General features: G+C 45.0%; 2 protein-coding genes across 2 annotated transcripts; both read right to left on the bottom strand.

The window, feature by feature from the left end:
• Positions 1-3370: 3370 nt before the first annotated feature.
• Positions 3371-10598, bottom strand: LOC104641053 (adrenodoxin). The gene is made up of 4 exons (XM_010309598.2): positions 10305-10598; positions 5051-5175; positions 4477-4606; positions 3371-4220 (listed from the first exon to the last, which is right to left on the bottom strand). The coding sequence occupies exons 1-4, from the start codon at positions 10481-10483 to the stop codon at positions 4100-4102; spliced, it is 555 nt and encodes a 184-aa protein (XP_010307900.2). The 5' UTR covers positions 10484-10598; the 3' UTR covers positions 3371-4099.
• An 8148-nt stretch (positions 10599-18746) lies between these two features.
• MSN (moesin) lies at positions 18747-66224 on the bottom strand. Its single transcript, XM_075762943.1, has 13 exons — positions 66062-66224; positions 39171-39254; positions 29255-29350; positions 28447-28721; positions 27901-27984; positions 27403-27549; positions 26868-26964; positions 25666-25829; positions 25082-25212; positions 24334-24494; positions 23666-23758; positions 23007-23240; positions 18747-21961 (listed from the first exon to the last, which is right to left on the bottom strand). Exons 1-13 carry the CDS (start codon positions 66071-66073, stop codon positions 21797-21799), a joined length of 1743 nt encoding a protein of 580 aa, XP_075619058.1. The 5' UTR covers positions 66074-66224; the 3' UTR covers positions 18747-21796.
• Positions 66225-71719: the final 5495 nt, after the last annotated feature.

Here is a 71719-nt window from a genome sequence, read left to right as displayed (position 1 = left end):
AAATCCTGGCCACAGTCCCCGTGAGACTGGGCAAGAAAGAGAAAAAGGTCCCAGAGCTCCTGGATTCTGCTGAACAATAACGACAAACTAGTGCTTTCAATCCCAGGAAATTCGAGGCCACAAAATACAAATTCCGACTTAAATCTCGTAAGAGAACCCTGCTTTCCTGTCAGGCCCGGGCAGGAGACACCCAGCAGTGGGTCACCGTGCCACCTGGGGCTGCGATTCACCCCACGCTCTCGTGGCAGCTTGCGGATATGCTGCCAGTGCTCCCGTCAGCGCAGGTGTCACAGAGGGGAAAGTTGCACAGCAGCGGACAAGTCAAGGATAAAGAGGAATGCTTTCTGCCTTTCTGCAAAGGAAGGTGCAACTGGTTTAGCTTTGTCGTTGTACATAGATGTTTCATTCATCTTCTCTCATGTGGTGGAGTCTCTGGACCAGCACTCCTGGAAAGTCCAAGGAAGACAGTACAAAACCTTCAAATAAGGGCCCCTTTCCTCAATAGGAGAGTACCACATCCTCACACTCATTGCCTCCGATACTGATTTACACCTGCTGATGCCTTAGGGTGCTGCTTGATGTCATTTTCCTGTCACATATAATATCCAACTGATACCAAAATTCCTTTTTCAAAACTCCCAAGTGGGATGTGCCACCCCCAGAGATGCAGAGATCTATTTAGAAGTCACCAAACGGTCTTGAAAAAGTTCCACAGCACCCAGCTGGGTCATAACAAGAAATACCAAATACACAGACGGTTGGCTTTCTGCCCCAAAAAAGCCACATTTTCCCCTCAGTGCACAGCCCTCAGACACAAATAGGTTTTCCCTTCTGTCTCTACCCCTTTTTTCAGATAAAAAGGAGAGATTTAGTCCAAGTTGGGCTGCCACGTACTGAAAGCCCCACTCAGTGCCCTGCCGGATGCAGTTACTCAGGAAGATGTGTCATGTGCTTGCCATCCGGGAAGCAAGGAGCCTTATGACCTGCTCCCAGTATAGATCAAGGCCAGACAAGAAGAGAACCTTGGAGAGACAATGACTCATGTACTTCAGCCTCTTCTTATTTCTGCTTGGCATGTATGATTTGTTCCCTTATCCTGCAGGCTAACAGAAACCATGATGGAAGTGCCCGAGGGCCACTGCAGTTTATGTCAACCATCTCAATTTTCAGGTATCTCAGAGTGAGGAAAGCCAGTCCCCCAAGACATGTTCTCCCCCAACCTTTGCAGGTAGCCCCTTTGTGCAGAGGTGGTGGCTTTGCTGCTTTCATTTAATCGGTTTTTATTCTCTTTGCTTTATTATAGAAAGCCTGGTGCAAGTTGGAGGAGAAGAGGTGTGGGAGAAAGAGGCACACCCGGGAGGAGCTTTCTGAGGTATAGCAAAGCCAAAGGGCTGCCCTGTAGAAGGTTTGGCCTTCTTTCGTGAAATACCAATCAAGAGTCACTGAAGCTGCAGTACACCACCACATCCATGGTCCCAAAACAGGGCTGGGACTCTGCAAAAAAATCCACCCTGCTGCATTTATCTCCCACAGCAAGTGGTTCAGGCCCACACGGGAGAATTCCCCCAGCGGATAGCCTTATGGCAGCTTCCTGGGTAAAATTTTGTACCGAGTTTTGCACAACAGATCAGAGAGGAAGCCAAGGGCTTTAGTGGGGATTTACAGGGTGTCACTCTTCACCTGTGCCTGAGAACCCTACAGGGACGCTGGAGGCCCCTGAGAGGGGCAGGGCTCGTGTCAGCGTTACTGCTGCCTTGAAGAAAGGCAGGGAGGTAGCACTGGGATCATCCAACGTGGGCAGCAGCTCCGAGCTTTCCGAGATAGCGCCTCTCACCAGCCAGAGTGCCAGAGATGAGGACGGGGTGGACGTAGGCACGACAAACCGCGCTTTCCTCCCCGCTGCCTGTGGTGCTGCGCGAGATCCACCCCGCGTCGCGGCAGCGGCCATCCCGCAGGCTGGGTGCGGTGCGCGGTGCGGGCGTTAGATGCTCGCGGCTGAAAGTCCGTGAGCTGGGAAACGATGTTCGCCTTTTGCTGAAGTTTTCCAGGTGGATCCTGGCTTGCACACCCAACACAAAGGTAGGTCAAACCCAACAGTTAATGGGGGGAATGCTGAAGAAGGAGGCAGAGTTACAAGGGAGTCCCAAACAAAATAATGTCATGCACTTTGCAGAGATCCTGACCTGTAAAAGATCCTTTCTACTCACTTTGCACCAGAATGTTTGGAGTTTCCAGCTCTTATTTCAAATTTAAAGAAGCACTTGTATGTCTGAAATTTTTTACCCCCCCCCCCCCCCCCCCCCCTTTGTTCTAACAAAAGCTATTGCCTCTAAGTGTTTTTCACCCACCTAATCAGGTACTGTTTTCACAGGCTGAAACACCTCAACTTGTGGAATTTTACTTAATTTATTGCCAATTAGCATAAACTTTTAATTAGTGATTCAGGTATGGGGTGGGAGGAACAGATGACAATTAAATGAACAGAGACACACTTTTCCTCACCCTCCTGCAAGGCCAACTTCAGTCAAAGCCAACTCTCCCCCACCCCACTTCATTGTCTCAACATCCCTTGTTTTCACCAGCCCCATCCAAACCCTTCAGGGGTCAGGGTACGTACGTAACAGTTTCTTTCTGCCAGTCCTGACTTCTTACTCATTTACTTCCAACACTCCTGGTTTCTTAATTGCTACCTCTGCTCAAGCCGTGAGTCCCTCAGGGTTGTCCCTGCTCCAGCGCGAGTCATCTATGGGCTACAGTCCTTTCAGAGGTATGCCTCCTCTGGGACAGGGCACCTCCTTCCATGACTGTTTATCAAGCTGGGTCACCAACACTGTCCCCTTCCACCTGCCTCCTCCACCACCCCCTCCTCCCACATCAACTCCCGTGTCTCCTTTGGTGCATGTTCCTTGTGTCTCCTACCTGCACAAGTGGCACGTGCTCCTCTGACCAATTGAACTTTTGGTGTGCAAAGGGGTTTTTACACTGTTTTTTCAGCTGGAAGGGGCTGTGATGGGCATAGAGCAGTTCCTGGCCTCCCCCACAGGGCAGCCCTGCATCTCTGCCCCCCCATCAAAACTCTGTAATTTATGCCAAATATAAATGTGAATGCTCTAATATCAGATAAGCATTTTTTTTAAAGGTATACATCTTGTATGGGCATGCTACCTTGCTTAAGAACAGTAACTTGTTGGTTAAAATTGGTTGCTAAACATAGTCTGGGTTTTAACTAAAACCATAGGAAAGGTTTCTGTGCAGAACTCTGTTTGGTAAACTTGGTTACAGATCACAGGTTCTCTACAACATTTAGATGGAGAGTTTGACATATTGACTCAAACACGAGGGGAAAATCCAGTTAAGTAAACTGGGGCAACAGGACATTATACCTAAATTTCCATCAAACTCATTCCATTCCAACCAGGCTCATGTTACCAGAAAAGTGCATCTCATAGGTCTAAAAGCCTGATTATTAGAATTTTATTTGACTTGTGTGGTAGAACAGCAATGGGAAAATTTACTATTTGGAGAAAGTAGCAGATCATGGCATGTAACAATTCAGTGACACGTAACATCTCAAATTCATAGAAAGTGGTTCCTTCTTATAGGACTTGTCAGCATTCAAATGGTTATCAGGGTGTTCTTGCTAAGCAAACACAGCCTGTATCATCAAGCCAATCAGCGCACCGTCTTGTATTTGGAACAGCTATCTCTTCTTAAGCTTCCCAAATTGGGAAAAATCTGCTCTACAGTTAAAAGAGCCAAGCCTTGCAAGATTCCTAACAGTTACTTAGAATAGCACAATTCCTTAAATTTCAAATGAGAGGGTGAGTCACATACAGCACAGATTGTCACCCGCCCAGGGAAATGTAAAGTCATATGCTTTAGTCCAGTTGTGCTCAGCAGAGCACTCAAGCACTTAAAAACCAAAGACCCTAGCATTAAGCTTTGTTTAAGTAAGAGATTTGCCAAACAGGCATTTATACTGAATCAGACCTCTATTGTCTACTGCAAGCCAGCCACAAAAAGCAATAGTGTCAACCAACAGCAAAGTACCCTGCCACACCTAAAATGAGGACACGTGCTGTGCAGGAGCCGTTTCCGGTTACTGTTTGCTTTGCTTTCCAACCTCCAGCTGCCTCCTGATGTCCGACACATCCATGGGGACCCGCACTGTCAGACCATCCATCCACTTCTTAATGCATACCTGGCAGCCAAGGCGAGATCTGAGAAAAAAACATTAAGTGAGGCTCATCTGTTCCCACAGTAAAGGAAGAAATTCCCCACCCACATCGGGATGTCTGCTCCAGGCTGGGTTTTCACTGCAGTTCCTGTTAAAGGTCTCCTGTGCCCCAAGAGAAAGCAGCTCCAGAAGCACAGCCATAAACCAGAGTAAGTCCTGTCCCCTTGGAAACGGGTCCCAGGTGCTGAGAATCTGCCTCAGAAGCTTGAGAATCTACTGCAATCAGCAGAGGTGCTTACGTCTCAGTGAGTCCGTACGCCAAGTCCAGCATGTCCAGCTCTTCATCTGAGATGGCATCCAGCTTTTGGAAGGTGTCCTTCTCAAAGATGAGGTGACAAGTGGAGCAGGCCAATGTCCCTTCACATGCACCTGGTGGAGAAACAAAGGAGTGACAGCAAATCAGAACGAACAAGGGGATGAGAAAGGTCACCTCCGGGAACAGTGTGAGAAGAGGTCCTTTAACAGATCTGGAGCATGTCAAAAGAGATACCAGAAAACACAATAGATGGATGCAGATTTCAGCCTGCTTCCTCTCTGGCAGGATCACAATCAGTTTTCAAATTTGCACTTCAGCTCTAACCAACCAAACGCATTGACACATGCCGCTGGAATCCCAGCATGGCAGTGTGGAAGTCACACTGGCACCTCAGTGAGGTGAGCCACTCCAGCAAGCAGCTGTTGGGGAAGAGAAGCTTGCTTCATGGTCTCACCAGAACACAGCAGCATGTGTGCAGTTGCACTGTTCCCACGTACCCACTGGTCACAGCACAGACACACAAACCCTAAGAGCACATACCCTTGTGCAACACCTACCAAATCCATCGATGGCCAAGTTTTGATTGACTACCACTTCCAGCAAACTCTCCCCTTCCTTGGCTGTGGCTGTAAGTCGCTCTCCATCCCGATTTATAAAATGCACCGTCACCTGGTCTGCAGGGCTGCAAGACAATTTTGCAAAAATCAGAGGACCCCACCCTTTCCTGCACACCCACCATTGAGGTCTTTTGGCTGAGCACTAGAGCCATGGCACTGGGAAGGAAACGTGCATACAAACACTTTCTAGAAGAATTACACCACGTGTGTCAGAAGATATTCAGATTGTCAGTTCTCAGGCAAATCTGAGTTGACCCAAAATAACTGCCACTTTAGCAAATGTCCTTCAGAATAAAAGTTTAGCTGTGCATGAACAAGGGCAGATGCTCTGCACCCACTGCCTCTGCTTGGGCTGGCCAGTGGCAGAGCATTTGTAGGCAGGCAAAGCGTTTGGAAGACCTGGGATGTTGATCCTGGATAGAGTGATGTAATAACAAGAAAAACGCTCAGGATCAGATACTAATCATGCAATAAAGGCTGTTGCCATTCACATGTTGTTTCCTCTTCCTTTCCCAAGGGGATTACTTGATGACTGTTCCTTTTCTGGCGCTTGTTCTTTCATGAAGTGCCCACTCCTTACCTGAAACAATCACGGGGAGCCTTGCTATGATGAGGCATGCTCAGCCCCAGCTTACAGAGCAACCATGCTGAGTAACCGCCTCTGAGCTGATGTGATCCTTGTTCAGGAGAAATTGCTAGTGATTTAATCTGGTAGAGAGTTACAAACAAGGCCAATACCATCTCTTAGAGCTCTGCTTGCAGAAAAAGCATCTACAAATAAGAGGGAACCAGCATCCACTTCTCCTCCAGACCAGGATCTCCCCCACCAGTCTGGAGAAGTGCTGCCAGCCTGAACAGCGGTGTCAGGGATTTCTCACCATCTATTATATTTGTCAGGGGAAGCATACGAGCAAACAGTGGTTTTTCTTAGTGTACATACCCAAATGGTCACTTAGAAGCAGGAGGTCCCAGTTACCCAAAGGTCCCACCTCCTGTGCTGAAATGGGGCAGCACCCTGGAGGCAGTGGGTATTTTGCCCAGCACCTCTCAGTGTGGCACTGCCCAAGTGTCCAGCATCTCAAAGCCCATGACGTTCTCCAGTGGCAGAAGCTGGGTCCACCCTCTTCTCTTCCATCAGGCCAACAGCACACACCACTCTCCCAGAGCTCTGGAAAGATCCACCTCAGTCTCCCACAGCTCTGATAAACGCCCAAGCACTAACGGTGTCCTGTGACCTTGGTGCTGTCATTTTGGGCATAGGAAGAAAGAACCACAGCCTTGAAGACAGAGTGAATTTCACAGTGAGAACTGGCCAAACTCACAATCCTGTTTTTCCCCCATTTACACAAGACTGAGTGAAGCAGCATCCATCTTCTTCCAATAAAAGTGCTGATTGGTATAAAGCTTGATAACACTTCTCCTGGAAGCCCTGGGGCCAGTGAAACAAACAGCAAGCATGGCTCAGAGCTCTGAGAATTTCTAATATTGTCTCCTGATTTCTTGGAATGTATCTGCAATATACACTGAATACAAACTGTCACAGCCCCAGAGTCACACATTACAGCAAAGCCGACAGCTGAGGAAGCGCTGTAGCACCTACGCTCTTCCATGCCAGGCATCCTCTTGGAAAGTCACAGAGGCTGGGAGGAGGAATTGGTTAAACGGGAATTGTCCCTGGGATAGCAACACCAGCAGCTGAAAGGCCTTACCCTGTCTGCTCATCCCTCTCTGCTCTGTGGCAGATGAAAATGAAGCATGTGGAGACCTCTGCTGATTTCCTTTTAGCATTAAGCACAGAAATATATAAGGATCAAGTTTAAACATTTTCCTTTGCTCTCTCTTAACTCACAAGAGGCAGAGGTGGAGTATGGGGGATAAATCCAGCTCAGGAGGAGACAGGAAAGAATTCCTGTAAAAACGTAATGGAAAAAAGGGATGCAATGTTCTCCTCTTTCAAATTTGTGGGTCTTGTGCATTATGCTGCACAAGTCACAATCACCATCTAGATCTAATCCAATTTACCTGCTGACAAATCACTGCAGTACATCTCTAAGTGATTAAGGATGCTGTTTCTTAAAATGTTGTCACATGGACTACGTCAGCAAGACTTCAGGTGCAGAAAAATCCAAACAATTATCTCTGTGGAAAGCTAATTCCCATATTCCATCAAAATTTGGAAATGGAGAAAAGGAGATTAAACAATATTTTTTGCCTTCTCTGCTCTTCTGTTTTCAGCTGCATCTTGATTCAGCTAGCAGGAGCAGAACACAGGGGCTGCTGCACCTTCATCTGAGGTGGCAGGCTTCCTGTTTTGCAGAAAGCTTCAGCAGAAAACAATGCCTGGGCCATTAGTCTACAACAGGGTCCCCTGGTTATGAAAACAGCTGTGAAGTTCGCACTGAGACCATGCTGCAGAGGGAAGTGTTTCCCACGTGCAGAACGGAAAGATCACGTTGCAGTCACGCACAGGCAAGCAGGACCACCGTATTTCCCAAAGCAAATAGCCAAAGAATATCTTTAAGACATTTCAGTCTCCTTCACAGAGACACCCACAGACATTTCTTTGTAAATAAGCAATTTAAAGACTAGTTCTCAAATGTCAAAACAAAACAATTGTCTCTGTATTTTGATGGATTAGACCTATTTATTCCATTTTTATGGCAAACAGGCAGGTTTCCTCGCAACATTGGTTTTACAGTTACACAATAGAAATGGTAAAGTCATAGGACATCACTTAACGCTGCAACTCAATGCATTCTTCAACAGGATAATATGAGCTGGCTGCCTGCAAGAAGAGAGCGCTGGATCCAACAATCCCCAAAGCTGCATGCACATTTATCGACAAGTTCATTCGTATTGTCTTTGAGGTACCTAGAACTTCACCTGACATCAGTCCCCGGGGACCCCCACACCAGGCTCCCACAGATCCTCGGGGGATTTGTTCCCTGCAGTTCCTCCTGGACACAGCCCTGCTTGGGCTGCTGCTGCCAGTTAAAAGAGCCCTGAGACAGCTGAGTTGCAGCCAGGGACAGCACACAGGGTATCCACTCAGCTATAAGGAAGTACAGATGCTATTGCCACAGACCCCCTGCATGACTTTGGGCAAGCCTGGGTGGAGCAGTTCACCCTTCTCGAGAGCAGGGACGATGTCAAGAACTCCTAGACCACGACATAGAGAGCACTAGCTTCTCTGTCTTTGCTGGCTGTAGGGGAAATTTAAGCTGTTTGCCTGTGTTCTTAGTGCAGGTGCCTCTGTTGGGGGCATAAACCCAGCCTGATTACTTCCTGTTTTCACTGTCCAGTTCAGTCACCTCCCACAGACCCACTCGCGTACTGGTCTAATTGTCTTCATATCCCCCGAATCAGTTCCAGGCTCGAGTCTCCTCCGGAAGTCACCTGCTTTGGGTGCCCGAGGCTTCAGGAGAGCTTGGAAAGAAGATCCGTAGATTTTTCTGTTTACTTCTGAATTTATGGGCATTTTTAAAACTATAAAAAATTCCTTTCACATTTTGTTAGGAAAATAATTTTGAACCAGGATTTTAAAAACAACTCAAAATTGATCCGACTAAGTTTTGCTTCATGTAGGCTGAACTATTTTACAATAGCATTACTGTCACAGGACACACTGTCAGAGCTTTGGGAAGATCTTACCAGTATGTGACAAACTCAGTGCTGCAAGTTCAACACATGATAACTGATTATTCCCTTTTAAACAAAATCTCAAACTTTTGCTGACACAGGTAACTAGTGAAGGGGGTTTCAAGAAGGTTGTTGTTCTTCCTGTCAGTGTTTTTCCCTAAAAGATATTTTCCAAGGCCATACAAAACAGCAAGACGCCTACAAGTACTGCCAGAGATATGTTCATAAGCAACAAACCAATTAGAAAGAAAACCCACTGATAACAAGTCTTCATAAATCTCATTAAGGAGGATTATCAGTATAACTTTTTCTAAGGTCAGATAGCAAAATGGTTTATTGTTATTTTCTCTGATGTTGGTTGGGTCTTGTTCTCAATGTCTAGTAGATTACAGTCTGACCCAGACTGTGCTGGCCTAGGAGATCGGCAAAGTCCCTTTATGCTGCTCAGAGAAATGCAATCTCCTGAACGATCCCTAAGGAATGGAGGAAGGACTGGCAGGGAGTCCGCTGTAGCTCCTGCTTTAGAAACACGTGAGTGCTCTGTGCCAGGCAGCCTCTCCGGCCAGCCCCCTCCTGTCGGCACAGGGGGACGGCCCGCTCCTGCATCGTTAAGCTTTCCTTCTTGGAGAGTGTCCAGCCTCCCTGGACTCCTTTGCCCTCCCAAGGGACTCTGTCATCCAGGCCCCTCAACAGGCCAGAGTCTGCCCTTTCAGATGAGTACCTGAGAGTCCTCCACCCTGGCAGGGACCAAGTGCATTTAGAGATATTTCTAAACATGAGCTTCTGACCAATTTCCACCGCACGGTTCAACTCACGAACGAGCACCATGACAAACTGCATCCTGCCCTGAGCAGGCAGTCTCAGCAAAGCCCAGCACAAGTCACTTGCCTCAGGAGCCTGGCAGGACACCAGTGCTGTGGGTCCCACACCCCTTGCACCTGCAGCCACCACCTGAGCAGCTGAGCGCTTGAGCCAGCTCCCCCATCTCCCTGTCAAGAAGAGCACGCCAGCAAGGCGTGAGAGCTTCCAGCATGGCTTTCCACAACATAAAGAGGGCATCTTCCTCCCTGGCGCTGCAGGCATCATCGGCTCCCTACTCTGCCTTTACAGCAGCAGGGACAAGAAACCCAAAGAATTTGCGGTTCCCAGAGGAACCCAGCGGTCATCCCAGCTTCCCCACAGCAGCAGCACAGCAGGCTAACAGCCCGGCTGTCCGACACGCCTTGCCCACCACCCTGTTCCCCAAAGGCTGGTGAGTGGGCCCCAGGGTCTATGGACTGTTGTGCCACCTCTCCATCTTCACGCTCCAGATCCAGGCCACGAGCTGTGGCCTCCACAACTCCAGCAGCTCTCACAGGGCAGCTCCTTGCACCACCTTCCTCCTGTCAGCATCTGCTTTGCCTACACTTCCTCATCCACCACCTCCCGCAGCCCAACCGTGCTTCGCACTGGCCTCTCTCTTCTCCCTTCTGTGGGGCAAGGCAGAGGTAAGCGTTGGTCCCTCCCAAAAAGGCCCTTCCCGAGGCAGCAGGGTAGGGCTCGGAGTTTTACTCACCGCGATTCCCCAGGGGCATCCTGGAGCCTGTGCGTGGAGCTGAACCCTCTTTCCGACCCCTGTTTAGCTGGTGTGTGATGCTGCTCAGGCACCCCACAGAGGTAAATAAAGCGAATTTTGCTCGCATTCAGTCCACTTAGCAAGGGTCGCATGAGCCCTGAGATGCCTTGAGCTATCATGCTACTGAGGGTTCTGCTCCGTGTCTCCTGGGCTGTGGGTCGTTGCAAGGCCAGCTAGATTAAGAGTTATAAGTACAGCTGGCGGGGGGGAGGAGGGAAGAAAAAAAAGAAAAAGAAAAAACTAGGACAGCCTCCTTGGGGGTGGAGGGAGGGAGGAGGGAGGGGAAGGAGGAGGGAAGGATGGACAGAGGGATTGTGCTTGGATCTTGCTGCAGTCCAACCCATCAGGGCACGGGAATTGGCTGAAGCATGGTAACACGAGCATCATCCCCATGTAGCAGTCCCCAAGCAATGCTCACCTTGTGCATTACAGACTTCCCTTCTAGGAATTAGACCTAAACCCAGTTTCAGTAACAATATTCATTGCAATGTCTAATCATACAAGGGGTTGCAAGCTGAGGGCTGGAAGAGTAAACTGGCACAAGCACCAAAGCCTGCTGCCTCAAGAAGAGAGGGGCATGCCAGTTCTTACGGCAATGGGTTAAGAGTAAGACTTACAGATTCCGCTCTTGACATGGATGTCGTCCAGCCACGTCATGCCTTCCCCAAAGCTGCAGGCTCCCAGCTCTAAAATGTGAACATTCACTTACTTCATAGGATGGTGGTGAGAAGCAGCCACAGTTTGTTCATTTGCTAAATTCTCTGCTGAAAAGTGCCATAAAGGCACAGATAAGTATCATTCGTTTCACACCGATACCCCATGCTACCCCATGCTAGTGAGACTTCTGCAGCAGAAAACTCCTTCATTCCCAGAAACACTGTCGCTAGTTTAGTTTACACTCCTCTCCAGGGTAAATCAATTTGCCCCTGAGGGCCAAAATGCAACAGCAGAGACAGTTTCAGTTCCTGGTTTTTGTGGAGTTTGATAGCAGCTCTCATCTCAGGAGCCTGAATTGTCCCTAATACCAAATTAACAGTTCACCATTTGGTAGGATGTTTGCTTTAATCAAATTTTTTAATGCAGTAACATATTAGTAGCCAGTATAAGCCAAAACCTTTGAAACTGGACTCTTTAATCAATCTGTAGAGGGGAGAGAAACTACCGCATGAGAACTGGCTGGAAAATGTTCCCCTCAACACACATACACTGGATTCATAGTTTTGAAGATAACTGGAAAGTTTTCACTTTTTACCCCCAAAATGAAAATCTTTCACCCGAAGCTTTCAGGTTGAAAGGGGATACTTAAGCTTTTTGAGAAAAAGCATCAAAGACTTTAAGGAGCAGAAGTATTTTCCATAAAGGGGTGAAGGGGGGAGGGAATGCTATTCTTCTATCCAATAAAGTTTTAAAGGCAAGTGTCCAAGCATTCAAACACACCACTGAGATAGCTTCAGCAGAAAAAAAAAAAAAACCACCCTCATGGGCAATGCATAAAGGATTAAAAAAGAAAAACAACACTTTTTTATTTTTAGGGGGAAATCCAGTGTCTAAAATCACCTGTCTACTTCCCTCTGTTCACCTTGCAACCAGTAGAGCAGCACAGAGGAACATTTCATTCCACCTTGCCCGTTTGCCAAGCGCAGGCTGGCAATTACTGCTCCCACGACAGGACACAGGCAAGAGGAACATGCAGCGCTCTGCTACGGAGGGACATGATCTGAGATAACGTAGAGCCATGTTTGTAGGGCATCCAGAGTGAGTGTTACCCCCAAGTCCAGAGCTGGTGAGAGAGCTGCTGTCTGCTGAGAGGCACCCGTGGCGTGCCCCTGGAGCAGCAGCGCAGGGTACAATGCCAAAGCAGGAATCCCACGCGGCAGGCATGGGTGCACACCAGACTGCCCAGGATCACTGGGACTTCTCTGTAACTGGGGCTGGGGGATGGAATCGATGTAGAAATTCCTCATTTTAAATAATTTGTAGAATATCCTTCAAAAGCTTTCCTCCCCACCCTTGCTTGTATCACAGAGGAGAGCTGGCAGTGAGGCGAGTGGTTTGTTTTAGCTGAACACAGCTCCAGCCCGTGTCTCTGCTCTGCGGGGTCCCTCACTCTCAGGTCAGCTTTTCCAGGTGGTTTGCTTTCTTCCTGCAAGCTGCCCTGAATACTTCAGCCTTCAAACCCAGGTTCTTGGGCTGCAACTCACCCCTGAATTTAAGGTAACTCTCTGCAGCTGAGAGACTCTGCCCAGTCCTGCCTTGGCTTTTCAGGCACTACAGAGATGCAGTAGGCAGCCCAGTTCTGTGTCTCAGTCATTTCTGGAGAAGGAAAGCAAGGCTTGCCATGAGAGACACAAGGAAAGGGGCCATAGCACATCCAAACAAACCACTAAGCATCTTATCTCTCCAGCAAACCTTGAATTGAGAGATACACTAGATATATGCGCAGCAGCTTTCACAGCAAGGACATTTGTGTGTTTGCCTGGCACTGACCTCTCTCCTTGCCAGGAACTCAGAGCACAGCAAGTAACAGGTCAATGCCACCTGATGGGAGAGATGCCAACACAGAGAGGGGAGGTCAGATCCGAGAGCATCGTACCCAGTCCTGCACAGAGGTGAGAAGCAGTCAAGGGGACGTCTGTCCTCTGGTGAAAGCAAGAACAACCCTGCTGGGTCAGGACAGAATCATGGCCTATACTCACTTTGGATAGCCTGTTTTAAGGTTTGAATCAGGGGGAAAAGGGCAGAAAGTAAGATCTCCTTTTACCTCCTCTCTGCCATTCCATCCAGCAGCAAGCCTAGAAGTAAACACAGCCTTTCCAGAGAAAATCCTTGTTCATTTAGCCCAGGACTCAAATAGAAAGCTTTGCAAATAACCACCCCTCCCACAGAAAACAAACCAACCAACAACAAAAAAACCACAAAACAACAAACCACCAACCCAATTAAGGAAAATATCCTTGCTTTGAAAAAAACCTTCAAAACATTGCTTTGGAAGTCAGCACACCCTTCATGGGCAGGGCAGACGCAGCTGAAGTGAATCTCTAGCTCTGTTTCACAGAAATTCGGCAGAAGCCAAGTTTCCATCAGTGTGCACATGCACACACACCTCCCACCCCGCACCCCTCCTTGGTTGCCAGCACACCACACCACTGTCAGTGCGGTGGCTGTGCCTACATGTCTAGCAATGCGTTAGCACATGCTGGGAAGGAAGTGGGTTTCTGCCTTGAAACAGATCGCCCAATTTCTTCTGCAAAGGACAATTTGCTGTTCCCTGCCCCCAGTCTAGGGACTTTAATGCAAGTGTCCAAAACAGGTACAAGGTGTCACTAACTCCACCTCATCCCTGATTTCTGCACAAGAAGTAAACAGGTTGCAATCAGCACTGCAGCGATCCAACAAGAAGTTACAGAATACCCTTGCAGCCCTTCGCAGCCCAAAGCACTCAGACTCCTCAGATACCAGACCCAGCTTTTCCGTCCATCAGTCGTGTTTCAGTCCTTCCATGAGCCAATTCAGTAAATGGGCATAGTCAGCACAAGGCAGGCTTGCCTCTGTTCCTTTGGGCAGAAGGCACTCTGTGCAAACAGCTTTGACCAGAAGAGCTCTTCTTTAAACTTTGGGGCTTTCAAAAGACCCTAGATGGAAGGTTTAAAATGACCATATTAGTCTGCTGCCTCTCTGAAAGCAGATGAAAATCATTGTTTGAACCTGTAGTTATTAATATGTACATTAATAATGTTTTAGCAATGCTGCAGTTCTGGGGTTGTGAAAGTAACTCCATTACCATTTGAATCAAGATTTGATACATTTGATAAGTGAAGGGAGGAAGAAGTTCCTCTGCAAAGGAGAAGGAGAATCAGAAGGAGCGGGAAGAATCAGGAGAGGCAGCCTGTCCTGCAGCAGAACAGCCACAGGAGCAGGAAAGAGAAGAGACAGAAATCATACACAAGTCAGAAACCACCTGGCTACTATCCATGAGCAAGCTGCAACATATGCAGAAAGATTACAGGTGTCATCCAGGCAAGCAAATGCCTCCAATACTGGAGCATTTTATCAAATCTGTATTTGATGAAGTCCCAGGTGCTCAACAGTGGAAATCCCAAAGGAAAAGCGTCCAGAGGGGAGGGAGGAACTGAGCAAGCAGCTCAACAAGTCACGCCAAAGCTGAAGGCCAGCGCTGTGCCCTGGTACAAAAGTCATCACTCCTTTATTGCTTGGAGCAAGCAGGACTGGCCCATCTGTGGGAAAGCAGGCAGTCTGGCACGTGAAGGGCACGGAGCTGAGTTCCATGAAACAGGCCACCTGGTTCAGCCACAACTCGTCTGCCTTGGAAGAAACACATTACCCTCTGTGCCTTGTTTTACCTCAGAGAAATGGGGAAAGGATTCCTGGTTGGCCTGTGAGTGTGAATGAAGGATGATGGATAAAACACACACCTGAGACAGAAGTGCTCTTGCCAGAGCTGCACTGGCTTAGTCACTGCCGAGAGGTAGCCAGAGGCAAGCCCATGCTGTTCCTGTGGGTGAAGTCTCAGGGACTGCGGTCAGAGGCAGCAGACACACAGACCCAGGAATCACAAAGGTTTCCAGAACACAGCCTTTGTTCTTAACTTCAACAGCAAGAACAGCCTATCCCTCGCCTCCTACCAAGCCCACCACCTCGCAAATACTCCTGTAAGGAAACATGTACTGGCTGCTTACGTACACAGAACTAAAGCCACTGAACAAAACTAAAGTTCTCCTTCCCCGTTGTCACTATGAAAACCCATCAACCACCTTTTCTGTTCCAGAACAAGCTGCTAATACAAATAAATAGGGTAACTTGCGGTTGTTCTGCCTTCGCCAAGCCCACAGGACCAGGTGCAGAGTGCTGCCCCAAAACAGATGCAGTGGACGCAAACCTGCAGGCAAAAGTGCTTGCAGGAAGTGTGGTCACCTCTCAGATACTGCGTCATAGAGGCTGGAGGGTTAGGAGGAAGACTGTAAGTGTGCCTCAGTTTCTACATCTGTCAAACAAGACTACCATTTGCCCACTCTGACCTTCCTCTAGATGTTCGGCAACCTCCTGAGAACCACTACAAACAAAAGGAGCAAGGGCCAAATTTTCACCACTGGAAACAAGAGGACAGTAATGCAGTCAGAGATGAGCTAACACTGCAACAAGGAAACAAGATGAATTCACAACAGGGCTTCTTGACAGCAGCCACCTCTGGAGACACAGCTGCTGCCTAGCTGGGTAAAGGCCACTAAGTAAAGTTACAGCGCCCCAGCCAAGGTCTTCATTTGCAGATGCTTCTCCTTCAGGCAGTCAAGGATGCTTCAAAGATGGATGAAAGGGCAGTACTGCTGCACGTGGGGTGTAGACAGCCTTCACCGTAACCTCCCAGTTCAAGAGCAGTGTATGCCACATCCCCTTGACCCTTCAGTCAATCTTGATGACTGACAATTAACCCTCGCTTGTATTTCTTTAAAAGAGCACAATCAGAGGCAATAGCAATGATGGGAGCTTGTAATTTTCCAACTAGCTCTGCTCACCAGAAGGCTGTATTAACACCTGCTCAGAGCCAAGTGCATTCTCAACAGAAGTTGGAGGTACAGTCCCTTCCAGAAACTCCTAATATTCCTTTTTGCAGTCTCAGCACTACTTTTTCCTTCATGTCTCGTTCTCATTCTTTTCTCCATTTTTCCCTATAGCCACTTCATCCTGCCATCTATCTTAAAATTACTAGTAACTTTCAGAGATCCATCACTTGGCACTAGATGCTCATTTAGGCATTGTTCAGTCATAGACACTTGCACCCTTATCCACAAACTGCATTTAAAATTAGAGCTGCAGACCTGCAAGACGAAAGCCAGCCTCAGCCTAACATTCAATGCATTGAGGCCTAGATCCTTTTTCTTACAGAGAAGTTAATGTGTTGTCACATGCTCTGATTATACACTGATATAAGATAATTAGACTGTATGCCCAAGATTGAGTTGTGTATAGCTGCAAAGCTGGCACTCGACAGAACAGTCACACTGATTGTACAGGGCAAACAAGCTGTACCTCAGTTATTCTCTGCTTTCTCATTGGGAGATAGTCCGCCTTCGTAGGTGCTCAAGCAGCTGCCATACAACTGTCTATGATTATCATACCTTACCCTGTATATCGCATTATTAAGCTTTGCAAGATGTTGGAAAACAGCTATTAGATGCAACTACTTAATGAAGAGCTACTACAGCATGATGCACCAAGTCTGAAGCCAGGTTACAGATAGAAGTGGCAGTTTCTAGGACCAGCTAACATGAGAAAAGGAGAACAAGTCTTGTTTGGTATCTCGGAGACTATCTACTGGTTCCACAACCCAAAACAGATTTCAAGAGGATAGTGCTGTCAAAAGGCAGAGTCCTACCCTGATAAATAGAGAGCAAAATCTAATCTAGTTCCCTTACTAAGTCACCATAGTTACTAACAGTATCCTACACAAATCGACCAGAACTGATAAGCGTTGCATCAGGGGCTGTTCACGTTTATTATTGTTCATCTCAGAACAAAAAAGGAAGTGGCTGGAAGGCTACCAAGCCTGCTCAGCTGTTCACTGAGAATCTCACACCAGGTCACTTAAAAAATAAAAATGCCCATGCTTCCCTCCGGAGCAAGCAACTAGTAAGCTTGTCATCTAACCTAGATAAGTCCCTACAGGACTTGTCTACATCAAAATAAATCAGAATTTTGAGACCAATCTCTTGCAATTCCCTGCCTTAGAAAGTGAAAACAAGAGAAGGAAAAAGCACTCACAGCCTTATTTCTACAGTTGCACTGACTCTGAGTGTCCTAGGCCAAATGCATTAGTCCACCAGACAGATTTATTTCAATGAAACTTGACTCTACAGAGTTACTTTGGAGTTTTTAGTAAGTTGCACTGCTTAATAAAGCCACATTCCAGAACCTGCAAAAAGGCAGCGTTTCTGGTGCCCAGCTCTTCTGAGAGCCTTTTATGCTCAAAAGCATCTGGGCCCCCAACACTTGTAGGTGAAGCCTAAACTCGATCTGAAACATATCACAGAACAAATCCAGCAGAAGCTGTCTACAGAAACTAGAGTTTAAATACAAGTCTCTGATTCCAAACTACAAAATGCTTTCCATCAGATTAGAAGAATCAGGTGGTTTGGATTTTTTTTTTTTTTTTTTTTACACTACTTGGTCCTGCGCAGAAGCAGCCTTCAGCCATTAATGCTTTGCGCTTATATTTCTTCAAAGACAAACTGAATATAGATATACCTAACTGGAGAATTACTAAGCCTCTTAAGTCTCCACAGATACAGGCAAGGTAATGCGGTGAAAGCTAGGCCACTCATGCAGAAGAGTAATCTGGCTGACAGCACAGAGTTCCCAGACACTCCAGAAATTTAAGCACAAAGCTGAAAGATATTGCATCAAGAAGCAAGGGCAATAAAAGCAGCAAGAGCCCCATTTGTGAGAGCAACCTTCCCAGACCAGTGCAGCCTACAAGCGAAAGCTGCAGTAACATTGAAGCAAACATGCAATTCCTCCAGAAGTGTTCATGTTTTTGGAACCCTGAAAGGAACCAGAAAGACCCACCTATGGAAACTGTCAAGGCTGGTGGGGATTGCAGAAGTTGAGATTGCTCCGCACTTCACATTTTGTTTATGGACAAGTTCAGGTTTCTCCCCTACCACCAAGGCCTCTGAGCACTAACACGTTCTGATGAAATCTCTACCTTATTCTGCAGTGCAGCAACCATGAGGCAGAGGTTCTGCAAAGTCCTTCCTCACAACCACCTAAAAAGAAAGATCACACAGTTCCATTAGCAGAAAGGTGGCAGTAGCCATGCTCTTCCATCATTGGACCCAGTCCCGAGACCTCAGGAAACACAGGCAGATAGCCACAGCAAGGTAGCTGCAAAACAAACCGAGTTGAAACCCCTGGTTTGGGGCCAGGGCAGGACAGACTCAGCAGGACGTCGGGGGCAAACAGCAGCATTGAGACCTGGCTGCCCACTACACACTAACCTGGTCGTGGGTGCACATGGGCCTGGGCATGGCACAGCAGGCGCTCACCAGGGGCAAGTTCCAACAGCAGGTCCTCCTCTTCCTCCATCTGACCGGTCCATTTGCAAGTTAAACACAATATAAATTTATACTCGGTGTCTCCACAAAGACATGTGAATTCCAGTACCAGCTCCAGTCAGACAGCTTGGGGGGCTGGGAGGGGGAAAGGGATGTTATTCAACCAGTTGCTTTTCAGGATGCAATAGGTCTCCTTATTTGCGAGAGAGCTACAAGGCTGACATCCTGGGAATGAGGTGGCAGACCTGTTTAGCTTGGAGACGCAGCACTAGACTCAAAGCAAGCCTTAAGTAACCAGCCAGACACCATCTGCTGAATTTCTCTGAACTTTATTGGCACTTTAGGAAGAACAAGGTATGGATTTTTAACAACTCCTCCAAACGGGAAAAAAATGCCTTAATATCAAGGTTCTCTCTGCAGATAAGCACATGGACCCATGGATTACTCCACAACCTTAAAGAACTGATGTTTTATTATAATCCAGTAAAAAGACTGGTCAAAAATTCCCAACATAATTTACAGCAACAAAAAATAAAACAAGAAAAAACAAGCCAGGCAAACATTTGATAAAATACTTCCCTCCCCCCACCAAGAGGAGTAGTTATCCAATTAAACTGGAACATGGAGAGGAAGAACAACAATTCACTGTATTCTAACAAATAAAAAAGTGTCTACAAATCTCACCATAATACTGAAAGCTTCTTACATTAGTTTTCTTGCAAAATATCATTTCTTTACAATACAGTATACATTTCCAAGGGAAGGAAGACCATAAACATATCCTCCATCCCGTGACTAATATTTTCTAATTGTGTATAGCTAGAAGTATTGAAATCAAATATTAGATACCACTGGAATATAATACTGGTTAAGAAGGCAGGGCTGAAACAACTACAAAGAGTTAGGTGGACTCACTGGCACAGGCCGTTCTATTCCTATATTGGACCATTTGGAATTAGAACGATTAAAAACCCTACAAACAGAAGTCATGCCAGCATCATAATACATGAGCTCAGCAGTGTTGTGTGACCCATCAAAGCAGAACAGGTTTACTGGTTTATTATTTGAACACATATTCCAGGCACCGTACATCAGCTTGCTAGGAAATTGTTAAAATGTAATAAAGGCTTTTCTCCCCCAAAATGCATCAATAGTTGCCATGGACAGAGCAGAAGTGCTGAGAATCAGCTTTAAAGCACCAAAACAGAAGTGTAAAGGTAGTCTGTTCCCCCAGTAATAAGACTCACTTAGAGCCAGTGCCAATAACACTTCAGTATAGAAATACGCAAATCAGTTATAACAAGTTCAACTGCAATCTTTCATTTGTGACTTTCAAAGTACTGAGGTGTGTGTTTTTGGCCAACGAAAAGCTTACCGTGTCACGTCCCCCCCAAAAAGCACGTATGTCCAGGGGAGAGAAAAGGGCTCCCACATGACTTATCTGGATGTTTAGAAGCAACACACTAAGCTATGCTCCTAACAGAGGTTTGGTTGGTATTTGCGTAGATCTCCACACAGACTTGTATTGCTTCCAAAAAATAAAATAATACAGCACTGGTAAGGCTGTTTCCAGCAGCCCACGGAATTCTTGGGGGTTTTATTAACACTATCATGAACATTTCTTTTTGGCACAGTCCCCCTTTACCCTTCCCATAGAGCAGGTAGCTGGAAATGCTCTAGCATTCAGATGTTTTCCTTCTATCACCACCAGCAGTGATACCATACACAGGGGGAATCCACAAAACTGAGAAAGTCACAAGATTTAGGATCATGCTAGGCAAGAAAATAAGTCACAGACTAGCCTGATGACTTCCTATAGGGACAGGCTAATACAAGGAGGGCAAAGCAAAGGACGATTCCATTGTAGGTGAAATCCATTTTTAAGAGGCCTCTTCTGAAGGTTAACATTTCCTTCCATGAAGGATCAAGGCAAAAATCCAATTCAACCCTGAGCATACACGGCTGTTTCCTCCCCAGAAATGGCAGGAAGGATTCTGGGTAGCTACAGCACAGATAGCTTGGAAGACAGGAGGTGACGGCTATTACAACTACTGGTACAAATGGCTTTCAGGACCAGTCTCTCAACCACTAGTGTCCCATTTCTAAGAGACAGAGCCTTCTGTTCTCAAAGCTACAAAGGAGCAAAGCTTCCTTCTGGGGAAGGAAAAGCACTTGAGCCAGGGATCTGGCAGAACACTAGTGAGGATTAAGGCAGCAATTGGACAAGTATCTCAGGATCCTCTCCCCTCAAATGCTGCTTGAAGCCAGGAAGACAGATGCAGTCTTGTACATGACCCAGATAGAAGAGTAGATTTTGGTCCCCAGCTGCTGATCACTTTTTATGATTGCATCTAGTTTAAACTAAAGACATCTGAGCTACAGTAGATCTGTACACAGTCATAAGGCACCAATGACTATGTGTAAAAAGGCCTCTTATGGGAAAACCTGAAATCCTATTCACATGACTAGAAATGTACTGGGTTCAGCAAGGGAAAAGACAGCTACAGTAATTTTTAGTCTTTTACATTTCTACCTACCCCTTTAGGTTTTAATTGGCAAACCCAAAAAGGAAGGCAGCGTTCTTCAGCTATCTCTGCCTCACTTGTTACTTTCAAGTCAGACAAATGACAGTGAACAAAGCCATTTACCAGATGGAAAACTTATGGAAAGCAGGGAAGTTGAGGCTCCAAACCACACTGCATCAATGGAAATATTCCTAAGGCCTCCTCATGATTAGAAAATTCAAAGTTCCACTGTTAAACAACAAAAGGTAACACCAGCAGGAACGCCACAGAATCTGTTTGGTCTGCTTGTCTGAAGGACAAAAGCTTTGGTCTTTTATAAAGAAAGTCCAAATTGTACCTCCAACCCTTCTTCCTAAACTCCAGACTCCCCTTCTCAACTACATGATTCAGACCCTGTATTAAGTCAGAAATTCAGATGCTGGCTTCTAAGCATAATACTGAAGCTTGCACAAGTTAGTAGGAAGGCACAGTGTCAAACTGTTAGCACTTTACTGTAATTCAGTAAAACTATCTGCTGGTCTCCCCTCCCAACGGGAGAAGACAGCAACACAGCCACTTCAGTAAGCAATACAAAACTAAATGCAGTGAGACTTTACCCAAAGCTAAACAATTTCAGATTCGCCCCAATACACGTTTGCTTTCCCAAGCCACCCTAGGAAGATGTAAATACTATTCTTTCTTCTGTTGCTTAACTCCAGCATTTGCCCAAAACTTGATAAATAAAGACCATGGTCACTCTTCTGTAGTGGTTCCAGCACAGCATGATTACGAGTGAATGATGGGAGAGGATGGGAAAGGGGGGAAAAGAGAGCGCAGGGCAGCGGGTGCAGGGGAGAGTTTACATGGACTCAAATTCATCAATGCGCTGCTTGGTGTTGCCCTGCCGAATCTGACGGAGGGTCTTGTACTTGTCTCGGCCCAGACGCATGTTCTCAGCGTGGATCATGTCATTGGCTGTCTTCTTGGTTTCATCCCGAGCATTTGCCAGCTCTGAGGAAAGAGCCTTTGGAGAAGGAGAAACAGATAGCAATAGGTTAGTACATGCCAGAGACTCAAAGCTGGACAAAGAGGTTCCTTGCTGATCCTCCTAAAGATTCAATATCCATGAAGAGAGGAAACAGATAAGCCTGAATGTTTACAGTTCTGGGCAACCTGCTCTAGCTGACCCTACTTGAGCAAGGAAGCAGGACTAGATGTTCTTAAGAGGTCCCTTTCAACCTAAACAATTCTGTGGAAGTTGTTAATATTTTCCTCTAACACTTGCAGGCAGAAAACATCAGGCAGTCTGTCACCCTATTTATCATTATCTAGCACAGTAAGAAGGACCATCTCCAATGTACTTCAGAAGAGTCAAATGGAGGGATCCCTAAGCACAACAGGAGCATCTTGCAGAATTTGAGCAATTACCAGCCTTCTACCACAAAAGAAACTTGATGCAGAAGATAAAGGGCACCTCTGCCACTCTGCCTGTGCATAACCACCACAGCACGATGCAGAACAAGCAAAGCCTGATGCAAGTCAGGCAGCTAGCAGGCAGTGTAACAAAATGCTTGGAAAGAGTCAACACCAGAACACTGTGGAGTTCTACTGTTATGAGAAGGTGGTCCAGCACTGCTCCCTCCGTGCTGAGCCCCAGCAGGCTGCTCTCAGAATTTTGCAATACAACCCAGTCAGGCAAGAGTTACAGACAGCTGCTTGACAGGAACTGGACCAAGTCCTCTGATTCATTGCAGCCAGGGCTATGAACAGCTGTCAGATGGCTGGCAAGACTCACACAAGCACACTACATCTGACAGATGCTTTTTGGCACTGCTTAAAAATACTTCACTGCTTCCAGTGAAGTGAAAGTCAAGTCCCAAGAAACAAGATTTGCCTCTCTGCTCAATGGTTAAGCAGCTATCTTGCAAGATCACGATCACCCCTCTTCTCTCCACCCTCTTTTTTTTTTTTTTTTTTAAATACCAGTCATACCTCCCAGCCACAATTAATGGCAAGAAGAATAGAAGCAGCATCCAGACACACACCCTCTCCTACTGCCAACTTCCTACCTTCAAGTGTTTCTGGACCCGTTCATTCTTCTCTGCTTCAGTGGTTCGCTCCTCCTCACTGCGGTCCTTGATGGTGGCCTCTGATCGTAGCTCAGCACTGGCTTCTGCTGCATTCTCGTCCTGCTCATCATCATGCTCATTCTCAGAGTGCATGGGCTCAGTGACATGAGGGGTGCTCATGGCAGTCTTCAACTCCTCTTTGGTCTTTTCTAGGTCCTCCTGCACCATCTGTGCCTGCAGTAGGACATGCCACAGTGCATTAGTCGATATAATCTTGAGTGCATAAGACTTCTCACAGAAGCACTGCTCAGTGCTTATTACAGGAAACCTTGCACCTCTTGCATGCTAAAGTGGCATGTTCCAAAGCTACTCGGCCACAAACATTTGCAAAACTTTCTGGTGGCTAACGCTTCAGACATTTGAAGAATGGTTATAATTCATGGAAAATGGGCTACAGGCCTAATTAGTCAAACTATTTCTACTTAGAGTTAGAATAAGGCACTCATTCCACCAAGAAAAGAAAAGCTGGGTATTTACAACGGCTTCAAACTTGCAGACACTCAGTCTGGTGTGGTATCTAGTGCAGTAGTTTGGGTCACAACACAGAATGAAGAGCAACTCCACAAAAAGTACTGCTGTTTGCTCAGGTCCTGCTTTACCTTCTGTTGCCACTCCTGGGCCTCGCTCTCTTTCTTCTGCCGGGCCAGCTCCAGCTGCATGATCCTAGCTGTGAGTTCTGCCATCTCAGCAGCCTGCAAAAGAAAGGCTTTTATTGGGGACAAAACAAAAAAAGTACTTGCTCAATGAAGCATTTAGTCCAAGTCCTGAATATTTAAAAAAAAAAAAAGCGTATCTCTAACATCTTTTCGGTAAGGAGAAAGCCTTCCTGTAAACTTCAGTCCCACCAATATCTCCATGATGCAAGGGAAAAGAAAGCCAAAAAGGTTTTGGGTTTTGTTATGGGTTCTGGGGGCTTTTTTGCTGCGGGCGGGTGTTTTTTGTTTGTTTGTTTTTTGGGCTTTTTTCCCTTCTCCAAACAGAAGTACAGAACTCAATTCTTTGAATCCAAACCAGGGAAAACAATTAGCGAGCTCTACACTCTCTTGTCAGCATCAGATGAAAAAAAAAAAAAAAAGGCAAAAAGCACAACAATCCAGATCTACGGTACAAATACGTTTCTATTTAGGTATAAGTTCATCTGCTTGAGGCTGCAAGTTAAAAAAACCCAAACTATGCTTCCTCATATTCATAACCTGGTTTGCTTCAACAGCTTAGATCTCTACCCTGTCACTCTTTTCCCTACCCAATTTTCAGCTCACCCACTTACCAGCTGTTCCTGGGTCTTTTGTTGATCATGGGATGCTTTCAATAGGGCCTCCTTTGCCTCTTCTGCTTCTCTGCGTTCTTTAGCCAGTTTCTCTGCTTCCTCCTGAGCTCGTTTCCTCTCCTGTTCCAGCTCCATGGCTCTGCGGGTCTGTTCTTCCAGTTCTGAAAGAATAGGGGAGCGCATTTGAAGAGAGACCAAGTAAAGACTGGCAGCAGAAGAGGAAGGTGCCATTACACCTGTGCTCTGGATGAAGGTTTTCCTTCAGGAGGAGAGGTAAAGGAGAGATGCAAGCAACTGTCCCCTTTCTTCTCCTTCACATTTTAACTGGAGCTGGAAGATTAAGAGCCAGGCCTGTTCCAAGCCAACAGATTACTTGCCCAATTGATTTGTGGGGAAGTCTGGCCAAGTAATTAGATAGTAATTACACCAGAGTACTGGCTGGTGTGACCCTGCTACACTTTTTGACTCCATCCTCTACAGATGTGCTGAGATAAAGCTTCCAGCCAGCACACAACTGCAAGGTACTCCCGCTGCCAGAGAGGCATCTTCACTGCCACTCATCTCCTTAGTGCAAGCAGCTGCATACGGAGGGCTGAGATTCAGCTTCAAAAGGCTAAACCAGGGCTTTAACACCAGTTAGCACACAATACTGGAGAGCCAAATGACTCAGAGATGCTCATAGCTTTACTACTTGAACCCTTCTCACTCAGACTATGCATCTAAGGAAATACTGAACATTTCACATTACCTTGCTGAGCTTTCTTGGTTTGCTCCTCGATTTGCTTGAGCTTCTCCATTAGCTCCTCCTTCTCACGTTCAATCTTCTCCTTCTCCTTTTCTGCCAACTCCCTCTTCTTCTTCTCATTCTCTAGCAGGGCTCTGATGAGGGAGAAGTCATAATGCAATTTCAAATTAACAACTACTTGGATTGGAGTGCTTCCTAGCAAAGCCATGAGCACACAAGAGATGTGCACTACAGCATTCAGCTGATGAGTTTTACTCCAGACATGCCACTTTATAGAAGTGCAGAAATAAAAAGCTCTGCTAGCATTCATCTCAATATTGCTATTATGAACTTGCCATTATAAGGGAAATCTCCTTATATCAAGACCCATATTAGTCCTGTCAAATATATGGGTAAAAATCTTTAAGAAAGTGATGGTGGGTCATACTTGCGATGAGTGCCAGTTCCATCATCCCATTAGATCTACTGAAGCAGAAAGCAAACTGCTCTATTTTTGGCACAGATTGAGGTGCTGCCAGCAATTTATCTAGCACATGATGCTATTGTGCAGTGGTTGACCAGTCCAGGTTACTCAGAACCCTACCAACCTCTCCATCTGCTTCTGATGCTTCTCTTCCCGAGCCTGTGCTTTCATCTGCTGCACCTCAATGGTATCTGGTTTACGTCTGCGCATGTAGAGCTCATGGTTCCCCATGCAAAGTGCCAAGATTCGTTTGTTAATCCGTAACCGAGGCGCATAGAATACAAAGTCCTGGGGACAAGAAAAAGGCAGCATTAGAACTGTTCTTTCAGCATAAGAAGTCCCCTGTGTATGTATGCGATATGCTCCAAGACCCCAAGCTTTCTAGAATTGCTAGCCAGCTTTTCTTAACGGTGTCTAATCCACTAGTGGTGGTAGTTAGACATCTATCTTTCAGGAATGAATTTCAACCCAACAAATACACACAGGGCAGAAGTGCCCAACTCATTGTTACAGCGTGCTGGGTTTCATTGTAAAGCATCCCTAGCACACAGCTACTTGCTTCACTGTTTCATTTCAAACACCATCAGGGGCTGGTTTACCAGGCACACTGAGACTATGATGTTTCCCACCTTTCTTCCCGCTTAAATTATTTAATGCAACAGTCTGGCCAGCCACATCAAGCGTAATTTTTTGTCTTATGCCAGAAAAGGTGTTAAACATTATGCCCAATGGATAAATAACTTTGTTACAAAGAACAGCAGCAGGGAAATGCATCCAAGCAGCAATGCAAAAAGAATGACCAGAAGAACAGAAGGTATCAGCTGACGCAGGTAATTAATAAGCCTTAAAGATGAAATCAATTATGTTTATTATAAATTTGTAAGAAAAAACCCTCCCACCGTACCCTACAAAATGAATGACCCTCAAGTAAGGTGAAAAAGACCATCCCACACACTACTAAAAGCCAACAGGCTGCAAAGGAAGCATTCACAGTTAACAGGGTGCCTTACATCCCTAATTGTATTATCAGAGAATCCAAATGGTCTCCCAAGAATCAGAAGCCCTAAGCAAAGAGCTTCTCCCTGACACTGACTTTGAACAGCTTAAGGTTATACTGAATAAATTTCTACCCTCCTAGCCAGAAAAAATTCCCAACTATCACCTTACTGCCATTAGACCTATTCTGTACATACTGCCCTGAACAGATCAGGTAGTAGAGCACTGCTTAAAGTCAGCATTAACATTACTGATGAAAAGATTTTTGTGTAATAGAAAAAGATCATGCAGTTAAGAAGTCAAAGGTTTAATTTGAATGTTGCTTCTTACTGGTGCTTTCTTGTCAATAGGCTTGATAACAAATTTCTTGTCATTGAATGAGATATTTCTGATCTCACTCCAAGGGAATCCAATTTTTGGTGTTAGCCTGCAGAAATGGAAAGCAAAAGGAAATAAAAGAGCCCCAAGTCATTCCAAATTCTTGACTTACAATATAAAGCTCAAAATTCTACCAAATCTCCTCTCATATTTCAGTACTCTTATGTTGACTGGAATCACCAAACAAAATTAGTCATGCAAATGAACTACAAACATAAGAAGCAGTTTTTCAATCCTGCTTTTTTTTTTTTTTAAAGAAAAACAGAAGTGGAGAATGCATCTGTGGCAGGAAGACTAGGGCCAATTTCTTGTATGTTTTGGTCTAAAGTAGCATGTTTTATGGATCATTCTGGCAGTGTCAAAAAACACAGCCAAGAATGATATAGAAATTGTAGAGCTTCATTAAAGACTTCAGAAAAGATTAATTTTGAATGCCTTTATACTGGAAAGGAGCTGAAGGCACCGATGAGGAGAGGGGGTTTATTACCTGTCATTCTGCTCATAAATGTTGAGTCCAAGAGCATCTACACCTAGCCAGAGTTCAGAGCCCTTCTTGTTCTTAATGCTGAAGTAGTTCACACCATACATTTCCAGATCCTGTGCAATTTTTAGGTACTCCAAAACAGCATCTTCTCTGCAGCGTGCAAAAAGAAAGCAGAAATTACTTTTTGAGTCTATAAGCCATTAGAGCAAGAAGGTACTGTCTTCCTACACGGGCAGAGCAGCAACAAGCTGGCGAAGGTTCCAAGCTTCAGCCTAGTGGATAATAACCAACTCTTCAAACTCAGTTTTGTTTTACTAAGAACAGCCAGCTCACGTAGACTAGCAAAGGCAGAGGCATGTGAACCTCGTTACTCTGAGCAGAATAACCTGAAGAATGCTAACTCATCTTGAAGCAAGCCACAGATTTTTATATGCATTCATACATTACACACTAGCACACATCACTACTTTAAAGACAGCAATTTCACACTGCATCAGTTACCTAATCATTCCTCGGTGTTCCTCATGCCACACCTGGATCCTCTCCTCCCACTGGTCCTTGTTAAGCTTGTGCTGCTCCAGAACTCTAGAAAGAGTACATGGAATGTTTGAGACCAGCCACTGCATTTATGCACACACAGTCACATCACTCTTAATACTTCATTAAATACTCCATTGGCATCACAGTTTCCCCACAAAAGTATTCCAGGAAATACAGTTCTATTGTAAGACTAGCTAGAGACACACTGGTCAGTATCCAGACTTCTGACAAATGACAAGTGGTATTCAGTGCTTCTCCTTGTAGCATTAACTTTTCTGTTGTTGTTTTGGAGCTTCTCTCACTACTTCTGATTATAGTTTCTTCAGTAGCTGTTAAGCAGGACGTTTAAGATTAAAGCTCTTAATTAAATGAATACTAATCCCAACCCTCAGAGAGATGCCAGGCTATATTTTATTCTGAACGTTCCAATCAAGACACCCCCACCCCCCAAAAAAATCCCAAACCCTTTAAGGCAAAGAAGGTCTAGGACTACCCAGGTTCACTTACCTCTGTGGGAGCAGTTTGTCACTAGCAAGGTAGCCAGACTTGTGCACCTCTTTGTTGAAGTCTCCGTATTTTGACTGGACGGCATAAGAAGCCAGAAGGACGGCTGTTTCTGGAGGGCAATAAATGTCATCATTCAGAATTGCCTCCTTCACTTGGAGGAAGAAAAGGCGCTGCGTGATGTCCTGGATCAGCTCTTCTGCCACATCCTCTGGGTAGAACTTGGCACGAAATTTGAAAAGCAGGGGGCTTTCTTTGCGTACATCCTGTGCTGTTACCTGGAACAGAGTTACCAGATTTTATAGCCTACTTACCAAGTGAAGGGGAGCAGGTTTACGAAGAGACAAGCATGCATTAGAAAAAAATTCTCCTTTTCCAATGCAGAAGTGAATGGGCAGAAAAGCAAGGATTTTCAATTCCTTACTGCTAAATACCTCATCAACACTCCCCACAGGACTTAAAACAAGCCACTAGTTATCATCAGTGCTAGGGAAGTACTTTCCAGGTGTCTCTCCAACCAAGATGCTCACATGAGCACCATATTAGCCTGTTACTGGGAAGGGTAACAGATCTGCCTGGATAACAAACAGGACTAGATGCAGGAGCACCAGGTTAGACACCATGACTCCTTGTACCTTGGGGAGGGGATGTGTGGACTGAAGGAAGGCAACACCAACTCACTAATCTTACGGTACTTCAGGTGTATAGAGAGGCAAGAACAGATCCCTGACAGAAGCACGGGAGACTGAATTTGCCCCTACCCTCCAAAAGAAGAGAACCCAAGACAAGTGAAAGCTTGGAGCAAACATACCTTTTTGTTTAATTTCAGCCATGTTGAGAAGCCCTTGGTGTCCTGATACTGAAGTCCAAAAAACCAGACCTCTCTTAGACCAATTGTCTTGACAACCTGAAAGAAAGACGATTAGCAGAGAGCCCCAGCCAGACAGGCTGATCTCACTGGTGGCAGAGAACACGTTAGAGGTAAGTTCAGACAAAGACAACCAGTGCCCTAGCCTTCCACCTCCCTTGCTATGGTGCACAAACCTAGATGGTAGGGCATCTGAGGAGTCTTAAGTGGAAGATGTATAGATGTGTTGTATTCTTCCCTCTCCCTCATCGCTTAAAGGCTTGTTGCTATTTATAAACAACAGCTGGGACACTATTTTCTTCAGCTACTTAGAAACCAACATGCATAGCCAAAATACAATGCAACAGGTCTGACAGGCAGAATAGCTGCCAGGAATCAACAACACAGCTCCATTTTTAGGTACACCCCTACACTGGTTTTGGCTGGGATAGAGTTAATTTTCTTCATAGTAGCTGGTATGGGGCTATGGTTTGGATTTGTGCCAGGAACAGTGTTGATAAGAGATGTTTTTGTTATTGCTGAGCAGTGCTTACACAGAGTCAAGGCCTTTTCTGCTTCTCACACCGGTCCACCAGCATGTAGGCTGGGGGTGCACAAGGAGTTGAGAGGGGACACAGCCAGGACAGCTGACCCAGACCAGCCAAAGGGATATTCCATACCATATAACCATCATGCTCCACATATAACTAGGGAAGCTAGCCAGAAGGTGGGATCGCTGCTTGGAAACAGACTGGGCATCATTTGGGGTTTTCTCTCCTCCACAGGTGGTGAGCAATTGCATTTGTGCATGATTTGGGGGTTTTATATATATATAAAATTATTATTCTCTTCCTTTGCTATCCTATTAAACTGTCCTTACCTCAATCCAAGAGGGTTTTTTTCCCCATTCTCCTCCCCATCCCCTTTGGGGGGGGACAGGGATGAGTGAGCAGCTGCCTGGTGCTTAGTTCCGGACTGGGGTTAAACCACTACAACCCTACAACCCCTCGCTTATCATGCAATTGTGCTACTCCAGGGCAAGCCATGAATCACCCTGCTAGGCTGTGTCCTACTAGGCTGTACTATTTTAAGATTTGTACTCCACAGATAGCAGTGGACAGGACTTTCATGCCGCTCTGGTGAGTTGCACCGGTAAGAGGTGCTGCAGTGGATAAATCAATATACCATCCCTTGTGCCAAGACAAGGAGCCACCACAGAAGTTGGCTACAGCACTGCTAAGCTCTCTCCTTAGTCATTTCCCTAGCACACCACGGGTGATATGAAATAAGAGTTAAGGCGGCTTTAGAGACATCCTGTAACAAGAGACAAGAGCCTCATGGGGGGGCAAGACTACTGCAGTATAATGCTACTTCTGGTAAAAAGGAGGGGGAAGTTTCTTGGTAAAGCCTGTTCACCAGCAGAAGGCCACAGTTTTGTGCCCTGGCAAGTCTGGGGCATGCCACAGGGTACAGCAAGTCTAGAAACTGAAGTTCTCCCACATCTCTCCTGAATCCCCAGGAGCTGTTCTCATATCAGCAAACAAGGCACTTTAGCTATCACCTCCATTACTAGCCAAGGAAGATATTTATCTTTAGGTGACACTGTACCTAAAGTACCACACCGTAAACTGGTTTTACACACCTCTCACGCCTCAGGCTTGCTCACAGCTTCCCTCCTTCAGAGGGACTCAGCAACTGAAGGGCAGGGGGATGAGCCTTGCTGCCTTATCACGGTGTCTCCCGTGTGTGCCAGGTAAGCTGAGGTAGATTTTGTGCTGCCTTGTCCCATGTTTTATGATTTCTCCCTAAATGTCTACTTCTTTTTAAATTACTTTCTTGTTGAATCCTAAGGATGCGCTCTGTTCCCTTCTGATGTGGTCTCTAGCTTTGGCAAGGTACAACACCAAGGATGTAGGGTCCCCACAAACACATTACTAGTTAGATTCTTTAGAGCTTGGATCAGACATTGCTTTTGGCCTTACAAAAAGCAGCATTACAGCCCTACTTCCTTTCAGGCCACAAAACCAATGGGAGCTTTCAGCAGAGACATGCTATTAGTAGCACACAGAGACAAAAACCTACACAAGGTCATGTAGTCTTTATACATCATCCCACTGGAGTCCATGAAATTACTCAGCCTGTCCTTGCTTGAATATGAACTGGAGAGCTGGCCTGAAGCCTCTGTAAGCACAGGGGAATGTGGAACAGATAAGCCTTCACTTGTGCATATCACGTAGTAGGATGCACACAGCTAAGGACACTTCTGGAGAAGCATCAGAGTTTGCTCTATACGTTGAAAGCACGTGGTACAAGGAGAGGAAGAGAGGCTGTCCGAGAGCCTAAGGAAAGCTCTGTTCTCGGCAGCATTAACATCTGAATGGCATGGACGCTCCCCCCTCTGCTGCATGTGTCTGCTTGTCTCTCTTCCATTTGTCAGCAGCTTACGCCTGGGAATTCAACAAGCTGGACTGCCAGCAAGGAACTGAAAGGCATCACACTGAGGCCCTGCACAAAAGGACTTTTATTCCACAGCAGAAGTCTGCACAGCAATAGCAGCGACAACAACGGACTGGACAGGGGAGAGGGGGGAGACAGCACACAACATCACACCCCCAAACTGCTACTGAATCAAATTAAAATGCAACACAATTCTTGCTGTAGGAATTATGTGAGCTGTAAAGCAAGGCATGCTGTGGCTTGTTAGCCTGAGCATAGACCTGGCTGATTTAGCCCTCATCAAGAAACTGCTTTCTAAGTAAATGCACATGACAGCAGCCTCTGTGAAACGATGGGGGGTGGGGTGTGCGCGTGTGTGCGCACGCACGCGTGTAGAAACAGCCGCCCTCCCTCCTTCCCACCTCAGCTTTAGCAGGTCATTTAGTTCCATTTATCAAGGGAGAAAAACATCAAGAAGAAACAGCTTTCTACAGCTGCAAGGAGTCTGTCTGGCAGTTAGCAGCTCAATTATGTTTGGGGGCGTACAGCATTTCGAGCCCTGATGAACTGTGAGATGTTCCAAGAAGCAGACAGTTACTGACAGTGGCTGAGGATGGAGACAGGCTGGCACGCAGCACAGGGGAACACAGAGTACCCTTCAACACAGAGAACTGTACTGAAATACCTAAAGTTCACAGTCTCGGCTGGAGAGTGACATCTTTCCTTCATGCCAGGAAGAACATTAAGTCAGTCCCTGGGTATTGCTTAGCCTGCAGTACCAGCCTTAGTTTACAGCTGGCAACAGATTACAGGCAGCTTTAAAATCCAGCTGTCCCACAGTGCCTTGACACTTCTGGTGACAGTCTAAGCACACAGCAGTACAATTTTTTTTTTACTTATGTTCCAAGAAGAAACACAAGGTCATCCAGGTAACCTTCTCTCACTTCTTACTCCACACTTTCCAGGTCTGCATGACTCCTCCTGTCCTTCCCCTGAGCACTCACCCACCTCCCTCTGAGCTATGTTCTTGCCATTGAGTGCTGCCCCAAAGCAGAAGGGGAGCCACAAGCAGCCTCTTAAACGTAGAATTTAGCATCAAGATGATGATTGAAGATTGCTCTCATTCTCAGCCCAGGAAATACACCACCACACTGGCAAACAAGTGCATAAATGCACAACCTACACACGGGCAAGACCAAAGCACACAGAGGAGAAGACATTTTACTCAGACCAAGTTCCTGTACCAAAGGCCAAAGCATCCCAGGCTATACCACACAGCACAAGTCTGTCTTGAATCTTACCTGCTGTCCCAGTTAAAGATGAAGTGGGCCTCTCTCCCTTTCTATGACAGGCACGTCAAGTATGTCTGAGAGAAAACTGCTAGCAAACCTTATTGTTAGAGGAGCTCTGAACTGGTGCCACACCTGCAGTTTCATATACTGCAGTAAAAACAACTTAGAACACGGTCTCCCAGGTACCTTAACTTAACATCCAAGATGGGCTCCATCTACAGCCATAAGTATTCAACTGTTCCCTTTCCATTTGGCTGATTCTTCCAGAATATGGATGTATTTCTAACCTTCCCTTTCACAGTAGTAAAATGCCAGAGTGCTAAATGACAGGATCTTCTTTGAGTTTTTAAGCTTATTACAGCTTGCCATTGACCTCCTTAGCAACAAGCAAAGCAGTCCATTTTTGGTTGGACTACTGTTTTTATAAAAGCCAATGAGTTTCCACATGTTCCTGTGAAATTTGAGACACATTTCCATACCACTGAACCACAAGCCTTCATTACACAAACAAGACTTCTGGGGTTTGCTGGAGGCACCAGCCACTGTCCTGAGACTTGCTGCTTTCTACCATGAGACTGTCCTAAGTTTTTGGTTCAGTGCTTTCACCCACTGGACCAAGTGCTCCAGACCAGTCTCCTATGTATTTCAATGCTACTAGGTAGGACCTTACCAAGGCTAAAGGCTTCTCTACAGTCTCCCTCCTCATAGAGCTTAGTTTACAGGCCATAAGAGATCAGCCACATTTATTCCGAGCACAGCTCAACTCAGCTGGAGTTACTCAAAAGTCCAGAGGGATTTGGTCAGCCTGTGTTGTAAGCTTTAGCAACCATGAAAGAAGAGGCTGACAAACTGGTACTCTACAAAACCATTACAGTCCCTGCAGCAGATAAGCAAGCCAGGGCAGGGCACACGGACTCAGAATCCTAGGCCCTGTGGCTCTTAATAAAATCTGTAGGATCCTTAAGAATTAAAAAAAAAAACCACCACCCACAAATGAAACAAAAGACAACCCTACACTCCGCTACGTATTAGGCTCAATGTTGAACATAAAATACAGCCTCAGTCACAAGGTTTAAAGGGAGCACAGATGCTTATTGCTACAATTTTAACCCATAGCTGAGTCTGCTTTTCTATCACAAGCACAGCTTTGACCCCAAAAGCTGACAAAACTGAGGAAAAGCCTCCTAGGAAGGTTAACCACATATTTTCAAAGTTTAATATCTGTTAGATATTAAAATTTTTCTAATGTCACATTTCTCCTTAATGTGCGAGTTGGCTTCAGGGCTCTTAATTCAACAGAGATCACCTTTAATGAGATTGGGTGCTTTTGGTTACTCTCAAGGCTTATTCTGGAGTCACATGCTGAAACCACCATCTCCTGGACTTTGCAACGTCCAAAAGCTAGCATTGGAAGGACTGAAGTTTACGTGGTCAACTCTAGGCTCAGAGAGCACTAAGCGCATCACTGATAAGCAAAATGAAAGAGAGTTCATTTTAGGTTGGGGAAGGAAATACAGAGTGAACAGTTTAGTAACCACAACTCATTGTTAAAAAGATCCTGATGTAAGGCCTATCAAATGGGTTGCAATCCCCACCCATTGATCGCATTCACCACCCAACAGACCTAATATAGCAGACGGCTAAGACTCTTCTACTAGAGACTAGAAGAAATAAGGGGCTCTGAAGGGGAATGAAAGAACAAGGTGCCAGCAGGATCCAAGGTCAGAAGCCATCAGAAACAAAGCATTTGAGAAGCTGCCTCCTACATGCTGTATGAGGCATGGAAGAAGGGAGTGTTTTCACAGGACAGAAGTCAAAGCAGTCGACAGTTTTTTCATGAAAGCTTTCCAGCCAGCTGTGAAACACTTAGGCAAGTGAGACAGTACCTCTCTCCCTGTCCAAGGTACAGGCTAGCCCCCCTCGCCTCCCAACAGGCCAAAATCTCATGGATTCAAGCTAGAATCAATTAAAAAAAAAAAAAGGAAAAAAGGGAAGTTTGAGAGGAAAAACGATTGGAGAGACAACTTCAAAGCTATCCACATCAATAAGTAGCTAAGCAGTTTTACCAAAGAAACAGTTAATCTTCCATGTATAGGAGATACACAAAGAAAAGCAATGCTTTGTTTTACACGCTAGTCTCCAGTCCAACTGCATTTCAGTCTTGTATAAAAAAAAAGGGTCAAAGGAGGAAAGCAAGTAGTTATCACTGTTGCATCCCCAGGAAAGCAGTATTTCAAGGCACCTGTGAAGTAATCAGGTCTGTGGCATAAGCAGCACCCCTGACAGGCATAGCCCATCCTTAAGCTCTTCTTTTAATCCATTGCTAGCAGCTGAAGAATGGGAGCAGAGCTACTGTTTTTGCTAGTGAGTCAGCAAGCGCTGGAGTTCTGCAGCTGACGCTAAGAGGTACAGAAGAAGCAAAGCTACATGAGGCAGACAGTACAATCCTCCTGTCTTAATTAATCCAGGTTTTGTCTGTGCACATAAGTTTAATCTGTACAGTTACAAGCCTGGGGGATGGAGTGTGACAGGATGATCTCAAGTACACAGTGCAGTAACATCATGTTTTATATCAGTTCAATGATATTTCTACAGCCAGCTACTCTGGGGCAGAAGACAATTTCCAACAAAGCAGTGAAGCATCTGCACTGTTCTATCACTACAAGAATTCACTTTGGAATTTAACCAAGCAGGAAAGAGACAGGAACCTTTCTACCTCAAGCCCATTCACCTATTGTTACTATGGATCTTTAGACTCAAACTGTGCTTCCTCATTAAGCTACTACCTAGATATGAGCTTTCCAAAAGTGTTCTGAATCCTATTCAGAGTAGGTCAGAATTATGGGTGGCATAAAGAATACACTTATCCTACCTTTAGACACAAGAAGTGGAAACAAACACTGCCTGAACATTACTGAACGGAGCCAGTGACATGCAGTGAGGTAGTTGTGCAGTTAGAAACCTTGGTAACACTTAGCAGCTTCCTTTTTGCTTAAGTCAGAACTGACAGCTCAAAGTGAAAGGGCACTCTAGGGCAAAAACATGCAGGATATCTTAGAATTTTTCTGTGAAACAGTCAAAAGTTAGGTTTCGCATCAGAAGGTCAATGTGCTGCAACAGCAAAGCCGTAAGTTTGCTTTGTAGAAAAACAATCCCTTCCCTCAAAAAAGCATTTATTAAAGCACTCCTTTTTCAGAACCAGCATCAGGCAGAAAAGACTAGATTAGCAATTCCAGGAGCACAACATAGTTTAAGGGAGCTAGAAAAAGAAGAGCCATAACTTTGTTCTTACACACCCCCCATCACAGGGCCCAAGACCACCTCGGGATAGAAATTGAGTCAGAGTGAACAGATTCAGTCACCCAGCAGTCACTGCTTAGTCCTCATTAGCAGGGAGAACAGCTCTGGACCAGCCCTTTACAGAAACTACACAAACAGCTCACCCATTTGAAACATACTGGATACATGCCAGCTGACAGAATATTCAAAGCCCCATCTCCATACTAAAGGATGCAAGTTTAGTATTTACTGTCAGCTCACTAGAGGCTCTCACGTTTTGGTTCAGTATTCAGTTAGCTCTTTATGCAAAGATCAATAATCTGTTTGAGCATGATCCTATACAAGGAGTACTTGCTTTCCTTTATGTGCAAGTCTGACTATAAAGTCTCTTCTGCAATAGAAGAGAGCCTCAAATTTCCCCCCCCCCAAAAAAAGACAACAGCCTGTTGTGTATACCAAGATGAAATATTTCCCACTGCAGCAGGAGCCAAACAGCTACCTCCTTTGCAGTTAGTTTCCTTAACTGTAAAGGGCCAATGATTAGATTGTAGGGCAGACAAAGAAACTGGGATTAGGCTCCTCAACCTACCACACAGCAATAGCCTCCAAAACTCCTTATTCATGCTAGATGTGGAAGAGGAGGAAGACTTGACGTCCTCACATCTACTGCCTTACTGTTCATAATGTTCTCTGCCCTGGCAGAGGATCAGTCTTTCTACCACCATCGCTTTGGTGGTACCACACTAACACTGTTGTGCTAGGTCTGACTAACCATTTAGACATCTGCCACTGATGAGGCTCTAGGACACACATTTCAGTATCAGCCTTATCAGGAACCAACATCACTACCTCCACAAGGAAATCTTGTGTGCTAGGCAGTAGAAAACAGTTTCTTATTCCAGCGTGATATATGGACAGTGTAAAGACATGGTGCCCACCAGACCTTTTAGAAATAGCAAATGTTTAACAGCTAGCTTCAGACACTTTTTTCTCCCCCCGCTGTATTTCCTCTTCCAACTCCACCTACAATCAATTTAGCTGAAATAACACTGCCTCATTTACATTAGCAACTTAGAAACTTAGTTCTGCAACAGCATTTGTTTTTCTCTCTTTACAAAGTATTTACTATGGAAAAAAACAAAACAAAACTTCTGTTTAGGCAGGTGCTGTGTGAAACACACTGCAGGGAGGATAGTGTGCAGCTGTTCGAGCACATTACACAAAGGAGTGAAATCAATTACTAAGACGTGAAGAGTTCCCATACTGGAAACACGATCAGATGCTTCTCAGAGACAAGTTGCTGAAGCCCAAGTCTGCCACCACAATGTCAGTTTACAGCAAAAGCTACAGATGGTCTAGAGCTGACTGAAAAAAATCATGTGCAGATAAAAATACTACTTACTATTTAGCACCTGGTGCTTTGCTTTGATAATGTCAGAAACTGGGTATTGAAAAATAATCATGGGAAGCATCCATATGAAGAACACCCCTCAAAAAACACCCCCAAAAACAAACAAACAAAAAAAACCAGTTCACCTTTTGATGAACTTGGAGGTATGTCACCTCAGCTTCATTGGCATATGTTCCCATGAACTAATTCTGATGAAGTTCCATGTTGCACACATGGATTCTGAACAGAATCCAGCTCTCACTTTTATCAATCAAAAACTGCAGATTTTGAGCCCATACAGGGTTAAAGCATGTCGAGGCTGCTATGTAGTAGCACACAGACAGCCGAGAACTATACTGCAACTCAGAACTTTCCTGAAAGCCTTTCTGCTTTTCCCATTATGAAAGGATGCTCTTTCAGTAAAGCCTAGGATCTCATTTCAGGGCTGGGCTGCAAAGAGCACTATAACATCTAGTGTTGAATCATCCAGCTGAGTATGAAAGAAAGTAGTAGTTTGTGGTTAAACATCTAAAAAAAAAAAATTAAGTTAGGTTTGCTGGCCCCAAATGAAATAGCTGACTTCTATGGTTGGGTCAGCCCTTAAGTTTCTCTTTTCATTAAGATAGGTACTATGTAGAGCTGGCCCCAGAACACTAGCACTACCAAACCACACCCATATCTGACATATCTGGTCTGGCAGTTCCTTCATCTTGTCATTAATCCAAGATTCATTTTACTTTTCTTTAAGTTATGAACTTACTGTTCAGATTTTCCTCCAAATAGCAAATCCATGACCTTCAGGATTACAGCAGAGAAACATAGTGGAGCCTGTCAAAGTTTCAGCCCCTACAAGTGATCACATCTGTCTTCAGCTGCTCCAGCTTTGTGCTGCACATGCCTCTGCTTCTGTTCGGGCCAAAGCAGGAGGAATCTTGCCTAGCCAATGAATGCAGAGGAAGGCTGAAGCACCCAGATGAAGACAGCCCAATACAGTACAGTGCATAACTTCTCTTAAGACTTCCCTCTGGGCCTGATGGAAGTATAGAATATCACTTCACCTGCACTTAAGGGTTGCAGCAACATCTGAAACCTGGCTAAGCCTCTCCTGTTTTAGAGAGCAACTACTCTTTGAAATCAATTACACAATGCTTGCAAGTAAGCCAACCAAAGATATCTTACTAGCTCCCTCATAAGACTTACCTTATGAATTATGACTGCAGACACCTACTGCTTTCCAATTATTGTGAGTTATAGCACCGATTCAGTTTATTAGAGGTAAAAATAGCTCCTAACACATTCTTGGAGATTAAAAAATGCAGTAGTTTTGAAAAAATTGTGTAATTTCTTACTGTGCTGAGTTCTCTTGAAGTTATTATACACACTGTCACTTAATCTTTGAATTCCTTTAGAAATTGTTTGCTGTTGTCTCAGCAGAATCACAACACCTGTATCAACTTCAGATCTTTGCAGCTCCATCACTTACCTGATCAAAGAGTTGCTTCCCTGTAGTGTTGGGCTGGATGGCAAACTCCAGCTCAGCATCCATGGTGGTAACACGCACACTGATCTGGAAGACAGAAAATGCATCATTACAACACGTGCTCTAAGCAACACTGCCCAATAATGAAAGCCAACATCTGCCTACAGCCAGGGACCAGCTCCCAAGCCTCCAGGAACTTCACTGCCAGCAGTTACAAAGCCACCTGCCCTGCCAGCACAGCGTTCTCAGTTTCCCTGTAGAATATAAACTTTCCTGTTTCACAGTGTAAGAGTTTATCCTATCTATGTCCTGACACTTGCGAGAGCCATTTACAGTTTATGAAGTTGAGTTTCTAGTGTCTTTCACAAATGCAGAGATACTCCAAATCTCAGGACACACAACCAGACGTCCAACCCTTCCATTTGAAGGATGGAAGTCAAGGAAGTCCCTGGAAGCATTAACAACTCAGCCTGGTACAGAAGACAAGTCAATACTAACAATACTGTTCCAGTCTCCATGGGTATTTGGAGAAATAAGGCACAATCCCCGATATGCTCCAAGGGCTGTGGGTACAAAGCAGACAGGACACAAGGCTGATCTCATGCTTTAAGGCAAAAAGGACACATGCTGAACTAACATATGCACTACTACATGCAGACTCATCACAAAGCAGCTGAAGTATCTCTGTATAGTTGCCTGCTGCTTTCCAGTTCTTTCAGGGAGGTGACAGATCTCCAAACACTGCAGAAATGGTTGAGGTGCAATTTAGTATTGCTAATATTTGCCTTAGACATAACAAGTAAGATCATGAATGGTCTTCCAGAAGAAATATTACATGACACTATCTTGACAGGAAAACCTCATCGTCATGTTTTCACATGTGAAATGAAAGTGGCAAGGGATTACAGCAAGGGAGTTTGCAGTTTCATCCCAGAGAAGCAGGAAGACATCTGTACACCTTTACACCAGTAGTTCTCATGAAGCAAGTTAAACAGCAGAGGCATTTCACCTCAAATATTAATGTAAAACATAGCCAATTCCATTCACAACTCCTGATCTTTACTGGAAAACATGGTGTAGATTTTTAGATGGGAATACTCCTGCCTGAATGCAGACGCCTTAACTTTTGACCAGGTGAAGCAATGCCTGCAAGTATACCAAGCAGTTTGAGAATTCATTTTTATTTGCTTACCTATCAACTGAAAAAGGTAAAGATATTTCACAACTTATGAACACAAGCTGCAGATATTTTAGATCAAACTGGTTTAATGCTTTTCCATCAAAGCAAAGGTTCAGAACTTGAAGTTGAGATAGTCACAGTGCACCAAACCCCAGCATGCAGTTCTTTTTCTTGCCGACAACCATTTACCCCACATCAACAAATCCTAATTTATTTGCTCTTCGGTGCAATCAATCCTCTTAGCAAACTCCACCAGCCTTCCAGGGGTGAGGGGAATTATGCTATGAACAGTTTCAGTAAGAATAACTCAAACTTGCATTTAGACTATAAGCTAACCACATGACACTAGAGACCAAAAGAATCCAGAGTAAGCAGAGGAACCAACCACCCAACACTGACACAATCACAGCTGGTTTTGCTCCCTGTATATGGAGTATATGGACAGATTTCACATATTTCCACATACTCTACCAAGCATATGGACAGATGTCACATCTTGTTTACTAATAAAGCAGCAAGAGAGCTACAACCATGTTTTTCCATAAGCAAGAAGCATTCTGCTAGTTAAGTCTAAGTCAAGCGCTGAAAGAGACCGCTATATCCAAATACATTTTGAAGTTTCCCAAAAAGCCTACTTGAGCCTAGGCACACCACTACTTTGTACTTGATATGACCTCATGATGAACTTAAAGGTTTTCTTGTTTTAAGTTTAGCTAAGCAGGAGTCTCTTCTACCAGAAAGAGTGCTGGCTTGTAAGCCTGACTTGCCCAGCACACCTACCAGTGAGAGCAAAGATGTCCATAAGCCACATCTAAGTACAAGAGGGGTTACGTTAAATGAGGCATGAAGCAACAGGTTGCTGTTTGCTTTCAAGTCTTTCCCATTCATCTAAAACACTAATGTACCAGCTATCATGAAAAAAGTCTTTTTGCTCCACTGTTTATGGATAAAACACAGTAGCTACTCTTATATCTGCATAGGTGATTGAACGCTGAAGTATCCGAACACAGAGAAAGCGCCAGAAAACAGAAATGAAACATTTGTGGCAGCTCTTTACAATCTGTGCCAGAATAGCTTTTAAGCTATTCAGAGCAAATCAGACCTTAAAATTTAAAATAAAGCTGTTTCAGTAAGTATCCTTATAATTCATTCGGAATACTTATTTGTAAGACTCACATCTTTGTTACAACAGTAAAATAAGGTCCCATGCTGGAACCAGCAAAATTCCTTCATTGTCACTCACTTAAACGCACTTAAGCCATCTGATGAGTTATCATCCTTCAATTACTACATTCAATAGGAAAAGGTATACTTTTTTTCCCCCCCTAGTAAAAGCCCCCTATGCTCAAGATGAATAGCAAAATAAGGTTTAGGAGCAGTAAAGTCTTGAATGGGGTCTCCGCTTGCAACTTCAGCCTATGCTATTTTAGAAGGCAGCATGAGCTAAGATACCACAGGAAACAGGCTTGTGCTGTACAGAACCACACCCCGGTAATGCTAGCTTCCCCGATCTGAACAACGTTTTAACACGTTCAGTAGCGTACTGCTGTTAACTGTCGGCAGACCGAGCTGGGGAAACCATGTCCTGGGCTGTGCTGGTGACATTTTAACCACTAGTTTCATAGCAATTTAATACTTGGCTGAGAAGTTAGTTTGCTGTAAAACTGAGCTTTGTTAAGCCTCGTTGGTGTGGAAACTACATACAAAGACTTTTTTTCCCCATATGGTACCAGGGTGGTTTTTGAGCCAGCTGTTGTTAATTGGAATAACAAAGTGAGGTTTCTACCATTCCAGGCGGTGGGAGGCACAGCTCTCCATTCCCAGTTAGCAGGTAAGAGGCCTGACAACTTCAGAGCAGATGCAGCTTTACCAAGTGTTCCGTTGCCTTTCAAGAGCCTGTGCACTGGCACAGAAATACAAATCGGTTCTCCTAGCACGTAAAAAGCTGAAAAACCAAGTACGAAGGGAGCTTTGTTCTGAAAGATACCCAGGGACCACCTCGCTATGGGCAAGTCAGTTTCACTGATGTTAACGCGCTCTGCCTGCACCTCGAACTACGCAAAGAGCTCTACAGGCTGCTATGATCTCTACCTGGGAGGTGAGTGCCAGGCACCGCATGTTTACCTTCAGCCTCCTCATTCATTTGCACTCTTACTTTTACTAAAGTCACTTTACTGAAGCATTCACAGACAAGTACTGTCCAATACAGACATTACACAAGGGTTACACAACAGAAGTCCTATACCAGAAGAAAGCCAGCATGATCCAACCCCATCATAATTTAGACTCGTTTGCCTTGTCCCTTTAGAATTACCCTGCCAAAGCACTTTTCAACCATTTATCTAATTTACCATCAATGCTTATTCTAAGAAAAGCCTCAAGATTCATTAGCATTAAGCTTTTATACTTTGCATTTCTAAACTATCTAGTGAGGTTCTGCTAGATTTGAGGACTGGCATAACCATCAGCATGCTTACTGTTTGGGTTGCAAATAGAATAAAATGCTCCTCAATAAGATAACTGACTTGGACTGCTGAGCGTATACAAACCTAACTCTGTCAGTCCAGACAGGCAAGCTGCACACTGCTGAGATGTAAGGAATAGGAGTAAACACAGGGGAAAAAAGATATTGCCCACCAGCAACCAGATCACAAGGTCCACAGTTGCAGCACTCATCCCCAAACATGCTATACCCACTTCTTTTCCAAAATTTATTGTTAGTAAACTTTTGTCTTAAACTTTCAACACTCAGGAGGTGGTTTTAGAGGACGTACTCGATTTCACTGTCAACAGATTTACCAAAAATACTATCCTAATGCAGTAATTTACACTCAAATTTTATTTAAACCAACTCATTGAAGTTTTTCATCATAGCATTTATTATGCACTCACTGCTGCATCCGAGTTGTCTGCAACTCTCTAAATTCTGCTTAGATCTTAATCTAGCAGAAGTTTTGCCCTAGTAGATGGCCTCTAAATAGCCTTCTTTTGTCTTTCCAACATCATTTAATATAATATTTTACATACAAACAGCTAGCAACATTATTTGAAAAGCTTCCAGAGGAGGCCATCTCGCACATTACAGGCAAATTCAAGTACTGCATTTCAACAGGCAAATTTACACTCACCAAGCTAAAGACTACAGAAAAAAGCCCATATTTAACTGATTCATTTCATAACAGCTACAGGAAAGAGCTAGAAACCTAGCAACTCTTCCTCTTCTCTATTTGAGGAATTACCATTGTTCCACCAGTCTAAGCACAGCTAAAGATTGCCACTACCAGAGCATATTAAAGAGCTTCCTGCTGACAAGGACAGCGTTGCGGTGAGGGTGAGACCTCCTGCACACAGGCAGGACGTCTTGCATGGAAGAGACGCTGTTCCAGCCCCCAGAGCAGCTGCAGCCAAAGAAAGCTCCTTTTGATAGGCAAAAGCTTTCACAAGGTACAGGACACCACCACCCTCCTCCCATGGTGTTCAGCAGACTACAGAAGACAGACTTAATAGACAGTGTTACCAGAACCTATTTCAACATTGCCCATATACCTTCAAGTCCCACTTTCTGCCCCACTGAGATTCCCAGTAAGTTTTACTAGCAGCAATGATTATCAGTTACCTTCCAGGTCTCTGAGTGACTAATAACCTGCTATAACTACTTCCTAAGATGAAAAGTTGTAGCTGCATATGGCAGGACAAACAGGAAAGACTGGTGCCGTCACACTAAATAACGGATGTATTACTTGTACTAATGCACATTAAGCAGTGCAAGAGATAGAACAGACAATTCTGTTTGTCATAAATTGAGACAGGAACAGAGTACTAGGAGATTCATGTCAGAATAATAGGTAGAGTCAGCATAACAGAGTATCAAAACCCTGACCCTGAGCTAAAGCTTCTTTCCTCCCTGGATTTCCTGAATGCGAGGAAGCTGTTATACCCTGCTGGGCTGTAGGCTTCAAGCTTCAGGTATTCATGCTTCCCAGGTTCAAGCCACCAAGTAAACTATCTCTGGAGAAAATGGTATGAGGGAAAGCCATAATTTATTGCTCATATGACTGTTATGGAACAGAAGTAAGTTCAGTTGAAAAGAAATTCCAGGCCATCCTTTACAGACCCTCTATGCTACAGGGCACCAGTTCACCCAGCAGTTACTGCAGGTAGAGACACTAGACTAACACCATGCATCAGTTTCAACAGCTCCGACCAGAGAAGCACATTAATCTGGCTGAAGTTGCACGAACTCTGAACTCAAGATCTCATAAGGCACCCTAATAATCTAAAAGCCTTCCCAGTTTTGGCTTTCAGCAAGATTAGCAACAGTATAGTAAACACAACAAGAATCATTCCCCTGTCCCTTAAAACACACCAGCATTTTCTGGAGGACAAGCACTCCCCAAGGCTGTATTTCACTTCCCACCACACTGGTCAGCCAACACGGGCACCGCTGCACGGACAGGAGTCGCACGCTGACCCGCAGAGCGTACCATGGCATCGTGCTTCGCACGGCCTCGGAAGAGCACCAGCAATACTCACAGACATCTGGCTCTTCCCGAGTGCCAGCGCTCTGCGGAACAGCCCCGGGTCCTCCGTGTCAGGGTGAGGCTGGAATCGGGTCATGTGAAAACGCTTGCAATTTCTAAAGGGATTACACTTAATTAAACCAAGCCCCCTTCCAGCAGTCTTAAAGGGCCTTTTCATATCCCTAAGCTCATCAGGGAGCAGAACGGCAGCAGGCACACCTCAGGCACCAGCCCTGGCCCTGCAGCCCCCAGAGAGGGCATTAACCCTCCCAATGGCTCCCCAGAGCTTCCCAGCCCTCCCCGCCACCCTCCTCCCTGCTCAACTGGGGACAAGCACTCCTCCTTTGACTGGAGCCAGAGGGAGCCAATAAGGCATCCCACTCTGACAATTTGAACAAAGTCACCGTAATATAGTGGAGAAGGAAGCTTGCCCACCTTTGATGCGCTGGGTACCAGAGAGCTAGAAGTAACAAGGGGAAAAAAATAATTGCACCCTCCCCACCCACCCCCTGTTCTCTTTGCACATTCAACAGCATCTAAGCTCATTTTACAGAAGTAATTGTCAGTTATTCAGTTGGGGCTATTTTTAATGTCATTTCCGACAAAGCCAGACAAACACAGAGTTGACTGTACCTTTCAGCAATACACTAGTTATAAACACATCCCAACTGCCCGCACCTGATGCACATTAAGGCATAACACAGGACAGTCAGCTATAGGTTCTGGATCAAATGTCTGAATGCACTGAGATGCTGAAGGATTTTTGCAGCTTACTGCCTTTCTTATGTGATAAGTTACCTTATGCACCCAATCACCATTTAAAACTAGCTCAATATTACAAGACTCAGACTACTTTACGTGAACAAGACACAGATGACTGACATTAAAGCACAAAAAAATGCCAACTGTAACAGTCAGACTCCAGAAGAAACAGCATGTTTACATGAAGCTTACAGTAAAATTTCATCCACTGTTATGCTGAACTCCGCAGCTCAGTATCACCTACTGAGGGAAATTTCAGTTTGTACCTATAATAAAACTAAATTAAAAGCCACCTGCAGAGGGAGGACAGGCTTCTCTGTAAGCAGCCAGTGACCAAAGGAACAAGGGATTGGATACTCCAATCTCAATTAATGGGCTCAACAACTGTTTGAGTTCGGCTTGGCAGAGGCATCAAGAACTGTAGTCTGGAAGCACGGAAAGAAGCTCCACATACTAGCTTCAATAACAAATACTGTTTCTGGCATGTTCCCTTATCCTCACCACCAACCTCCTTGCAGAAGGATGGAGGAGATCACACATCTAGTGTGCTATGAAACACATCACTGGGCTCTAGACCAAAAACACAAGGAACTGGCAGGATCCTCCAGATTGCACCAGAAAGCGCATATCACTGCTGACTGACCTAGAGATCAGAAATGGGATCCGAGTCCCCAGGGAGAGTCCATAACCACTGGATTCATATGCAGAGTCCTGTAGCCACATACACAATATATTGCTAGATCTACCGTAAGTATACCATGTATATTAATAAGTGCACTTAGGCAACAAACTTCCTTCATTTAAAAATCAAATGGCAGGTAAGGCTGAGCAGCGTCCCATCAGTGGGCGTTCATACTTAGGTCAGCATTTGAACTAAGAATGGTAAAAAAGCGAGTTACTTGAGTTGCAGTATGATTATCATATACAAGCAAGTTGGCTGAAAAGCTGGTAGAAGGCACCACCATCTGACATCCCAGAAGGACAGACAGTTCTGTTGGCTCTGGTGCCCTCTGAAGCCATGGAAGGTTTTGAGGGGCACCCCGTTCCGCTGCGGCGCAGGCTGGTCTGCGGGCAGGGAGGAGGCAGGTGCTGCAGTACGACCTCACTGAGCAGCCCTGCTCTCACACAGTGCCAGCAAGCCCGGTCGGGGGAGCGATAAGGCCAAGTCTAACCAGATTTATGCTCATGTGTTCTTATTCCTTCCCTGTGAAGCACAGCAGCAAGCCAGCTTAAGAGTCAGAAACTGCTGTGGAGCACACCTTAACGGAGTCATGCTACGTGTGTCCACCTCCACCGGCTGCTCTTGGTCCCCAGCAAGGCAAGACAGCCTACGTGGGCAGCAAGCTGCAGCTTCTACACAGCGTCAAGAGCCAAGCTGTCGGGGACAGCAAGAGAAAAAAGCTGCCACAGGAAGCGAGCCACAGCAACAGCAGGCAAAACTGAGAAAGTTCAGAGCTTTGAAGAGTCTGCTCGCAGAAACTGAACTGAGAAAGGGTGGAGGAGGCAGCGCCTGAGCTGCAGGAAGCCAGACATGCCCTGTGACACAAGTGTGCATCTGGTGCTTGTCTTGCTTCAGCAGAGACACCAAGGGGGTGTTGCCAGTGCAGAAAGCACTCTGCCCATAACTTCCAGCAAAACTCACCTTTATAGCACCGATTCACTAACACGGGGTGAGGGGAAGCTGGTTGCAGCACACTGGCCATTAAAAAGCTATGCTGCAGGTTACCCACTCTTCCAGCACTTGGTGACTAACATGGAAGTCATTTAGAAGTACCTCTGCCCCATGTGGAGCTTGGAAAATTAGAGAATTTCTGCTTTATCGAACAAAGGGCTTCAAAATAAGCTGATTCTGTGTCCATTCCAACAGCATTTTCTGTACAAGTTCTCTCACAGGGTTTATAGCAGGCATCGTATCCAGTGGTTGAAAGAGGCAATCCCTACCCTTGAGAAGGGCAAGGAGAAGAGATTGAGGTGGCACTAAAAATCTGGTACAAAACATAATGCTAAAGCAGTCTAGTTCAAAAAGGAAACCAAGTGATTTATCCTAATATAAATCCTGTCATACTGTAGTATCAGAGCCCCAAATATGTATTTGTTTGGCTGTTAACACAAGAGACTATTTTGAAATTAGTTTGGACTGCTCATCTCCCAGTGATAAGGAAAATAAAGTTCTGCCATACAGCCAGTGGTAAACAGGGATATTCCCATGAAAAAAATAAGTTTCCTTGAAGACACCTACTGCCATTGAAAAGTTAATGCCTGCAGAGCAGAGCAACACAGCAGTATTCCGTTGCTTTTCTGGTTCTCAAGACCAAGTGTGAGAGGCCACAACTACATCTGTGTTGAAGTCCCCCTCTGCAGCTGATCCATACCTCAGAGCACAGGGCAACCAAGTGCAGCCTGAGAGGATCCTCCTTGCAGGACACGTCCATCAGTCCAGAGATCAGTTACTTGTAGCTAGTCAGGGAGTTTACTTCAAGCATCCTTATATATAATATAAACTAGGGCTTCCTTTTCCCCCCCCCCCCCCCCAAGCGGTGGAGGAGATTTATGACCCCCAAGGAGAGTCTGCCTAAAGAGAAAAAGTCTTCAAACCACGTTCACAGAGCTCACAAGAGGGCTTCAAGAAAGCCTGCTCCTTAAGCAAAGGGGCTGACGTTTACAGTTGCTTTACTTTAGAGGCCTCTCATCCACCCTGCCCCAACTTTTCTGTTTTCTCATAATCAATGTTTCAAAGGTCCAGAGCTATCATCTTCAATTAGTACTAGCAAGCACACACTAGTGATGCAAGAATGCGGAGCCACACAAAGGCAGGGCTACGCCAATGCTTCTTAATAGGTTGGAGAACTCCGCATTTTAGAACTCCAGAGGCATCATTTATCCAATTTAATTAGTGATCCGATTTGGGCAGGCAACTTTTTCAGGAGTAAAAGCTCTACTTTGTAAAGAAGATTACTACAGAGTTATTCATACAAAACAATAAAAAAAAGTCAGGGAATTCCCCTGCACAGCATGGCTTCCAAAAATCATTAAGGACATGTTTCCAAGTTAAAGCTACTTGAATTTAATTCTTTCCTTTTCAACCAAGCAGATAGTAAGCAGTCACATCCTACCAGTGCATTTCAACACCATGCCTGTTAACAGCTTGCCACCCTGCCCAGAGGGCAAACAAGTTTCAGTTTGACAAAAGGAGTTGCGAGAGAGTACTAAGCCAGTAAATGAAGCCATGGGTGGATCCCCACATTTACAGTCAAGTCAGATACTTGTGTGCCACTTATTACACAACTTACTCACAACCTTGTGCAATGGATCAATTCCTCTATTTTTACCATTTCCTTTCTCATAAATAGATTCCCCACGCACCTCCCTTTGCTTTCCTGTAGCTGTTCCAAGCCATTAATATCGTTTGCTTTTTCTTTAGAGCTAGTTTGAAGAGGCCTTTAGAATAACTATTTTTGTACCTGTTGTTAGAGCTACTTAGACAACACACTTTACTAGTCAAAACCCAGAAGAAGATTTAAAAAATCATGGGGAAAACCCCTGACCCCTTTTCCACATCCGGATCAGGAGGTAAAACTCCAAGCCATGTGCAGTTGCCATCATTCAACTTCTACACTCTGAGTAGCTTTAGGTTTTGTTTGGGGTTTTTTGTTCGTTTTTTAAAACACCCATTTTTTGTGCCTGTTAGAGGTTGCTATTCTCTGGAGAAATAGCATATGACTATTATGGCTGCTGCACCCTAATAGTAGAGTTGGCAGCTGTACTTCACATGTCTCAGCTTAACCACATCCCTAGCTAAAGCTCTTCAACTTCGAAGCAGTCAGCAGGGCAGTGGCCGTGTTTGAAACGCCAGCAGTGGTACGGGTGACTTTCCTCCCAGCCATTGCATGCCCCTCCCGGGGAAGTCTAACGCACAGGTCACAAGTAATTTGTGCCACCTCTCCCTCCCAACTGTACGCTGCACACTAGTGTTATGATCCTGGCTGCTCCTGCAGTAACTAAACCAGCAAAACAGTTCCAGCATTCCCCATCACCAATGGAAGCATTTCAGATTTTCTGAGAAGACTTAGAGGGCAGCTTTTCTCCCACCTCTAAACCTGCCATAGTCTAGTTCTTCCATCCCAAGTTTCATTCCAAAGGCAGGGAATTTCCCAATACCGTTTAACGGCTGCAAAGACCCAGTTCAAGGGGTTAAGCAGACAAGCCCAGTAGCCAAGACGTGTTTCCAGACAGCCAATAAGCTTTCCAAACCTAGCATTCAGTGGATGTCTGCCACAATTATAAGCAGCTATTTTGCTGGAAGAGGCTCAAAACAAGATCAAGACAGGATGCTAACAAGACAAGTGTCAGCTGCACAGAAGCATCACATGTACAGTAAGTACTTGAGGTTCCTGAGCTAATAGACTAAATATTCATTCCCTATGTAAAGGTCTCTCAACTCACCTGCAGTTAAGAATTGTTTTAGAGGTAACTCAGAATTGAGGACAAATTAAAAAAAAAAAAAAAAAAAAAAAAAGCCATGCTCAGATGCTCTGCTTATCATTCGAGATACTTTCCACAGGGAAGACAGCATGAAGATAACTGCTGTGACAACTCTTCCAAAGGATTCTCACGTTTGGCTGAACAAGTCGGAAGCGTGCTTGTACGTTTCACATGCTCCCCTGCTCTCCCACCAAGAGACACCTAGCATCTCGGCTCTCTGGTACTCAGAGGGGCAGCTGAACACAGGGCTGCCTGTTTCAGACATCCAAAGCACTGCCTGGGTGTGGCACACCAAGTTCTTGGCCAGCTCATAGCGCTCACTGAATATCTGAACAATAGCCAGACTTCTAAGAGCTAGAACACTGCCTTACTGTGGGATCTGACTGCCCAGACTATGAGCCATCCCTCCAAATTTAACTGCAGGCACAGTCAAGTGTGAGGTAAAGCTGTTTCATCATCCTGTGATTTTCAGTTTTATCATTTCCAGTGAGCTAGACAAATCCTGCAACTTCCTTTCGGTACAGAGTCTCATTTAGGCTGGCTGCCTTTTCATATCTATTTAGGTCATGGTTCCCTAAAATGCAGGATTTCCCTGAAACAGCTCAGTTCTACACTACTTTTTAATATTCAGTTTCCCCGCCCACATTTGCTTCCCTCACCACCAACCTATTTTAGGTTTTCAGTAGCTCTGTTGGGACTGTACATAGTTTATAAAAGACCAGCCTGTGACTGCTGAAGTACCTTTTGTTATTTTAAGCTCTATCTAGTTCAAGCACTTGTGCTTTCCTAATACGGAGGAGAGTAGCTACACCAGCGGGATACACAGAACCCCGTGTGCCAGAGGCTCCCAACGGGTGCAGAGCCGCCGGGGAGTCGCAGAGAGCGATGCCAGCACGCGCAGGGTGCGGTCCCATCACCACGGCAAACCATCCCAAACGGCCTGCACTCTCCCACTGCCTTCTTTGGGTTTGTATTAGCGCTCCATGACTACGCCGCAAGCAGGACCAAAGAATGAATCGGGCTGAGAATAACTCGTCTGTTATTTTTTCCAGCAGAACCGTTTCATCGGTCCCGTTCACTACATTTACACAGGAGCACTGCTACTGGCACAGATTACAGGAAGAGGGAAGGGTAAGATGGCTTTTTGGGTATAACTGGACAAGACGGGCCAAGGTGAGCCACTTCTTACTCCTCACTTCCAGGCACTCCTGGCTTTATCTTTTGCAGTAGCTCTGCTACACAGCCAGCCCCTTGGTGAGATTTATCCCACATCACATGCGCACACGCCATTAACCCAGTTCTCTGCTGAGCTGGCAGAACAGAACTGATGTGCTGTTGAGTTGGACTATCTGAGGCAATGCAAGGCAGGAACACAGACAGGAGCTAAACTTTACAGTGTCAGCAAACCATCAGAGCTCTTAAACACGCAACCAAATTGATCTAGTTCATTAAAGGCTGCAACGAAATGCACACTCTCAAGCTCACACTCATACACCTCTTAAAATACCTTGTTTGAAATGGCGCTATTAGAAAAGGATGCCCAATAAACTTCAGTTATCGCTCGAGACCTACATACATGCGTGTAGACGTTGCTAAATGCCCAGAAATCCCAGCAGTCAAGCAAGGTCTATTAACATGTCTTCCTTTTAGATACAGGTCCATCACGTACCACCCTTACAATGCACAGAAACAAGGGTAGATGATAGTTGGACGTTCTATAGATCAGGCAGACACCACGAGACCAAGCAGTCAAAAACCAGCTATAGTAGAGGGTACCACTTAGATCATTTCAGATGCAAAAATAAATAACATTCTTTATCACACAGCCTTTCACAGAAGGCCTGACTAAACTGAAGGAAAAGAAACCAAAACAGATTTTATTTTTTTAATATAAGAAAACACTTAATTACCCCTTCCACTCTGGACTATTTCCTCTTTAATCTTTCAGGGTGTTCTCACAAAGTCTATTAATAAAGTTACAGCTACCTGAACATAAATTGTATCTGGTGGACTTGAGTAAAGGCTGTGGCTGTCTCTACAGTTTTACAGAGAGAGTCACAATTTAAAGAACAGAGTAAAGCCTTAAGACTTCCAGCGACTGCTACAAAGTCAAGCTACTCCCAGTTTGCTACAGGGCTGCATGTTCTGAAACAGTGCTATAAGCATTGCTAAGAAGCAACTACCAAATGCATCAGCAAGATACTGCCTCAGGACTCTTGCTGCTTATCATCATCTTCCGGCCTACGCTGCCCGGACATAACCGGAGACATCCCGCACAGAACAACCATACCAGCAATCACAGCTTAGAAAGTGATCCAGCTTTGAAACTGGCCTTGCTCTGAGCACAGGGCTGGACCAGATGACTTCTAGGGTTATCTCTCAACTTTTTCAACAACTCTGCAAGACCACAGAGGCTGTCCTATGTTAGCTTAAACATTTGTAATGCTCATGGAGGAAATTGACTTCTTGTATCAAGCGAGCAGGAGCCATTTCTTCACATGACTTGCAGTTTCAATATTTAGATCCTTTAAACCTCCTCTACAAACAGAGATGTTATGGACTATCTTTATGCAGCCAAACATACAGATAAGTCGAACTGTTAGTGGTCTTCCTGAAGCTGGGGTCAAAACTGAGAAACACAACTGAGTAGTAGGAAGAGAAATAGCCAGATGCTGAGTATATGTCCTGTGTAAGCCAACATACGTGCAAATATAACTTATGAAAGCAAACAGTAAAACTTACTAGACTAGCCAGATGCAGGGAGTCTGCAAAGCAGCCTTCTGCAAGGGGCATTCATAAGTCAACTTGAGAGCTTAGCTCTTATCCAGCCATGCTGTATAAGGTTGCTTTTTGTTATGTTTTCAGGTTGGTTTTTTTTCCCCCATGTGCTAAGGGACAGCAGCATAGGATTTGCAGGCATTAATCCAACTTTGATCAAAGCCTGGGGCTTCTTAAACGTTCCTGCATGCAGATACCTCACTCCCAACTGCACATCTCCAGAACACTAGGTGCAGCAAGAGCAGCTAACTACTCCTGCTCAGGCTTGTTGTGAAAACAAACAGATCCACCTTAATGCATCTAACAACCCATCTTTATCTAAGGGAATGGCAGATCAATGAAATCACTTGGTTTACAAGACTGACTGAATCCTCTCAGATCCAAATTATTTTCAAATCCTTCCAGACACTGCCAAATCAAAGCTGTCATTAGAATATTGTAAAAGCATTTTACTGGAAAGTTCTCTATGCCAAACTTTTCTGAGACCAGAGCATTTGCACATAATCATTTGCAAAGAGATCACAGTCCTGAGATACAGGAAAGAGTCACATAACACGCACCTCTCCTTCAAACTGAGGGAACCAGCTGGCTGAAGCAAGCTATGATACAGTGAATCTAAATTTGAAATACCTCATAAGAATTTGAGGGGTTCTATATAAAAAGAAGAAACACCCACCAACCAGCTTTTTGGCAGTATGAAAGACACTTTCAAAGCTTAGCTACGGGAGAAGTGGCTGGTCACCTCCTCTAAGTTACATCTGGTGATGAGTGGCAGAAGATACTTTACACAGAGGTGAAGTAAGTACAGAGCAAGCAACAAAGCCTATTTTATTAAATTTGTCAGAACTTTAGCAGCAAAGGAGAAGCAGGACAGCCTTCTATCAGATTTCTACTTGATTATTTAGCATTTGTCAGAACAAACGCTAAGATAGCATTGTATTTCCTGTGTGTGATGCTGGAGCAAGTATTGTTCAGGACATCTTGTCTTCAGTTGATTGCTCTGATCTTTTGGCGATTTAGAAGTTACTTAGTCCTTCTATTTGCTCTGTCTTTTCATAGATAGATTCAGGACAGACACTACAGTGGTATGTTCTTACAGCTGAAGATGCTGGCATGTATCCTGACTGTAAAAAGATCTCCACCCTATTCTGTTGGGTGTGCAAAGGAGTATTCAAACTGAGCATAACGCATTGCATTGCAGCTTGTACTCAACCTTAAACTGGAGATGTTACTAACAAACCACAGAGCAAAATAAAGAAAAAAAAAACAGCACACAACCGCCAAACAAAACCACCAACCAAAAAACTTGGGCGTTTGAGTTTTAACTTGCTTCCGCATATACTGCTGTCACCACAACACCCTAAGTATACACTGCGCCCATCAGTGCAGAAGACACCGGTGTCTGTAGATTTCATGCAGTCTAAAACACTTGCAGCAGCCGGTCATTAAAAGAAGAGTAAGAAAATTCTGAGTCTTCAGGAACTTACTGGTATAACTTACTGCTTCCCAGTTTGTCACTAGGTCAGAACACCATCAGTTTGAGGTGCAGTTAAGTGTTTTAAGCAGAAACAAACAAACAAAACATCATCAGGCAGTAAACACTTCTTGATTTTTTTGAACACCAAGTTCAGGTAACAGAGGTTTCTTGCTTTCTGAAGTAAAGGACTAACATTATAGCAGCAGGGAAGGTGTCTCCTCTCAGTATTCCAGGAAAGAGTAAGTTAGAGCTCAGCTCCCGTGACAAAGGCAGCACAACAGAGCTGCAGGCTGGAGGACTGACACACGTTGCTTATTCGAGTACTTTCTCGCCTTAGTGATAAAGTGTTTTATGGTGCTGCATAAGATTGCTCTCAAATCCCACCACCTTCCCAACACAGACTCAGAGCTTTCAGGTATTGTAAGTAATAATAGCCATTTCTGACCCCGTTATTCACAGTACTAGTAACCTTAGTTTTTGAGGCAGCTCACAGAATGAGCAGTCATGTGCAACAGTTCATTCATACAGCAGCTTCTGGTTCTCCAGGAGATTGTGGATATTGCCTAGAACATAATCATCTCACTGCTCTCTGCTTCCTGTGTTTCACCAATGTAAACACATTCACATGTTGAGTGCTCCTTGGTGAAAAAATACAGCTACTGCAACAAAAATCCAGTTGCTCACACAGCACCTTTTGAGAAACAGAAGAAAGGTTTCTCAGCTTGAGGTAAAAGATCCTGATTTTTCACTGAGGATAACTGTAGCCACAGAGCATGGAATACAGCCAGACAATGGATTTGATACATCTTTGCTAAAGTTCTCATTATGTACCCAATAAAATAAATTAAGTGAACCAGTCCACTTTTTCAAAAGTGATTTTAAGTTTCCTTAATATATAGTTGTATGTAGGGGCAAATGAAATAACCAGATGTTGGTAAAATAGTTATTGATGCTTAGGCTTTTTATGTCATAAGTCTCACAGGGCACAGAGTTATCTCAATATTTGATATGTACGTATAGGAGTTACAAACCGTAAACTCAAAAAGCAACACCTTTCTTACGCGTGGCTGTGCAGTGTCTCCATTAATGAATGCCGTCAAACAAAACTTAGGGGAATGTATGAATATAATGAGTAATATAATCTAGTATCATCTCTAAAGGATGACTTTGTTTTGTTTTTTTTAAAAAAACCAAAAAACTAGACACACACAAACTAAACTGTCATGACTTTGCCTGTTGCTATTGCTTAGACAGTATTCCATTGTCAGCTACACTATAACCTATAATACAAGCAAGTTTCTTTCAACCCATCCAGCTTTCTAGGCAATTTTGCCTTCTTGACATAGAGTTAGCAGAAGATCTGTTTTGGTGGTCAGATATTAACTAGATTAAGCAAGTAATTGGGTGCTATTAAAAGGCATTTGAAGGACAATGCAAATCATCAAGCACAGTCAACATGAGTTCACAAAGGGAAAGTCCTAACTAATTTGATATCCTTCTACTATAAGGTCACTCACCTAATCGATGAGGGGAAAGCAGTAGACGCAGTTTTTCTGGATTTTAGTAAGGCTTTTGATACTGTCCCTCACAGCATCCTTCTGGACCAGCTGTCCAACTGTGAGATGAGCAGGTTCACAGTGCACTGGGTGAAGAACTGGCTGGACGGCAGGGCTCAAAGGGCTGCAGTGAATGGGGCTACATCTGGCTGGTGACCAGTCACCAGCAGTGTTCCTCAGGGTTCAGTTCTAGGGCCAGCACTGTTCAATGTTTTTATCAATGATTTGGATGCAGGAGTTGAACGCACCATTAGCAAGTTTGCTGATGATACCAAAGTGGGAGATGTCACTGGCTCTCTCGAGGGCCAGGAGACCTTGCAGAGGGATCTCAATAGATTGGAGCATTGGGCAATCATCAACAGCATGAAATTTAACAAGAACAAATGTTGGATTTTGCACCTGGGACAGAGTAACACCAGGCACAAATCTAAATTGGGAGAGGAGTGGCTGGAGGGCAGCCCTGCAGAAGGGGATCTGGGGGTGCTGGTGGCAGCAGGCTCAATAGGAGCCAACGGTGTCCCCTGTCAACCCAGAGGGCAAACTGCATTCTGGGGGGCATCAAACACAGCAGGACCAGCCAGTCCAGAGAGAGGATTGTCCTGCTGTATTCAGCATTGATGCTGCTTCACCTGGAGCACTGTGTGCAGTGCTGGGCCCCACCATTTAAAGGTGTGAAGGTACTTGAATGTGTCCAGAGGGCGGCAACAAAGATGGTGAAGGGCTGGAAGGCATGTCCTGTGAGGAGCAGCTGAGGACTTGGGGTCTGTCTTGTTTGGAGAAAAGGAGGCTGAGGGGCAACCTCATTGCTCTCTACAGCTTCTTGAGGATGGGACAGAGAGAGGGAAGTGCAGAGCTCTTCTTCCTAGGATCCAGGGATAGGATGCATGGGAATGGCTCAAAGCTCCATCAGGAGAGTTTTAGACTGGACACGAGGAAGCATTTCCTTAGAAGGAGGGTGGTCAAACATGGGAACAGGCTTCCTGGAAAGGTGGTCAATGCCCCAAGCCTGTCAGTGTTTAAGAGGCATTTGAACAACACCCTTAACATGCTTTAACTTTTGGTCAGCCCTGAAGTGGTCGGGGAAGGTGCACTAAATGATCATTGTAGGTCCCTTCCAACTGAATTATTCTATTCTGAGTAGAGGTTGTGATGGACAGTCCTATCTATTTCTTTTAATGCCCAACAAGAAGCTGAAAACCACTATTTGTATATTGCAGGCATGTTGAACAGAAAGTAGTTTCATTACAGGACAAAATCCCCTCAAAAGTTAAAAGCTCTTACCCATCCTAAGACAGAAAAACATTTTATCTCCTCTGAAGGAAGCTACAGAAACCAAGTTCACTAAGAACCTTTGACTTTCCAGTTTCCACCTTTAGAAAGCTACTCCAACAAGCTGGAAGTTGTATATTCAAGATACAATATGAAAGCAAGAAGAAACTCACCAAGAAAATAAGTGAGCGTATCTGAAACTATATTCATGCCTCCAGTATCCAACATGTTGGCGGATTAAATTTTTTTGTTTAAAATAAGAGGAAGGGAAGGATGAGCGTGGAAGTTTTCTTTTAGCTTAAATTCAAATCTGGAACATCTTCCTACAACTGAAATTAAGCATATTTTTTATTACCCTTTTGTGAAATATTTTGATTTGCTGACCCTTTCTTGGACCAATAGTCAGCATTACTTTGTTAAATCTTAAAAAAAAAAAAAGTACCTGGAACACCAGTTCTTAGTCAGTTTTCCTGCACAGATACACCATTGGTTAACTGCTGCAAGAACTACCTCTTGCACGCAGGGAAGAAGCATTTCTAAAGATATGTATACAAAGACCTCTATGCCATATCCCTCTTGCTAATTTACATATGAACGGGTCAACTATTCATTAAAGTGTCCCTTAATGGATCAGTAAGTAAACCCTTACTTTTAATACATATGTACAAATCCCTCCTTCTCTATCATTTCTACGTGGAACTCCAAGGTTGCCAGTGAGTTGTCAGATCAGTAGGACCAATGGGATTGTTTTCATCTAAGAGGATGTACTGGACCACAAAATATTGTGCGGGTTTTGTATCACCACTTTTTCACTGGGCAACTTGATATTGCTTGAATTTGTCGGCAGTGGAACTGCCTTACTTCCTTACAGAACCATTTGCTGCCATTCCACAAGTCCTGTGGATGATGATCATCTTAGAATGGTATCAAGTTCTGGATTTTAATAAAGAAGACAGACATGCAACCAGAACCCTCTTGTCCATACAGCAGCCAGCCTGAAAAAATGTTTAGTGTATTGAGGAAATACTTTTTTTTTATTTTACTATTCCAGAATAGCATACTCAGAGGGTGAAAAAAATAATACTTTATTAATCTTAGAGATATTATGAGCAAAATGTCACAACTCTGACACTTCACCCTAATAACTTGTCTGGTAGCTCATTTTTTGCACTCTAACCAAGCACAGAATTCATACTGGAGAGTCAAGTTCAGTACAGTTTAAAAGCTATGGCAAGGAAAGATTTAGCCCAGAATTCCATGCTTTATTAGCCTGTGTTACACAGAACCAAATACATTTATTAAATGATGTGACTAAGTGATTGATCGGACTGCGATGGCAAATTTCTCCTGTACTTAGTCACTTCCCCACCATAACTAGGTCCACCAATCCAGAGGAAAAAAAAATTGTGAGTCATAAGAGCTTATTAAGGAGAAGAGGACAAATCATTCTATATATATGACAGACAAGAATGGCTCATAGCTGCAGGAAGTCATCAGTTTTGCTTTAAAAAGAAAATACCTGGAGAACATAGGAAGGCATACAATCAGGGAATATCAGTTCTCCAACATGCTGCGCTCAGGATTCTCTGACATCGACCTAACCTCCTCCCCTCTAAAGAAAAAACAAAAAAAAACACCTCCTGAGGTTTTACGATATTCACACTCCAGAACAGTGCAGTTTGTTTTCCTGCACAGCCTTCCTCTACAAGACAAGCTGACCAACAGAGTTAGAAACTTGCAAGAGAGTATAGGTCAGTTTGGACCACACATACCACACCATTCTTATTCACTACTTCAGTTATCCTCTTTCTGATCTCTTCCAAGATTTCATCTTCCTCTACACAGAATTGTTGCTGGCAGAGAAAGGAGTCTGTCTCTTCCCCCTCTAGTCTGTCATCCCATTCTTGCCTAACTGCAGGTTTCTCTACAGAGCAGATCAGATTCAGAGCTTTTTCATTCACTCCTCCTTTAGGAACACCCCTGTGCCTTCAGCTGTAGCTACTCCTCAACCAGCAATGGCCAAAGGGAGAGAAACCGAGCATGACCAAATGCTCCTATTTCTTGGCCTGGGAATGGAACGAGAACCAAACATCATTCCTTCATCCAAAGTTTGTATTTTTGAAAAGGTTCCTTGGAAACCACTACAGCTTCAGAGATGCTGGAACAACTAGGAAAAAGCATTCTGCAGGAGTCATACCATTAAAGACCTCTTTGAAGAGTGTTTTCTCCCCATTTCACCCCAGTTCAACACACTGCTATACAAAGTGTACAGTGTTTGCATTTCTGACTGCCCCACTACACTGGAGGATCACACATTCAGACAAGTGAAGATATCCTTTCATAGCTGCACAGGAGGGCAGCAGCACTGGATCACCTACCTATGTGTCCACATTTGCTGCAGTCATAGTTGTCTCCTGTCAATATGAGGCCCAAACCTCTGCACTTTCAGGTTTTAAATCTCCAAACAGTTGCAGCTGATCTTGTGGTTTTATAACCATCAAGACTGCCAGTGACTGCCTCCTCCTACATCCCTGCCAAGTATTTGCCGCACAATCTTTTAAACATTACAGTAAGAGTCAGCATTAACTACTGGAGTCAGAAGGGTGGGTTTTATGCCCACAACTTCCAAAACACTTGAGTGCTCCACCTTGTAACACTTCTATGGCTGTTTCTAAGCAGTTTGCCCAAAATAGTAGCCTTCCATGAATCTAGAGACTTCAGCCTGCTTTAGAAGCTTCAGATGGGATAAAAACAAACTCCTTTGAAGCAGTATTATCGGCTGCACTATGCAAATTCCTGCTGTTCCCAAACACCCTTAGGGAAAAGCAAGCAATTAACTGGCTGCTTACTAGTGCTCTTAATTTGCATCAGTTAATTGCCCTGGATTATTCCTGGGCAGGGAGGGATTTCCTCTTTTCCAATAGTGTCTAAAACAGCAGAGAGACTCCTCGAAGGGTGATGTTGATTTCTAGTATAATCATTTAGCAGACAGACAAACAAGACACCGGGAGGGGGGTACCAGAGGAGTTAGAGTTGAGATCTTGGAACTGTTTTTCAAGCAGACCTCACTGTAGTCCTCAGAACAGCGATTAAGCACAGATAACAGCTTTATTGTGCAAATTCAGGGAGGCCCTCTTGCTGCACAGAAGGGAAGAAGAAAAAAAAAGAAAAGAAAAAAACCGAAGTCAGCCAAATAAGGTTGGTTGAGCTTTCAGGAGATGACGTAGCTGGAGGAAGCTTTTAGTCAGTTTCCTTTATAACCTGGAGCAGGGCCAGATCCACCTCTTCCAGAGGAGTTTCTCTCTCAAGGGTGTCAGTTGATCAGCAAGGACACACAGAGCCCAGCAACTCAGGAGTGGTCCTGCTCCCTCTGCACACCCAGCTTCACAAGAAGCAAAGACAGAAGGCATTCGAATCATTCTGTTTCAGTTCACCAGCTGTCTTTCACGTGGCTACCTACAGTCTTCAGTGAGATCTGTGCAGGAGGATTTCACTTCAGACCAGACATTATACATAAAACAAGTTTCCTCTAGAGGCAGTGATGCCATTTCCTGTCAAAAAAAGGAGTCCATATTAAGACATCTTATGAACTATCCTCACAAGAAAAGCAAGAATTGTAATTAACCTTCAGGGGTGATTAATCAGACAAGGCAGAGTACTGCAACCCCTTGCAGGTCCAAAAAAAGGTACTGCCTGTAAATGTTAAGGGGACAGGATATTTGCAAGAAGTGCGTGATGACCAACCCCTGATATTAGGCACTCTTTTCCCAGAGGAATCTTATAGCAGTATCTAAAGCTTCTCTTGGGCTCCTTTTATTGTGCGCACCTCACCAACCTGCTCAGAGAAGTTGTGGATGTCCCTGGCTCCCTGGCAGTGTTCAAGGCCAGGTTGGATGGGGCTTTGGGCAACCTGGGCTAGTGGAGGGTGTCCCTGCCCATGGCAGGGGGGTTGGAACTAGGTGATATTTAGGGTCCCTTCCAACCCAAACCATTCTATGATTCTATGAAGCTGCTTCTTGCTCATCTGCCTCAAGCAAGAAATCAAGAGGTCAAAAACAAAAGAAAGGACTCCAGTAACACTTTTAATCTTCTAGAACCTCTGGTGTGACAAGCACTCTTAGGCCTAACATTAAAGTTAAGAAATGAATCATGACTACCAATTCAGATCAGGCATTCAGAATAGTTCTTGCTCACTACAGTCTGAAGCCACTATAACCGATGTTTTCCACACAACACTGCCAATTAGGTGCAAGGCTTGCCATAAGAAGGGGAAGCAAGACTTTACCAGTGTGTAAAAACAAAGTGAATGCTAGTTTATCAATGGTATTCTTTAAACTCCCTCCTTAACCATAACATATAAGGCCCAGAAGTACCAAACAGAAGCTTTTGCTCACTATCAGGCCTAACTGCTTCATCTGCACAAGGGGTAAAACCTTGCTATTCTAGGAACCAAGTTGATGAATACAATACAAGCTAGGGTCCAAAGGCCTTTCCTGGTTTGTAAAATCCCATGGTAGGTATAAAGCTACAGATAACTCATTGTATACCAGTCCCGTAGTTTACACTGGTTCCACACTCATCACGTTTTACTAATTATTGCTTCTGAAGTACAAAGTCATCTGAAATTCACCAACAGGGGCAACACAAACTTCTGTATAAAGCAAGGTCTTTGGGAGCTCTCAAACACACCAGCAACTCCACGTATCCGATAGTGTTAGAAGAAAGGTACGACGGACTGAATTTGCTCCACAAGCAGCACTCATGTCACACCAAAGCCTGTCTAACTTTGATCAGTGCTGCCAAGCTTCCCAAGTTATACTGAGTGAGGGGAAGGAGGAGATACAACACCAAAGGGTTGGTCCTCTGATAAGACAGAAGGCATGTGGAATGCTTCTAGTGTTCCTTCATAGCACAACAGGATCCCAACCCAGGGCATAAAAAGAAAGGTATCCATCCATTACAAGTCATGGTTTCCATCACTGTCCACCCTTCCCCCTCAGTTTTCAAAACCTCTAGCACATTCCACAAGGGGAAAAAAAAAAATAAAAATCACCCAAACAAGTGTAGCACACTGCTCATAGCTGCCATCTTGTTGCAGCATTTCATAGCAAGTAGCTACAAATCAAGAAACTAATTACCCAGAGGATTCCCCTGGTACCTACCCCAGTCTCAGTTACCTTCTAACCAGACCTGTGCAATCCCAAAGAACAAAGGGACATATGCTTCAAGGACCTTTGGAATCCAGGTGGGAACTGGGACCATCAACGTAAGCTACAGACACGGTCCCTGAAGGCCCTAATGGCAATAGCTACACTGAGTCTTATAAAGTATTAAGGGAAAAGGCAACAGCAGAAAATACTTTTAAAAAAACCAACACTTAAATAGCATCATAGAGCTGAGACCTATGAATATTATTATTCTTCTGTGTCGAACACTTCATAATTATCCAAGTTGATTTTCTCTGCAGTAACACTTTGCCCTAGAAACCTGGAGACCTACGTTCTGAACATGGAGAGAAACACTTAGCTCTGCTAATACAGTAAGAGGAGTCCAAACTGTATTATACCTTAGTTTGAAGCTTTCTGTATTCACAGGATTAACTCCAATTAAACCCATTTCTCTACAACAAGTAAAGACTGCGTTCCCTAAAACAGAATTGCCCAAGTCATAGTGACAGGACAGTTGAATGCACAGTTCACACTCAACAGATGCTCACGTTTCAAGTTCCATGGCCTATCCATTCATATAGCCACAAAGTAAGTACATTTATAGGCAAAATAGCTAATGAATCCCAATACAGAAATGTTGCTCTTTCTAATATCTAAAAATACAGTAAAGTATCAGCCCATTAAATGGGTGTGACTGGTACAAAAAAAAAAAAAAGGTAGCTTTCCCTCCCATTCCTCCAACTAAGATGGTTTTTGTAATACTAAAGTTCAAATGACTAACTACGGTGCTTGGACTAGCCATCAACATGACAGCTCATTCATTTCTATCAGGATTTGGAACTGAGTGTTCAGGCCCTGCCCAGCCTGAAATGATTCTGTGAGAGGTGAGCGCGCTAGTCAGCGAGCATGAATGAGATCAGAGCCTACTCATGGCCAATAAACAGACTTCTCAGAACTGGGGGAGAGACTTTTCAGAGCTTGTGGCTTGCAAGAGGAGTTTTAGCACTCAACTACTTCCACCTCTCCGCAATACAAAGCGTGAGGGGGGATTGCATGCCCTCTTTGGTGTATGCTTTAACCATTTACACCTGGAAAACTTTTCAGAACAAAAAAAAAAAACTAGAGTTGGTTGCTTAACTATAAAAATCACTCTAGATAAAACAGTGAAGCTTTCCTGCAGAGAGGATGGCAGGATCAGCAGGCTGATCCATGATGGACTTTCCATGTAGCCTACAAGAGCTCCAAGCAACCAAACCCCCCAACTGTGCAGACATTACACTTCACAACAGCAAATCATGTGCCACTAGTTCAAAGGTTACCAGAGTTAATCTTGGATTCCTATTAATAGTGCACCAAAGCACAGTGCCACTTGTAGCAAAATGGCAATCTCCAGCTAGATGTGTTAACATTTAGCCTAGCTGAAGGAGGAGTAGGGACTCAGAACTCAACAGGTTTGGCTGCTCAAGCCATGCAGAAGCATGTTCTGTAAGCTTGGTGAGATGAATGATAAGAGCTACCAAACACTTTAGACACAAATGTTTTTCCTGCCCAGCCAGAACTGCTCCCTGGAACATTTCCTCCATCTGTCTTCTTCACAATGGATTTATTTTTGCGATGAAGCCCACATATAGCTACATCCAACTACTCAAGTTTCACCCACATTTGACCTGGATTGAGGAAAGTCGCTTGCATTTTACTGTTTTGTTATTTAAGCAGCTATTAACAAATCTTAAGCTAGCACACCAGTAGTCATGTTTCTTTCACATGAAGACTTGATCACACAGTTATGCCAGCATATCCTGTTCCTGCAAACCACAGCTCAAGAAATAATGTTTAAAATATTATTTCAGTTGGGTCTGCAACTAGGGCAGATGGGGCAGGAAACCAAAGGCTGATACAGCAGGAGCCTGCAGCTCTGTACCTCAACAGGCACAAACATTTGAACCGCTTTCTGCGGAATCTGCGGTGTGCAATATACAGTGTCACAGCAAAGCACTTGCATTTCTTTCTCTGTTCCAGTTTTTAAAAGCATCGAAAGCAGAACTGCTGTCAGAACCAGAAAGCAGCAGACCGAGAACGTGAATCCAGCCTAGGGTGTGTCTGCAGATAGAGAGGCTGCAACGAGCACCTTGTAACAAGGGAAGCGTCATAACGTTTGGATTCAGCCTGTTAGTGGGAACCTTGTCTCACAAGCGTCTCTGCAACACGTTCAGGACTACTCGGCTGATTCACACTAAAAGAAGTCACTCGTCACAACTGTAAACTCTCTGGCTAAAAGGTCTCAAATGCATTTTACAGAGAAGTCCCCTAACCTGAGCTACTTCTGTTAATCTTGCCGAACTCGTTGCCTGTATTTTTTAAATTTTTTTTTCTTTTAGAAAGTAACCCTTCGTTAATCATTCCTTATGTTTGAAGAAAGGTTTTTCTAAAGCTTCAGAAAATACTCTCATAACTTTTAAGTGGCTTGAGTTTGATATCTTTTAAGATGTTGATGTTTAAAAAAAAAAATAATCGAGCTATTGTCTCAGAGAGTTGGCATTTAAGACAGCAGGAAAAGCAGAAGTCAGTCAAACATGCATTTAACATCTATTTTAGAGTAATATAATTAAACTATGTGTAAAAAAAATAATCAGGGTGGATTCTATTTCAACTTCCACTTGCATAGGGGTGAGGTTTTGTTTAGAGGGTTTTTTTCCTCTCCTGTATGTAAACCACAGACTCCTAGCTTAAACATGATGTTCTTAGGCCGTTACAGATCACTCCGAAACATCCAGAGCCTTCCAGCGTGCTCCTTCCTGTTTTATCAATGAAGGGCTAGGACCAATTCTTTTACTCCAACCAGAAGAAATTAAATGGAAAAACCCCATGCTCCTCATTAGTCACCCAACTCCTGCTGCGAGAGGAGAGTCAAGTACAGACCTGACCAGACTTTCTGAAGTACTAAGATCTCTCCAGCCAAGAAATACTTAGAGTCAAGCTGGGACAAGGCTCCCTAGCAACTCAAGCTGACTAATTACAAGTCGTGAAAACCCCAACTTCTCCTCTTCGCAGAGGACATGAGGCGGCCACAGAGCGCATTAAGTCCCCATCAGGCTCCACAGAGCTTCACGCAGCACGCCGCCCAAGCCGGGCGCTCCCCGAGCCCCGGGGCGCACACGCGTGCGGGCGGCAGGCACCGCTCCACCAGGCGCCTCAGCCAGGAGGGGCGGCCCTGCAGGGCGCTGCCCCGCCGTTATCCAGCCGCCCCGAGCGGGCAGCCGCGGCCCGGGGGGGTGGGGGGCCCGGCCCGGCCCCTCGGGCCAGGGTGCCGCGGCGGGGCAGGGAGCGGCCGGGGAGGGCGGCACAAAATGGAGGGGCGGGCGGCTCGGCTCTGCTCCGCTCCCCTCCCGCCCGCCGCCCGGCCCGCGCTCCCAGGACTCCCTCCTTCGCCCTCTCCTCTCTCCCTCCGTGGCGGCCGCCGGCGCCTCCCGGGCCCCGCCGTCGGCCGCGGCCGCTCCCGGGCGAGGCGCAGGCGGAAAGTGCCCTCCGGGCCGGCGGGCCAGGCGGGCAGCCAGGGCGCCGCCGTCCTCTCCCGCCGCGAGGCCCCGGCGCCGCCACACCCGCCCAGCCCCGCGCACCCGCCCCGGGCGCCAGCCCCGCTCGGCCGCCGCCGAGAGCCGCCTCCGCGGCGGGGGGCCCCTGCTCCGCGCCGGCGGCACCCACCGTTTTCGGCATCTTCCCGACGGACTGGGCACGGCAGGTCGCTCCTCCTGCGCCAGTAGGGCTCTCTGTGGGCTCCGCGCTGCTTCTAACGGGATTCCGCGCCGCGCCTCTCCGCCCGTCCGCCCCGGCGCAAGCCCCGCCCGGCCCCACCCCCGGCCCAGGCCACAGCCCCGCTGCCGGCTGCCTTCGTTCGGGGTTGGACCTGCGGCGCCCCCGCCCCGGCCTCCTCAGCGGGCGAAGCGTTTGTGGGCCCCCGCCGTCGGAGCGGACCCCTGCGAGGCGGTCTGAGAAGGGAGCGGCCTTGAAGGCAGCGGCGAAGTCCCACCAGGGCAAAAGCCGGGGGGCTTCCAGCGCCCCACAAAGTGGGCGCTGAGAAAGCCGAAGAAGTCCCGAATGCTGAAATTTATTTGCATATCAGGTGTCATGGTCCTTGCTAAAAGCATTATTTTAAAAAATCATGCAATTTTATGGGCGATTGCACTCTTCAAAGTAAGACCACAGCGCTGACATGATAAATCCTTCTGTCTCTCATTCAGTCTGAGTCACGCAGGCTTGGGGTGCAGCTCAGGGGTGACACTCAGCACAGGCCTTGGCGCGCTGAGTGAGAGTGCTGCCCTGTACAAGGTTTTCCTAGCTCTCTGTTTAACTAAAAAGCGCACATCCAGCCCCAGGTGTTTCAAAAGCACAAGGGGCTGTGGCTCGCCAGAGCTTGGCAGGCAAACCAGTTCTAGCCTTCTCAGAGACCACCGCCATAAACATGGTATGAATGAGCAGCCCAATTCATGGATGAAAACAGTTCAAGGACCACTTGCCAAAGCGTTCCCGTGCCATCTGTGTTTTGGAACCACTGATGGAGGGAATCAAGGCCCAGCATTTTCATGAGGATTTAAAGAATCAGTCTTATCTCATTTGGGACTTTGAACATAACTGTCAAACAGCAACCCAAGTCCTATTTTCTCCCAGAAATTTAAAAAAGAAAAAAAAGTAATCCTTTTTAAAGTTAACAAGTTAAGACGGAAATTAAATGTTCTCAATAAATTCAATGTCTTTTTTTTACAACGAAAGTAGAAACGTATCTTCCTATTTTGCTTGAATTTGTGTCTTCTTGTCAAATCTGCTAAACATTTTCAATCTTTAAGCGATCTTGGTTGATGGAAAGACCATGCAGACTAGCTGTACTTCATAGCTACTTTTTTGCCAGCATGTTGAATAAATGAAGATTGTGTTAATATGAGAACACATAAATTCAGATATAAAATAGCAAGAGAGCAAGCCAAGCTCTACTAGGCAGTTCAGCACAGACTCCTGCTGAGTAAACTGTTTTCTTTAATTTGATTACAGGATTCTGCTGGGATTAATATTAAACTGAGATATGTTGGGAATTGACATCAGATTCATAATAACACTTTGTACATCTTTAAAAGTTGCAGCTCATTCAAAAGATATCAAAGTGCCTTGTAAATACGCATAATTAAATCCTCAGGGTCTGCAGAAATGAAGTTTCTCTTTTCTTCCCCAAGGAACAATATTGTTGTAAATGTATATGTAATATAACGCAAATAATTTTTAAACTAGAGGCTTATAAAATGTGTTGATTTGCTTTTCAATGTGATGTTTCCTCACCATGCAGCATTATGTGAGAAAGAGAAAATCCAGAATAGTTCTCACCCTATAAAAGAGAAAAATGAACTTTGTAAAAGACAAGGCCTTGCCTCACCCCAGAGTAAACTGGAAGTAATACTATAAAGAGTAATAAAACTACTCCTGTGCCCACCTGGCAGGAGATGGAAATGGGGTCCGTAAGCTTTATTTGCTTCATCTGAATATGCCGGTTTCACCTAAACTAGCATCTCTATGCTGTGTCTACATAGGAAAAAAAGATCAGTATAATTAGATTGATGTAAATTGGTGTAACTTCTACACAAAAAGTCACAGGACAGAAGAGATCCAGAATAATAAAGGCACTTGCTCATGATTTTTGCCTGGTTTGGATCCAGGGATGTTAGGGGTGAGCTTTCTCACTGAATTCAAGTGGCTCTGTGGAGACTTCTTCCTTACCATGCTAACAACAACATGTATGATGGGGAGAGCCTGATTCTGCTTCTGTTGGGACTTCTGTCCCAACATTCATAAGACTGAGGTAACCGTTTGGAGGATTTAATCATTATTTTTCATGAAGATGATGAAACTTCAGATGATAAAAGTTTAGCTATTTCCTTGCCCAATTTAAGGAGCCATAGTTTATCATCCAGGGACCTAACATTTTCTTCATAGTGGTAACAACGGGAGCCAGGATGCAAGCGAAGCCCCATGCCAGTGAAACGATCAGATCCAAAGCAACTGCATTCCCACTCACAGTGTGCCAGGCATTGGCCATGTGCACAGAAAGCCATAAACCATACGCAAACAGTCTACCAACACTCTGAAGGGGCGAGACAAAGCAAAGTGAATTCTACAGCATGACAGACACTTCTTTCTCGCCCCAGCCACTTCTCTTGTCCTTCTTCTCTATTACTGGTAGCAATAGCCAAACAAAATACCATTCATGCCACTTTGAAAGACAAGGGTTCCCTGTGACAGGCACGTGAGCCTCTACGCTTTACTTCCTCTCCTACTTCTTCCTTTCCTCTTCCCCTTCCCTGTTGAGGGGGAGGACAAGACATCTGAAATGTTCGAACCACGTGGCGCTCCAACCACAGTGTCCTGAGGAATTCCTGCCGTGGAGGTGCTGCACCAAGCTCTCACCTCCCCACAGAGCTCTCCTTTGCCAGCCACTGAGGAGGGATGGCCATGTCAAGCACCCGGTTTGCAGAGCCCTCCCTGCCTGGCCATGTGTGAGAACAAGCACACCAGTGGATTCCTTGAGAGCCACAGGCAGGGGTTATCTCTCCTCCCCAACTGCAAGATGAGATTCCTAGGGGTAAAAGTGTTGGCTGACTAAAGATCCTCCCTCCAGGAGGCTGTAGAGATGACTAACATTACCCAGGGCCTCAAAATTGCTGTTATTTCGAGGCTGCTCAGAGCCCAAATAATATTAAAGTCTTTCAGAATTAGATTAGACCAGGATGACATTAAGCATTCTCCTGGGAGGAGGTCTGGTATTTCACTGGGGATTTATTGTCTTGGTTTCATTTACATCAAACCTTTTGTAGTACCTTCTTTTAAGCAGAAAAAGCATGTAAATTATTTGGTCAGAAGTGCCAGAATTATTTAGCATGAGTACTAAAACAAGGGGCCATTTTGTCAGCATATAGTTTTTTTGGACTAATGCTGGGTAACTTGAACTGCCCTTCATGTAGCTTTGACAGAAGATAGAGGCCTTACTCCATTCTGCTTGGTGCAATGTAATTAAAAAACAACAAAACCCACAACAACAACAACAAAAAAACCCCACAAAACAAAGGCGATCCATACTAGGAGGTGTATTTCAGAGAGCTGAAAGAAATTTAGTTTGATTCACATAGACAAAGGGAGGCACAAAATGAAATTGTTACCATAGTATGAGAACTATACCTTTACCACAGTAGTCCTGGATTGTCCTCTATTTTAAAATTAATAACTCTGGTTATGAGCTATTCTTTGAATAACAGTTAAGCTTCTTTCTCCTGCTCTTACAGTTTCCTTCTGCGCAGACATTGATGCCTACAAGTTCACAGTGAGATGCCTTCGATGATGATCTTGGATCATTTTAGTGTTTGATTGTGTTTAGAGGTAAAAATCATCTTCTCTCCCAAACAAATGCAATTACTCTTTCCAAACACCCTTGCCTCTTCAATACCTTTATGCCTTGAGCATCAGGGTAATCTTTTGCAGTGATTCTCAAGCTGGGAGGATGAGAGGGGCAAAGGAAAGAGCATACCACATCTAGGGAGGCAGGATTTGAAAAGACTGACAATAATTCCATTCCCACTCACCTGCTGGGACAGGGCAGAAGCTGATGGGACCATTGGATATGTCACCCCATTTATCTGACTCCTGTTGCACCTAAAGGAACGGAGCTCGTTACAGTGTATGCTCCTAGCTTCTGGCTAGATGATTATGGAGTCTCACTTTCCACATCTTAGTACTTTATATCGCCGTGCACAGTAATGGGTCTAAAATATGCCCCTTTACTTGGAAAGTGTCTCTGTGCTTATATTACAACTCAGTATTATAGCACATCCACTTCTGCATCTTGATCATCCTAGAAAGTGGGTGGTGCAGCCTGTTGGCCTAAAAACTTCCTTGCTCACTTGCAAGATTCAAAATTAAATCAGAGTGAGAGAGTAACAGATCCTGGCATTGCTCCGACCTGAGCATGTCAGTAGCGCCAAGGGCAGCAGGATACAGTCCCTGTGCTGTGTGAGTGTGCAAGCGTGGGTAAGAGAGACAGCGAGTGAGTGGCAGAGGAGGAGCTTGCTGCAGCCAGAGCAACAGTTTCTACAGACCATTAAATAAGCCGCTGCCATACCATCACCAGCTTTCAGCACAAAGCTGCAATTTGATGATGTCTGGGTCTATGTTAAGCTCGGTAAAAAACATCCCTTCGACTCCTGGACAGTTCTCCCTGCCTTCTCTTTTCTTTAGGACCAGAGCATTTAGTGCCTGGGGCAGCAGCACGTAGGCTCTTGCATGCACAATCTGCTCCGTGACCCTGTTTCATGTCTGCAGAATGCTGCTCACTGCTTTCTCACATGCATGGGGAGGCCCGGGCGAATGTCGCATCACTTCAGTATTCCCAGTCTAAGGCTGTCTCCCCTTTGCATTCATTAACAGCATAGCGGAGCCACTGCGGGAGAGGGAACAGAATTATTCCTCCAAGAATCGTCTGTCATAAGTAGCTGTTATCTATCTGGAAGCAGTAGCCAGTGAATAGGCTGCGTGCTAACCCCCAGGCAGCCCTGCCTCTGGTGTGGTTAGTGGTTCGGGCTGTAGTGCATTTAGCTGCAGGCCAGCGTGGTGTTCAGGCTGTAACTGGGCTGGATTAAGAAGTTTTCACACATCCCCATCATCACCACCTCTAGCTCTCCTGGAGATTACCAGCTCCTCAGCCACCAAACTGCAGAAGTAAGCAGCATCTACATTAGCTTTTTAATTCAGATCAGGAATCTGGTTTTGAAGTTAATTTCCTATTTACTGCATTTTGTTTCCCATCACGGTGCGGTCTCATACCTGGTGAGCTGAATTCCTTTTGGATGAAAATAAGCCAGAAGATGTGCTTCCAGGGGTGCATCTATTGTGCTCCAGCTATTGGCAAGCATTCGGTTAATTGGACCAGAACAGAGCAAGTCCAAAATAAGCTCCCTCTGAAACACATTTAGTGTGAACATTAAATATTCAGTAGCAGCTCTTTTGTTTTCCAGATCTCCTCCTATTACACCACACTACTTGTTAATATAGACATGCTTGCTTGTCAAAATGGTCCAGGCTTGCTCGTGTGTCTATTGAACCTGTTCAAACATTTTTAGCAGGATGGATTTTAACCTGGATCAGGGTGGCAGAACTGAGTTAGGGAGCAAGGAGACATGCAGATTTACTGGCACCTCTGCGAGGACAGTAACCTCCAAGGAAGATGGTCTCAAATGCAGCCTCAGGCCAGCTGAGTCATCCCTGAGAGCCAGGCTAGCCCACCTGTGTACTGAGCACCAAACTGCAGCTCTGAAGTTGGCTTCTAAATTG

Source organism: Balearica regulorum, chromosome 11 (assembly GCF_011004875.1).
Source record: "Balearica regulorum gibbericeps isolate bBalReg1 chromosome 11, bBalReg1.pri, whole genome shotgun sequence".
Classification (NCBI taxonomy): Eukaryota; Metazoa; Chordata; class Aves; order Gruiformes; family Gruidae; genus Balearica; species Balearica regulorum.
Note: the sequence above shows the minus strand (reverse complement) of the source record. Positions and strands in the feature narration are given on the sequence as shown.

Bases quoted from the DNA above. Each gene is read 5' to 3' on its own strand.
- MSN (XM_075762943.1), bottom strand. The intron at 25,213-25,665 runs GTTGGTAGGGTT...CTCCCTCATCAG, and splicing joins CATCAGAAGCAGATGGAGAG to AGCCCTGCTAGAGAATGAGA. The intron at 21,962-23,006 runs GTAGGAAGTTGG...CCTTCTCCAAAG, and splicing joins GGGTCCAGAAACACTTGAAG to GCTCTTTCCTCAGAGCTGGC.
- LOC104641053 (XM_010309598.2), bottom strand. From the start codon at position 10,483: ATGATAGCTCAAGGCATCTCAGGGCTCATGCGACCCTTGCTAAGTGGA. The intron at 5,176-10,304 runs GTGAGTAAAACT...ATTGTCTTGCAG, and splicing joins GATGCCCCTGGGGAATCGCG to CCCTGCAGACCAGGTGACGG. The intron at 4,221-4,476 runs GTAAGCACCTCT...TTTTTTTCTCAG, and splicing joins GCGTACGGACTCACTGAGAC to ATCTCGCCTTGGCTGCCAGG.